General features: G+C 30.6%; 7 protein-coding genes across 9 annotated transcripts in view; 5 read left to right on the top strand and 2 right to left on the bottom strand.

Moving 5' to 3' along the window:
• The window catches only part of LOC126837652 (gastrula zinc finger protein XlCGF7.1-like), a 3,760-nt gene extending 3,079 nt beyond the window's left edge, over positions 1–681 (top strand). Inside the window, exon 3 of one of the 2 annotated variants that reach the window (XM_050571589.1) lies at positions 1–681. This exon is cut by the window's left edge and continues 327 nt beyond it. In XM_050571589.1, the coding sequence (XP_050427546.1) occupies positions 1–424 (424 nt within the window). In that variant the 3' untranslated portion in view covers positions 425–681. The other variant, XM_050571588.1, reaches the window with a different exon arrangement.
• The window catches only part of LOC126837653 (zinc finger protein 813-like), a 56,301-nt gene extending 55,602 nt beyond the window's left edge, over positions 1–699 (top strand). Inside the window, exon 5 of the transcript XR_007685600.1 lies at positions 557–699. The gene's annotated coding sequence lies outside the window, so the exon portion shown is untranslated. The remainder of the gene's footprint in view (positions 1–556) is intronic.
• A 13,972-nt stretch (positions 700–14,671) lies between these two features.
• LOC126837655 (EF-hand domain-containing protein D2 homolog) lies at positions 14,672–19,442 on the top strand. 2 transcript variants are annotated; one of them, XM_050571593.1, is made up of 4 exons: positions 14,672–14,817; positions 17,941–18,088; positions 18,396–18,578; positions 19,300–19,442. In XM_050571593.1, the coding sequence occupies exons 1-3, from the start codon at positions 14,717–14,719 to the stop codon at positions 18,555–18,557; spliced, it is 411 nt and encodes a 136-aa protein (XP_050427550.1). In that variant the 5' UTR covers positions 14,672–14,716; the 3' UTR covers positions 18,558–18,578; positions 19,300–19,442. The 2 variants fall into 2 exon arrangements, with proteins under 2 accessions (XP_050427550.1, XP_050427551.1); XM_050571594.1 differs by lacking the exon at positions 19,300–19,442 and adding an exon at positions 18,993–19,100.
• A 3,185-nt stretch (positions 19,443–22,627) lies between these two features.
• LOC126837659 (cytosol aminopeptidase-like) lies at positions 22,628–23,803 on the bottom strand. The gene is made up of 5 exons (XM_050571599.1): positions 23,693–23,803; positions 23,314–23,648; positions 23,092–23,263; positions 22,918–23,050; positions 22,628–22,638 (listed from the first exon to the last, which is right to left on the bottom strand). The coding sequence occupies exons 1-5, from the start codon at positions 23,801–23,803 to the stop codon at positions 22,628–22,630; spliced, it is 762 nt and encodes a 253-aa protein (XP_050427556.1).
• A 1,588-nt stretch (positions 23,804–25,391) lies between these two features.
• LOC126837658 (arylalkylamine N-acetyltransferase-like 2) lies at positions 25,392–27,823 on the top strand. Its single transcript, XM_050571598.1, has 3 exons — positions 25,392–25,403; positions 26,828–27,116; positions 27,438–27,823. The coding sequence occupies exons 1-3, from the start codon at positions 25,392–25,394 to the stop codon at positions 27,821–27,823; spliced, it is 687 nt and encodes a 228-aa protein (XP_050427555.1).
• A 7,557-nt stretch (positions 27,824–35,380) lies between these two features.
• LOC126837657 (uncharacterized) lies at positions 35,381–39,762 on the top strand. Its single transcript, XM_050571597.1, has 4 exons — positions 35,381–35,398; positions 38,872–39,244; positions 39,348–39,544; positions 39,619–39,762. Exons 1-4 carry the CDS (start codon positions 35,381–35,383, stop codon positions 39,760–39,762), a joined length of 732 nt encoding a protein of 243 aa, XP_050427554.1.
• Positions 39,763–47,231: 7,469 nt separating this feature from the next.
• Positions 47,232–48,563, bottom strand: LOC126837656 (uncharacterized). Its single transcript, XM_050571596.1, has 4 exons — positions 48,497–48,563; positions 47,926–48,075; positions 47,517–47,859; positions 47,232–47,449 (listed from the first exon to the last, which is right to left on the bottom strand). The coding sequence occupies exons 1-4, from the start codon at positions 48,561–48,563 to the stop codon at positions 47,395–47,397; spliced, it is 615 nt and encodes a 204-aa protein (XP_050427553.1). The 3' UTR covers positions 47,232–47,394.
• Between the last annotated feature and the right edge of the window lie 23,526 nt (positions 48,564–72,089).

Here is a 72,089-nt window from a genome sequence, read left to right as displayed (position 1 = left end):
AGAGAAACCCTTAAAATGTGATGTCTGTGTAAGAACATTCAGTCAACATTCTTCTCTCAACAACCATAAAAGGATACACGCCGGAGAAGTACCTTTTAGATGCAATGTCTGTGAAAAAACATTTGGCGCTCGGTCTTCGCTCAAAACTCATGAAAAGATACATACCGGTGAAAAACTTTTTAACTGCGATATCTGTGGAAAAACATTTGGTAGACTACATCACCTCAAAAATCATAAACGCATACATACCGGAGAGAAACCCTTTAAATGCAATGTATGTGAAAAAACATTCAGTCGACATTGTTCCCTCAAAACTCATAAACGCATACATATTGCTGGGGTACGATATAAATGCTCCGTCTGTGAAAAATCGTATGGTCGCCAAGATACTCTAAAAAGTCATCAAGCAAAAGCACACGACTAACGCCTCATATACCTCTCGTGACTATTTGCCAATTTTGAAATAGTTTCAGTAACAATATTTTATTTTTTGTTTTTTTTTCACTCACAAATTAATAAAAATAAATGCTATACGAGTAATGTTAATACTTACCAGTTTTTTTTATAGTTTTTCAATGTTTACTATCGTTTAACTGATCATTACTTTGACATTTTCCATTGAATTTATAATGCTTTTGACGGATTTAATCATTATTTTAGTTTTAATATTTTTATAATTTAATTTTTTAATTCCATACTTTACACATAAATATTAGTAGATAATATTGTTACTATAGTTATTTTGTTAAAATAATATGATAGTATTTTTTAATTACTGTTGTGGTTTTTTTAAAAACACCATAAAATAAATCCAAAATACAGATGTTTGCCTTGGAAAAAAACCAGTTAAAAAAAAAAATAACTAAATTTATTAATTATAAAATAATTCACTTAAATACGATTGGTCGATTAATTTAAAATATTTATTTATTTCTAGCCGACTAATGTTGTTTATGGGATCTATTTTTTATCTTTTAATTTTTATTTTTAAAAAAATTTTATTTTTCATCTGTATTTAAATATGTTTTTTATTAATTTTGCTACTTTTATATTTTAATAATTTGTTCGATGCATTAATTACATGTTGATAATAAGTGGTTATTATATTGTTTCTATTATTTATTGAAATATGTTTATAGTCTACTATACTAGCTGTTGTTTTTTTTATTATATGTTTCTATTTAAAATTAAAATTTGTTTCGATATTTATTTTAAATTAATCGACCAATCGTGTTTAAGTGAATTATTTTATAATAAATAAATTTAATTATTTTTTTTTTAAATTGGTTTTTTTTCCTAGGCAGACATCTGTATTTTCGATTTATTTTATGGTGTTTTTAATTTAATTTAATTAAAAAAAAAAATTGCAACTACTATTTTGTATCGTTGATTTCATTGACAGAAAAATAACGGAACTCATTATGAAATTTATACCTTACCATCTATCACTTAAGATTTCATAAGAGTGAGAAATCGACGATGTCTACTTAGTATAGATACAACATCAAAATGTTTATTATTAAACCATAGACTTCTATGGTCTAGTTAAGAAGTCTGTTACTTATATTTTACTACAGCATAGTACAGTGTAGTATATAATTATTTGTATTATACACAACCAATAGTTGAGGAATTATCACCAAACATGTCTCGGATGGTAATAATTATAATGTTATTCATCTAGTTAACACTAAAATGCGTTTTTAATATAAAATAAAATAAAATAAAATAATACACCTATTGCTGAAAATTTGTAGTTTAAAACACCGATAAACAAGTTGACAAAGTACAATTTCCCATCCCTAATTAAAATATATAAAAGTGTGTAAATGTAAAGTTCATTTTGAAATTAAATTCTACCGCTATCAAATGTATTTAGCAAGTTGTTGGAAAGACTTATGGCGTCCAAGAAAAATGTAACTCTGGGCAAGTAACTTGCAAATGGGCCAAGTGATGCTGTAGACACCGCTGTCTCTACTAATCGTGTCGGAACAGAATCTAAGTCCGGGCAAATAAATTTTGTAAAGGCGCCAAATGCTATTGTAGCCACTATTGTCACTCCTAAACACCTCAAAAACATTAGTGCAGACACAATACATATTGTGTCTATAAAAAAAGACGGATTGTCCGGACAAATAAGTTCGACAGACACGTCGAATGCTGTTGTGCTGCAAAAAGTGAATAAAATTACTTATACTTATTTGTGAATCTTAAAAGCGAGCTTCATCTCACTGATAATTGAATATAAAAATATATTTGATTAAATGTATTTTATTTCTTATAAAAAAATACAATATTATGTATTATGTTTGACTAATAAAACACTTTTGTTTCGATATTGGTTTTTTCTTAAAAAAATCCTGTTATTGGGTTATTTTACATCATTATACATTAAAAATTATATTATATTTTTTTATATGCTGGTCAATAATGTTGATAGGTACAAAGGGTTTAAACAGGCTTGTTAAAATCATTACTGTTATTATATCTGTACGCATCGTATCAGCATAAAACTATATATTTGCACATAGTATATTTACTGTTTTTTTTCTATTGTCTTAAATACAATATTATTTTGTATCATTTTTGACTAATAAAACACTTTTGTTTGGATATTTGTTATTTTCTTAAAAGTACTAAATTCTTTTCAAAATAAAAGTTACCAATTGGTGTATATTTTTGAATTTTTAATCTTGTCATAGAGAATAAATATTGACCGCGTTACAATTGTATCCAGTCACCCTTACTAAATGTATTGAGTGCATATGGTCCACGAGTAGGATGTAAATAAAGAGATAAGAAATAGATTTGGCAAGAGATAGGTGAGGTTAGCGAAAGTAGTAAATATACTACTTAAGGAATACAAGGAAATTCAAGTATGTTTTAATGTTTAGTTAGACACTTTTGCACACATTTTGAGCGGACTCGATAGCGCTTAGTATTGGAAATTGTTTACACTCTTTTCAGTTTTAATATTTTAGTAATTATTATAAACTGGTTTACATAATCGAACAGCTATACATAGAGCAGTGAGATACCGCCGGGTAACTAAAAGAAGAACCAACGCATAATGTCCCAACCATGCCTTATTAGTTATTGAGCCTATACTTAAAGGTGGAACTTACAGCCGTGCGGTCCGTATATGTACATATACGTATATATATATATTGTTTATTAATGAAATTTGTATACTAATATTAGTATTTACGGGATAGTACCACAGAAATTAGTCCTAACATTACAACAATTACAGTTTTAGCTGGAAAAGTTGTTAAAATCTAATTATTCGATGATATAAATTTACATTTAATTGTTCTACTTTTTTGTACGCAGTTTTACGTTTTTAAACATGTTAATTCCAGATGACAGTTGTGAGCCCCGGGACAAAAAAACTACTGTTGTTATGTATTATAATAATAATATTAATTGTGTATACATATTTTCTCATACAGCTACATTTGTTTTGGTTTTAAAGAAAATGCCGAATCATCCATCCATTGAAGATCTTAACCGAAGACTTGAAATCATAAACGTAAAGGTTAATGAACTACTTAAAGATTTGAAAAAGATGGAGTTTCTGTCATCAGTTTTAATTGATCCACGATTAGAGTTTCATAAAGTAGATGTATCAAATGAAAATGATGAAGATTCTAATAATTAAGTCCATTGGATTAACGGAATCTAGATTTGTTAATTTTTTAGACCTAACCAGCAAACGTCTCTTGTATGTATCGATCGTTAAACCGATTTGGTTAAATGGTATTCAACTGTGGGGCTGCGCCAGTAAGTCTAATATCGAACTCATCCAACGTTGCCAGAACATCGCTCTTCGTACCATTGTTGCAGCATATCGGTATGATAAGAACGACATCGTCCACCGCGATCTAAAAATAACATCCGTGCAGGATGAAATTACCCGGTTTGCCCGCAAACACGCAAAAAGACTGGAGCTTCATTCAAATACAGCTGCCATACAACTCCTCGACAACTCGCAAGACATCAGACGACTCAAACGACTGAAGCCATTCGACTTAGTCTAATTATTAGATTAAGAATGGGACTACTTCACTGGAAGTAGAACCCCACACATGTTTTGTATATGTATATATATATATTTTACTCATATGTATGTATTAATACTCTTTTGATTTATATTTATAAAGATGTTTAATCGTTTAAATAAAAATGCCCTTAAAAAAAAATTATAGTATTGAAACGATAGCTGAAAAAGTAACCTTTTTTCCTTTGGACCGAATTACTTACACCCCAACAAAACCTAATAGCGAAAAAGGGCCAAGTTCCAGACCCCCTCCCAAAAAAGTCAGCTTATCAAAGGAGTGATGTCTACATCGTGGCCAAGTCTGCTATTTCTTTAGTTCATAACCTTACTTCATTTTTATTTTAATGACCAACACTTCTCTTTTATTTGTATTGCTTAACATTTGGCAGTTTCTGAATGAGGCATAAAACAGATTTAGCTAACACTTTGATTTGCTGACTTTTTTTGGAGGGGATCTGAACCTCTTTTCTTTTCTTCTGAGTTATCGCACTCGTAACTCAAGGGAGTATATTTGGTAATGATGTTTTATGCTTCATTCAGAAACTGATCAAGTGCTAAGAAATTCAAATGAAACAGCAGTATTGCTCATGAAAGTAGGAGTGAAGTGAGGTTATGAACTAAAGAATTAGCAGACTTGGCCACGATGTAGACATCACTCCTACTTGACTTTTTTGGGAGGGGGTCTGGAACTTGGCCCTTTTTCGCTATTAGGTTTTGTTGGAGATATCATTCCTCTTTTCTGGCTTAAGCGAGGTGACGTTGTATTAAGATTTTACAAGGCATTGGTGGAAGCATTTTGAAAATTGAGAACAGAGAGCCGCAAGTTTGATTCACGCCGCCGTCTCAAAGATTTTGCTTACTTTGTACTTGTATTGCAACTTTCAGATTTTTCCATTTAGTTACACTATTAACCTGCCTTAGTGCCAAATGTCACGTTTCTACCTATACGGGAAGTGTTTTATAATTTTGATGATGAGTGAGTGAGTGAGTCAGTAACAAAAATTAAAACTTTGCAATTCTTCCCTTTTGAAAAGGCTTACTATTAAGGGCTCAAATTTGTACAGTATCCTAACTACTCGAGCTTAATCTATGTTTTAAATTTCCAATATCAGGTTTGAATACTTTACAAATAAGGAAATATTATACTGACGATAAACCAGTACCCCTAACGACTAATTGGCGGCTTATTATATATTTTTAACTGATTTGTTTTTAAAAAAAATCAACCGTGTATTTTTCATTCAATTAAAGTACCAAAAGAGAGGTATTAGATTTCACAAAAACTACCGCGTTCATATGGAACATAATGTGGAACATAATTAATGCGTACATAATTTTTTAAAAATGTAATAAATTACAAAGTATTTTGAAGAGGAGCTTATAATGTAGCAAATAGGCATAGGTACATATTTTTTTTTTTACAAGACTTAAATGTGGTACTTCGATACTACGACCAAAGTAATGGGTTTTCGAACAAATTAAAGATTACACACGATAGTATTTTACAAAATTCTTAAGTAGGTACAACCCAAGTTAAATGCATACCGTGTACAATACTATACTATTGCGCTGTATACAATACAAAATTGGAAATTTCCGGTGTAGACACTTGCTAAATTTGAATAAGTAGGTAATTAATAAATTAAAACTCAAATACTATATAACTAGTACTGTAGTACTGTGCATATTATATTTATATGCTGGTCAATACTGTTGATAGGTACAAAGGGTTTAAACAGGCTTGTCAAAATCATTACTGTTATTATATCTGTACGCATCGTATCAGCATAAAACTATATATTTGTACATGGTATATTTACTGTTTTTTTCTATTGTCTTTAACTAAAGATTTCTTAAAAACAATTACAATGTTGTACTCGACTGCTGTTGTATCGTTGATCGTTTACTCGATCATGATCGGTACTACGTGTCGTCCAATACCAATCTCAAAAGAAGTCAGTTTGGACTTGGACACTCCTAAAGTGATCGACTCGTGCCACACCGATATGAAAACCGGATTCAACAAAATGCAAAGCGACCTGTCCAGTGCGGTACTAAATACTAGTAGGTTGATGGAACGACTAATGGCTTTATGTTCAAATGCTGTGGCTGGCTCCGCTAATTGTATTGAGAAAACATGCAAGTCCAGAGAAATAAGGTAAACAGACAGGCCGAATGCTGCCGTGTTGGAAAAAGTAAACAAAGTTACTTATTTGTGAATCTTGAAGCGAACTCCATCTTGCTGATAATTTAATATAAACATATATTTATCTTAATGTACTTAATTGTTAAAAAAAAATACAATACTATGTATTATTTTTTACTAATAAAAAACTTGTTTTGATATTGTTTTTTTTTAAAATAACTTGTTTCAACCCTTTTTACATCATTATGCATGCATAAGCCATAAATATTTTAAGGGGAACGGAAAGCGCTATTTATTAAGGAGGCAATATTTAACGAAAATTTATTAAGAAGCCATTTTTGATATGCCAACTAATTTTTTTTATTAGTTATTTTTTCCGAGTTATGGCGAAAGTTTGATATATAATGAATTTCGCAGCAGTCATTTTCTGGCGTGTCTTTTGGGCGGATTTCAGTTTTTATTTTTCTCAGTGACGGATTATCGCCTATGGGCCCCGTGATAATGGATCAAAATATTAAAACTTATATGCTAATAAATAATTATCGAAGCACTGTCTCAGATGTTGTATACAGTTATTCTGAAACGTTTACATTTCAGAGATATTTTTGGATTTCCATTTCGAAAAATACTCTTTATAGTGAGAATTCCTATAGAGTTAATTTCCAGGAACTGATAATGACGACAACGTGACGTACGACGGTCGAAGATAGTATACATAGTATAACACAAAGAAAATACCAATAAAAAGTTGTCTTAAATATTGCACTTATTAGTAAAATACGAAACTATGAGTTACTTGTAGACATCATAAAAAAAATGTCCTAAAACAATGATAAATTAAGAGTGTAGTTAGACGTGTCGGAGTACAAACAATTTTTGTTTAAAATTTTGACCCTGAGTCAGCATAAAAATTTAATGAAATTTATACAAACATGAATGTTTTTCAATTTTTAGCTACTTAAAATTAAATAAAAAATCGTTGAAGGATATTATGAAAAAGAACACTTCAATTACAATTATTCAATGGAAATTCCATTTCGATATCATAATTAGTCACTAATTAACGTGGTCGTGAACTTAAGGTGTTTTAACAATTAAGATACAGAATATGGCATCGCCTGAGTGCAAAAAAAAATTGTTTAGTTCTTTTTTTTCTATTTTTTGATTTAATGGAATTATTTGCATATGATATACAAATTTGAGGCATTTAGAAAATCCACTCGCACACACATTAGGTGATTTGGCATTGAATAACGCAGCTATATTGTTGGAAATCAGTCAACCATAAGGTTTTCGAATAAAAGTCTAGACGACGAAATAAAAGGTTTAATTCAATTTAACGTTTTATCAAGCATCAATAGTCACAAGAGAATATTTTTACTATAATCGGAGCAACGTTGAGGATAACTAAAATGGAAACGATTATTTTCAGTTCGCAAATGTCTCTGTTAATTTCTGGTACATTACTCTGGTCCGCGAAAGTTTGTCTCGCGTTGGCCATGTCGTTTTCTAGCCGACCGATTTCCCGGTTATCCTCGTCCCATCCGTCTTGCAGGTTATTCTCCTCGACATAGCGGACCGTCTCCACCAGTTTGCCGTGTAATTCATCGGCGAGATGGAACGTTTCGCCGGTTTTGCTATTTAACAGTTTCGACACGTGTAGGCAATCTGCTAATTTGCCGGTCACATTTGTCATGCGCTTGGCCGCCCAAAGTCTCTCGTCTGCCAAAAGTAACTGGAGGTCGTGTTGCCGCCGTTTTACGACCGTCATTTGCTGTTGTAAATCCAAATTGTCTTTTACTATTTTCAACTTCGAAAACGGCTCCGTATGGCCGTCATCTGTAGCACGCTCGACTCGTCGGATCTCCTGGGGTTCCGAATAAGCTCTCTGACCGTCGTTCTTAGCCCCAATCGCATAGTCCATGTGTAGTACCAGTCCTTCGCACGGGCTGTTTTTTAGACGCTGTAATTTTTCATTCGGGCATTCGTTTTGTCGTTGCAATTGTTCTGGTATCGTTTGGTATTTGAGTTTTGCGTTCCTTTCGTTCGGCTCTGGAAGTTGGACGATGGTAGTCTTGATATTTTCCTCTTTACTACCGTCCGAATCTATTTTCGTGCTCCATGAATCTTCGTGGACTTCGGCCAACCGATCAGTAAACATAGCTTTTTGTTTCTTAATTTCGTTCTCCAACCACGTGGACAGGCCGGCCATCTGTTTTTTCAACTGCTCTTCCTCTTCCGTGACCTCATCGTACAGCGACAACTTCGCTTCCAACTGTCTAATGTGATATTTTAAATCTCCCATACTGGTCGCCGATTCTTTATATCCAATTTTATTCTATAACAAAACATTTTCGATACATACATGATCGTCAATTTCTACTCGGTTTAATGTGATTTTTACTTACATAACCCGATGAGTTCATTTTGTTAAAACAAATTATTTTGGGTAATATATTTTGATTGTTTTAAATATTGATGTTTATCATCAACTAAGCTTGATTATTTTCATTAAAAAAAAAAAAAAACTCATAGTGACAGTATATTAAGCCAATAAATACGGTTAGTAATATAAACAGCTGATTGCGCTAAAAATAATATATTTTCATTTTAATAATCGAAAATCAAAGAAATAGATAGAGAGGAAGGTAAATATAATATTTGTTATGTGAGGTGTATGTGTGTGTGTTATTAATTTATCCTAACTTCTTCTAATTCTACTATTACTTTAAAGTTATTGTAGTAAAATATTTAAACGTACCTTATTCTACGAACACCGCAACTATGACTATGCAAATGAAATCATTAAAATAATAAAACACCTGTTGTCAACAGCCCAAAAATGTGTGGACGCGCATCAAAAGACATTACAACGGTTATGAAAATCAACAACGCCATACCAACAACTCAAGATGAATAATTTAAAACTATTATCTTGAAATTGCAATGGAATTCAGCCAAGAATACCTGAACTCACCACCTTTGTTCAAGAACACAAAGTCGATTTAATACTACTCGGCAAAACCCGTCTGGACCCAAACTCCAAACTATCAATACCGAATTACCCCACTTACCGCACAGACCGTCCAAAATTGTCTAACAAACCAACGCATAGAGGAACAGAAATTCTCGTAAAGAAAAATATACCACATCAACACACAATCCTGCAAACAAAAATGGAACCGACTACAACCTAACTCAAACTTAACGGTAAAATATTACAAGTGACAGCAGCATACAATAGTACTAAGGCAAAACTACACCGAAGCGACCTAGACACACTAACAATCTATAATGGACCCTTCCTGGTAGCAGGCGACTTAAATTCCAAACATCCCAGCTGGAACAGCAGACTAGGAAACAACACGGGCAAATAACTACTACAACACGCTGACACACTCATATGCAGTCACCACTCCCGAAACATCAACCAGACGTCCTAGACATTGCGCTGATGGATCTACAGGCAACCCAATTTACAATAACAAACCACAATTACCTTTCATCCGACCACAATTTCATTCAAATAGATATAAAAAAAATTCCGCTCCCAAACTGTCCACCAAGACCAAAAATCAAAAGTAAAATTAACTTGAAAAATTTTAAGAGCATCTCTCACACAAAATGGTAGTTTAAACATTAAACAAACTAAACCGACGACTACTCAATAAAAAACCTACAGACACACCGCTCCAAACTACGAGACAAGTAATGCCCCACTGGGTAGTCCTCCTCCGGTTCTCTACGGATGCACATAAGGAAAAAAAACCACGAGACAAAAAATATACGAAGCCGACGGAAAAGTGGAACTTTTCACGAATACCATCAACATACTAAATCAAGAACAAACAATACCTGCTCGTCTAACTACATGTGCCACTCAGGCAATCGCAACACTCATTTTGCAATACTTCAACTGCAAAAACAACTTGAGCTCACCACAACATACATGGGAAAATGGAGACTCGAGCTTAACGCTGATAAAACTAAAACCATCCTGTATGGAGCTCAACTCAGCAGAAAAATTAGGAAAATCATAATACAAAACAAGTCCATCGAATAAAAACGAAACATCAAGTATCTTGGCATAACGCTTGACAAGAACCTTAAAATGCACCACCACCTTACAAACCCTATACAAAAGGCAAAGGGTGTCAGTGCCGCACTATATCCAGTATTAAACATACCAATCAAGACAATACTACAAATATACTAAATATACGTTAAACCCATCTTACTCTACGGCTCGGTCGTATGGAGCGCACCCATCAGCAATACCAGTTGGAAAAAACTCGAAGCAGTACAAAACATTTATGCGTAGAGCTAATGTAATAAAAACTCAAACTAAACGTCACAAAGACTATAGCCGTACTCTACGGAAACAAGCAGCTTTCTATCCAGTCCTAAATAGCAAAAATGGAATCCCAATGGACAACCGGCCGTCAATCTATAAAATGTACATTAAGCCGATTATAATGTACGCCACAGCGTTTTGGACACCTTCCTGAGCGATTTAAACTGGTAAAAAATAGAGGCACTCCAGTTATAGTACGTCGCCTAATGTACTATAACTGGAGCCCACAACTAGTCAATAACCAGTCGCTAAAAAGAGCACTAGAGATCAGGACAATTCAGGACGATGCCAGGTGAGCCGCACAAGTCACGATTCGCCATGTCCAAGATAAATACTAATTGAAAATCCTAAGTTGATAATCTTCGAATGTGACCATGTAGTTGCTGATGTTTCAGACTCATCGCAGAGTCCCGACTTCAGAACGATCAAACATCATCAAGTTGATCATATTTTAATCTATATGAAAGCTTGAACGCATCTGTCAGCAATTTTTTTTCGGTCTTCCGTAAAAAAATTCAACGTTAAAAATCGATTTGTAATAACTAACGTTTGAATATTAAAACACACTTGGCTGAAAACTATTTTAACTATTTTGTATTAGTGAGACATTGCCGAATTCAGTCATACGAAAGTCAGACGGGGGACAAAATAGCCGCGCTTAAATAGCGAACGACAAATTCAAAATATGCAACAGATACCAACTTTACTAGTGAGTACACGGCACGTGTCAATGATGCCATTTCGATAGAAAATGTCAAACGGGTACACTTACTCTGTTTTTGTGATTTTAGTCGGCACCGATCTTACGCACCACCGTGAGGACCCTGAGAGCTCCCGCGAGCAGGTTCATGTCGGACAGTTGCTGTAAGCCACCTTGTCCAAGCGTGGCCAATCAAGAATGCGTCAAGAAAGTCTTGCAGTGTCAGCGACCGATACCGCCAAAACCGGTGTGTACGCCGCCCAAAGGGGTGAAGCTGGGCAAACCGTGCGGCGACCGGGTGTGCATGCCCTGCTGTCTCCCCATCGATAAGCCCGTGACCAACATACCCGTAGCCGACCCTAGACGGCCGAGGTGCATTCAGCTGTGCCCACATCCCGCGTACGCCGAGTGCAACTCGTGGAAATACGAGAAAAGCCGAAAGTGTCGCGGTGGTATACAGTGTATGCCGGACGACCATGTCACATGCATGGGAGAGTGCTTCAACATGCCCACGGAACATGCGCTGACCAGGAAACATTACATGGACAAGCAGTGTATGGGCTGTAAGGGCTGTGTGACACTGCCGAAAAAACCAGACCCGTGCTGCAAAGACGGATGACCGATCGACTATAGAATTTGCTCAGCACCGCTGAGACATGTAGGCCCGCACTGGCACTAAATTAATTTAAACAATTATAATGGTGAATATATTTTTTTAACTCGGATGGCCACTTGTTATCAACTATTATTGATCCGCCAACGGGCTCCTCTCAAGGCGGTTGGCCCTATGAGGTACGAGGCGTAAGAAAATGTTAAATGAATAAATAACAATATGTTTGTTGTGTTGCTGAAAAAACTACTTCGCATTATTATTATTCTTATTTTCTGGTTACAATGGTACTGAGTTGGATGGTTTCCCTCGTACACCGGTAGGTCCACGACGGTGCTAGCGAGAAGTCATTATAGGGTAGTGTTTATATTTTATAGTTTAAAAATTTAGTAATCCAATTATTGAATAATACCTACGTCACGAATAAATAAAGGCGGGTAAAAAATAGTAAGGTTTTTTTTTATCTCTGTATCAAACAGGCTGAGAATGGAACGTTTTCGTTTTCCTTTCCTTTTTTTTCTCAAGCTACGCCTAGTTTTGTTCTAAGGGGCAACTTAGGGAGTTTGTGACTTATACTTAAATTGACATATACTGGGTCATAAGACATTTACATGCATATTTATAAAAAAGGAGATCTTTTTTATTTTTTTATTTTTATTTTTTATTCTGAATTAAATTTATAAAAAAAAGGGAAGGGGTTAGTGAATAAAGATGTTAAGTGACATATTTTGTAAGATAGTTTTTAATTTGCATAGCTATAAAAATAGTTAGGATATACTACACAATTTAGCAAAATATTATAACAGTTGAATGTCTGTTAAGCTTAAAAAGTTCGAAGCATTTGAATTTAGAACCGATTTTAAATTAACACCTTTATCCACTCACCCTTTCATATAAGTTATGAAATTCAAGGTTTTTTTAAAGATTTATTTAAAAAATGTATTTTTTTTAGTGTAACTTATTAATGAAAATCATTATAAGCTTTAGTCGTCCAATAAAAAACTCATTTTTATTTTATTTTTCATAATTTGGAAACATTTCATGAAAAACTAATGAAATATTTCGAATAAATAAATTCCATGGAATATTAAACTTTATTCTGATACATCATACTATTTACTTGTTTGATTAATAACTTGTTTACCAAGTAATAACCAAAAATTCTGAAATTTTTACAGCACTTCTATGTATGTAGAAAATTTGGTAAAAGTTTTGTAATAGAGACTTTTTCTTTAGAGTTTCAAGTCCGTGGCCACATTCACGTTGTGTCGTTTGGTAAGCAATCAACATTTACGACTTGTAATTGTTATTTATACTTTTTTTTTGCTATTTTAATTCTTAAAAACTAAAATGTTTTTTTTTCTTTTTTTAGTTTGAATTTAAATAAAATTTTTTTTTATAAACACTCACGTTAAAATCACCAATTTATTTTGTTTTAGGATAACGCCTAGCCTATTACGTTAACTAGATTTTCTGTCATGGAAAAAAGGCCTGTAGGATTATACTTATACATGTAGATAAACTTAGAAGAATGACGTTTGAATTATTAGAAAATATAATGGTAGTGTGATCAAATTATTTTTTTAACCAGCTTATTTAAACTTTATTAATTTATAATTTGACTGAACCATTTGTATAATCTACTTTTTAGTAATTATCAAATAGTTTATTTTGCTTTTGTTTTGGAGATGTTTAACATTAAGAATTATATACATTTTTTTTTAGTTTTTATACAAAAAAGGAATAATAAAAAATGGATTTTTCAAATTGATTGTAGAAACCGGAATTTTTACTAGTTAATAAGTGCTAAATATAAAAAAATATACCTACATACATCAAAAGTTTAATTTTTTGCTTTTTCGATTACAGGACTAATTTTGAGTGGTCAACTACTGGTATTACTTTTATAAACATTTGTATACACACCATAATTGTTAATAAACCTATTTAAAATAATCAGTATTAACTGTGTTTTTATATAAAATTCAACTTGTATAAATCAAGTGAACTCGGAAAAACAACATAAATTATACATATTATACATATAGTCTAAATAAAATGAAACAAAAATTCAGCTGCAAATATTTGTAATGATTAAATTAAGGTGAAGTACTGACACAATTATAGTTTATTTCTAAAAAATACTTTTTATATATAATAAATTATTTACAAATATAAATTATTTTTTTGGGAAATTGAAAAAATAACTCCACCTAGCTTTTTAGTTAAGGGGTAGTTTTTAAAAACTACATAAAACTTGAATTCAGTGATCCCAAAAACTTGATGAACAACATGATTTGTCTTGACCATTGAAAAATTACCCCTTAGCCCGATAAACCCCTCTAGCTCCTCAATTAGGATGGGTTGTTTTTAAAATAGGTACCGAAAATGATTTCGATTGTGGTAAAGTATCATTATATATTATCATGTGTCCTATTAAAATGTAATGTCGTCTGAAATTCCCTTGTCAAAGTCAAAACATTCCAATGATTTCCATCGAACCGTATCTCGGTCGGGTTAGGTTTGATTAACACGGCGACAAGGTCGAGGACACAGTCGAAAACAAGATGATTCGACATTATTATTATTAAACACTAGTATAATATTATAACGTATAGGATAAAATCAAATACAACTAATGTAAATGTGCGAAATCAAAATCAAATCGACATTTGTCACGGCTGTGTCCGTAAAATTCGATTTTGTCGCGTTGGATTGATAATTGTTGTACCTATTTAAAAGCCGACTGACAAATCACATGTGAGCTATTGTCTCAGTGATGTGTGCCCGTTGTAGTCGGTTTAACAATATTTAATACACAGTATTTATCGATATTTTTATTAGAAATGTTTTCGACCTTAACGTACGTTCAACAACAGCGACTTTTCAAAGAATTCCCCGAGCTGTCGCCTAATCTCATCAGACGATACGAGAAGACTTTTATCAGGTAAGCTACAAGAACCGTGTAAGCAAAAACATCTCATTTGCTTGAGGTCATGTTGGCTATAAACGACAATGCTGAGCTATTATTTTTTTTTTAGTAAATTTCAATTTGACGAGCTCCTTATTTACCGAAACATTCAAGTTACACCGAAAAGTTTTATACATTAATATAGTTAATTCGTCGTATATAATTGCTGTTCTATAAATATGTAAAAAAATTGGTACTTTGATGAATTTTAAACAAGAAATAGTTAATAGATCTTCGTTGTCAATTTAGAATGTTTATTGCATAAAATAGTTAGGCAACGCTATTTTAAATACAAAGTACAAAAAACTATTCAAATTATTAATAATTAATATTTAGCCTATGGAATGCTTCAAACATAATATTCACTGTACATCCATAGAAAAAAAGTCTTACAAACGTTTGTACTAAACTTAATGGCATACTACATAAGGAAATATATATTAGCTGATTTTTTAGCTGATTTTATAAAATATATTTAATAATTATAAGTCAAACAAATAAACCAACTAAATTATTAAGTTACCTATTGCTCAATTTATTATTATTTTATTTCTTTAGAATCAGAATATTGTATCACCATTTACAAGTAACTAGCCATAACTCATAACACAGTAAAACATGACTAATACAATTTTAAATTTAAAGTCAATACATTTTTTAATATAAGTCTAGTAATATTTTTTAAACAATTTAAATATTTAATTAAAAATTGACCAAAAAATTATGTGGTAATTCCACCAAAAGAAGTAAGTTTAAAAAGCGTACAGTTTTATAATATTTTGTTTGGCGTTTTAGTATATAGTATAAGTCAGTATTTTGGGACGAAGAAATTTAATTTACCAGGTACCTATATTTTTTTCCATAGCCAACCACAGTCATCAATTAGTCGATCATCTTTGCCTGACTTGAAAAGCGTATTGTGTTTACTACATGGTTTTTTTAATAAATATAATCGAATCAATAATAACGTTTCTGTTGTCGCAAGAAGTCAGTAAATGTTCAAACAACAATAACTATTTAGCTGAAATTAAAAAAAAAATAAAGTTTTAACCGAACGCCTTTTGCTCTGGTTGTTCATTTTAAAGTCAATCGTTTGTTTAAGTGCTTATTTTTAGAGTGGCCTTTTGTTTAAGTGAAGTTTTTCAAATCAAAAGTAATAGTTGAAATTACCATTATTTAGAAGTTTACGGTGTCACGCAACATACATAATAAGTATCAGCTAAATCATTGTCATTTTCAGTTAATATTATGATTTAAACGTACTCCGTTTAAATAGGAAAAAAAGGAAGAATTGAACAAATCAATAAATTATTTAGTAATTTTAATAACAAAAATATAAACTACTACTTTAGAATTTACAAAATCAGACTGAGACGATTCAGAGTGTGATATTAGTAATGACTAATGAAGGTAGATATTTTCATCTATCATTAATAATAATAATTCATATGTTGTTAAAGTAAATGTTTTGTCAATTATCAAATTTTTTTCGATTTTTTGTCTGTTACATGGTTTTATGTGTTCAATTTATTAGTGTATAAGATTTAAAATTTGTACACAAAATACCATATACCAAGTAACAACGAGACTGAGTTAGTCAGAAAAAAAGTATCTGTGATCGAATTTAGTTGTAAAATATGTATGAGGAAATACTACAAGACTTTTTTTAAACAATTTATTTACTTTTAATTTGAAAATTATATAATATGTCATATTATCCTGTATTATGAACTGACTTATTACTTGTGATACAAACTTTATATAGGTACTGTGTTAATATCAGTATTCCTCATAACAGATAACGTAAAAATGTTTTGTGATATTACTATACTAATTATCTTACTGTTATTTCAGTGAGTTCACACTTCACTAGTCAATAAAAATATGTATTAACCCTGAGCCCAAAATTATTTTTACCTAATAACTAAATTGATAGTTAAATTTTCATACAACTCTTGAAAAATAATAAAAATTACAAAATACTAAATATCTTACAATAAATCTTAATAACTTAAACAATTATTTAAATAAATGTTATCGATATTACAAATCTAAACTAATAATAATTAAATGGTAGGAAGTTCAAAATTGTTTTTACTGTAATAAAATTATACGTTACTGTACAATTAATTTGTTTATCCACTTTTCTTATTTAAATTTTTATTTTTTTTACAGTTTTAGCTTCGATTGGTTTTAAAATAATGTTTCTTTTGTGTCTGTAAACACAATAAATTGTTCCTCTAGACTTATTTACTTGATTAACACCTATATAAATTTGAAATCGTAAAACCGGAAAACCCCGAAAAAATTTACCGGTTTTTTAAACTTCGTCTTTGTCTTGCTTAACCTTGGCGAAAAACGGTAGGATCGAGTCAACATTTTAATAGGATATATTAGACATGCTTTTGTCCATCTTCTGTAAATTAAAATCTGAAATTCGATAACTCTGCACCTCTTCACGGGTGTTCACATCTTTTTGTTTTTTATTTTTAGGCGCAAATTTAAGAATTTAGAACCGAAAATTTGACTGAAGATAAGTTTAATATAGTTCCACAACTCGTATAAAAAATAAATCTGTAAGCAGATTTTTTTTCTCAGTTAATTTATGAAAAACTTAAAACTTCAAAAATTTTAATTTTGAACACTATTTTAGATTTATGAAATTTAAATTTAGTGTACATCTTTTATTTATTTTAGTCTTAATTTGTTTTATTGTATAGATAATAATCTGACCTCACCCCCTTTTCACGCCACAAATAAAAGGTAAAATTAAAAACTGAAATCAGCGACCCTAAAACATAGTTTGAAGTCTTTAAAAAAAATACTGCGCAGTGCATAATATTTTACCTAGATAACATGTCAGGCCTCTGAGCAAACGAACAAGCAACATGCAAATTAGGTCAGTTATTGGAATCATTAAGGTACTCTTTACCTCGATTTAAATTATTCCAGAAATTGTCAATTTCTAATTAGTACAAAGCGAAACTGTACGTTTTCAGTTAGAATACATTTTTCTCAATCATTTTCGACTACATCGACATAAGAATTTGGCAATTATGATGAATAATTGAAAGTAAAATTTTTTTTTTTTACTTTGAGGTATGACACTAACAACGACGGATACTTGGACATAGACGAACTTAAGAGCATGATGATGGTCAGAGGTGTACCTTGGACTCATTCGGCAATCGTACGGCTCATAAGAGATGCAGACGAAGACGGTGACGGAAAATTATGTTTTCGAGAGGTAATGATAATAAAATACATTAAAAAAAAACAACCTATATTCCATCGATAATACATTTTGCCATAACAGGTTGAGTTTTAGACTTTTCGGATAATTATGTAGACAACAAACACATTATAATGGACATAATTCTTGAAATATAGGTCCTGGGAACTGTTTAAAAAAACGGTACACTGTATTATAAGAGTATTTATTACAAATTAAAATGGCTACAACGTGGATGTAAAAATAACCGTCCATTTCTACTGGACGAATTCGGTTTAAAGACCATATTGTGACTTTTGTGTGATACTTGGATTGTTTACAGTTTTTGATAACTCATCGAAAAAATGCGGAATGGGCTCGACGCGTGTTGTGTTCTTTACCCGAAATCGACGTCGGCCGAGTAGGAGTGAGAGGAGCTAAAAGATACTTCGAAGCCAAACAACCTCAACCAGAAGTCCACCACGCCAAACATAATATACATTGATGTCAAAACGCGTTAAACTAGGTGTGTATTTAAGTCTGACTAACTTTATGCCGTTGTCAAAATACAGGGTTGGGCAAGCCATTAAGTGAAAAAAATAACGATTAAAATAAAACGAAATGATTTATTTCAATGACTATAAAGTTCGAATAATATTATTAAATTTATCACGAGTACAAAAGGGGAATTATGATTAAAAATTAATTAATTTAACGTTAACTTTTTTTTAACAAAACAGCATTTATTTGTATTTTATAAAAATAATATGAACCGTTAACATAATAATATATAGTTTACTTAACTATAAAGACCAATATTTTGAAAAAAAATGAGCAATATTTACAAGTAATGAATTTACAACAAAAAAATATCTGACTTACTGAGATAGGTAAATTATAGCTGAAATAATACTTAAATAATTGAAATTATAAATTTCAGATGAAAAATGAATAATTGTCACTAAAGAAATGGACTAATCGAATAATTAAATAAACTGATATTTTCTAATTTATCAAAGTCTACTCTCAAATCTGTCAAAATAATGTTACATGTTCAACGACAAATGTTTAAATCGTTAAACAACTGGTCATTTTTCAGTGTTTTATTAAAATATGATTATTTCAATAAAAAAATATGATATTCCACAGACAGCTCGACAGCAACACCATTTTCTGATCATCTAAATAATCTTATCGTCAACATAACAAATGTACTTATTACTGTGTGATTTATTTTATATTTTCAGTTACCATAATATGAGTCAAGACATTTAATCAAGGATAACACAACGCACAATGTAATTAGATATATAATTTAATTTTTAAGATATTCTTGAAATACTTAGATGATGTATTTTTCAGTTTTTTTTAATATACACATTATGCTTGTACACACATAATATAATTAATTTATTATACATAAAAAAAAATTATATATATATATTATATTCTACACTGATTGAACAAACATATATATTTTGTTTGACTACTGTTAATCTACCTACCAGTCATAAATTATTAATGGATTATTAGGTTAATTAACGTCGAATTTGAATTGGACAAATCGTTGAACACCGGTGATAATGGTGTGCTTAAACTTAAATGTTTAAAAAATAAAATTTCCATGCTGGTACCTATTGAGTTTGTTACAAAAAAATAATGTCTTTACAAATATACGAACAACTTTCATTACTTTCATTTTAGTTCATTTGTTTCACTGTGTTATTAGGTATATCCATTCTATGTTTTCAGAATATCTACATATATTTGGCTTTACCATTCAATCGTATCCTCGTCCCTTTCACCAATGGTCTCTGATCCTTTTATTTCCAATAAGTAATGAATATGCTGCAATGAGACACTCGAAGTTATAAACTTGACAGACTGCACAGAGCTAATTTTTTCTGATTATTTTCGCGATTGGCTTATCTACAAAATACATACTTATTTTTTCAAATTAATAATTATAATACACTGAGTACCGATCATAAAATACTTTTTCAATATCATTAATCTTTCTAACTAAACTCCTAAAACAAACATCTTATACGTGGATACCTAGTTATGTGCTCGATTTAGACTGTACTAGTTTGGATTGTGCTTGGATTAGACTGTGCTAGTCTATACTGTGTAAGTTTAGACTGTACTTAGTTTGAACTCAGGCGTAGTTTTTTAACTTGAGGTTTGAAAATTAGACTGAAGGTACATTTAGAATGAGACTCTAATGTATACTATTTTCCAAAAATTTTTTGTCAAACTTTTATTTTATTAAGGAAAATCTAACAAAAAGGGGAAAATTACACTTTAAACGATGTAAATTTCTAAATTCAATTGGTTCATAATAAAATAAAGATTAAATTTGCTGATCAATAAACTGACTGCGCGAATAATTTAGCCAGGGTATTTAAAAGCAAAACTTTTATAGCTCTGAACAAGAAAATAATTCTAAAAATAATAGCGAATCCGTCTAGAAACCATCATCCCATGATGGCAGCGTTGAGACTTAAGCGTTGGCCCGTTAAGCTTAATGATGATGATGATGATGATGATGAAAAACAATAACTTCTCAGAAACTACATACGTTGTCATAATAACAACTAAAAACTGTACTCATTACTTATTGTTTGTATTTCTGGCTACTATATGGTACAATACAACATTGCTTAGCAGCCAACGATGGTGACGACGACCTGAAGTTCGTCCAAACCAAAATCAACTCGCAATCTTCAAAGTTTAATATTTTGTTGTATATAATATTTTTTTTGTGCTTGATTTAACTTGTTATAATTATTATTAAAGACCATGCCACTGAGCGTAATCTCAAGTGCGATGCAGACGTGCAAGCCAACGGACAATGTTTGTCAGGAAAAACTAGGATTTTTGGCTCGCTCCATGAACTTTGTATGGGTTTTGACTTCCTTTGATTATGATGCACTAAACGAACTATTGACCGAAGTACACAAAAGCACCCACGGAGACGTTTCCAGTCAAGCCCACCAACTGGCGATTATTATATGTTTATTTTTGAACCAATTTCAGTTATATATTATTTTTTTGGGGTGTTTTGTTTTTATTATTGGTTTTTTGGTTATTATCATTACTTTCATATTGATTATTTTACTATGGTCTATACAATTTCTACTAGTTGTTTTATTGTTATTATTATTATTTTTTCTGTGTATTCATTTCCTATTGTTCCGTAAAATTTTCTGTTTTTCTAATTTAACAGCAAAACATTTGGGTCTCTTGTTACACTTGTTACAAAATTATATTCATAATAAATAAATCCTATTTCTTTATTAATTAAAAATGTTGCTTTAAAAATATCCAATATTAGCATGTAAATGTTTTATGGCTGGGGTCAGGTACTTTTTTTTAATCTGTCTAAAACTAACGCTGGCTATCACACTCTGACGTCACTCGTACGCAAGCTGTTGTAAAGGGATGGAGTTGGGGATGGGGATGGAGATGGGCTTGATTTCTTTGTCGTATTATATGTCTGCTACGGCGTTCCTGATTCCGACCAGTTAACTTGAATGAATGGTTAAGTTAATTCAAAATAACTAACCAAGTGAATGTTGCTAATAAATCAATTGTGGCCAAATATTAAAAAACTACTAAAAAAACTTTTAGGCAACAAAAAAAAATGTAAAAAATCAGAAAATTAGAAATGTAGGTATACTTAAATGGACATTTACTCGGTCATTAGACCATAGGCAGACTTAGGGGTGGGATAAGGGGGCATCAGCCCCCCCTCCCAATGTGATTTAGCCTCCCCAAACCTAATTGTGTTTTTTCTTTCAAAAAATTCTTAAGTATTTCAATACTTAGGTTTTTTTAGATAAGTAGAACCATGCGTACCATATAACATAAGAGATAGCCGATAATTTTTTTTTTCGTTCCCTCAAACAAACAAAAAAAGTAATATCTTTCCGCGCAAACCAATCGCCCGCCTAAAAATAAAGATTAGATACGACATTTTCTCGCTCGCAAAACGTATAAATAAAATGTAGAACTTAATTATAAAAAAACTCATTGTTTCACAAGTATACAACGCCTTGTCGACTAGTGTGTATATTTTGTGTATTTTACATTTTGTATATTACTAGTACGCAAATAGACATGGAATACCATAGCTTATGGTATACCGGAATTATTGTTGACGGGTTTCCCGTATCATCTCCAAAAGGCCTTCAAGAACTGTTCTAGTGGGGCGGCCCGGTATTGTGTTCTGACGCAAGTACAGAATTCTGTTCAGGTCGTAGTTGTGCTTCGTCGTTCGGCCACTGTGCTCTCCGGAAGTCCTATCTGCACTGATGATTACATCTCCCGGGCAGATACCGTTGGCGATTTCGAAAAACGGTATCAGACCTCTGACGTTGATTGGCGCTCCCATTTCCGCCAGTTTTTGACATTTTCATGTCTTAGCTCTAGCACACAACCGAAAAAAGTGTTACCAAAAAAGCGTACTGAAAAATTACCACACGGAGATGAGGTTGGGGTGGGAATGGGGTGGGGTGAAAGATAGGGGTAGTAGATAAGGGGTGGGTGATAGATATGCTGTACGTTCGACGTTCATATTAGAACTAAATGATAAATTCAAAATAGTTTAAGGGCCCAAATTCTCTATGAATTCTCTTGTTTTAAGCACTACAATATTAGCCAGAAACTTAATATACTAGCTTGCTACTGCTTCTTAATATACTATATATATCTATAATTCCACTACTCAACGAGACATGAAAATGCTCTTTCGTGGTTGCAGACTCGGCTGAAAAACATTATAACACTTGGTACAATTGCTCCTCCGCCAATGTGGGTCTGACCTCGAAGCTGGTAATTGCGTGCCGCATGGCAATCGTCACTCGCATACGTTACGCCTTGACCGGCCAGTACGACGGGTTGTGTCTCGAAGCAGGCGAAACCATTGTAGCTGATGTCTAAGAATTTAGCTGGGGCATAGGACCCAGCACTTAGTGCCAAGATGCCGTTCATGTTCTGTGCGTTTTTTCCGGGAGTGTCACCGAGATGACCTTGACCTTGTTATGGACTTTTATTGCTTCGTGGACGAAATATTCTGGATTCATCACGTTGGTGGGCACGGTCATTAGTCGTCTAACGAAATTTTGCGTTTCTGCGTAGAGCATACCCAGAGTGGCTTTGTCTTTTTGCAGGTTGTCCAAGTCTCCTGTGCATATAGAACTGGAACTACTATGGAACGTTCATATTTTCGCTCGTGAGCGTTTTTTCGCTGATAGCACGTTGCAGAGCCGGCGGTTGAAAAGTGGGGTATCTCTTTATCGCAATCCTTCTTCTGCTCATCATTGTTATAGCTGGCGAGTATCGCGCCTTCAAACGCCGACTGAAAATCGTCCATCTCCTCAATGAATATCTGCGAAATGCCCCGGTCTTGCAATTCTTTGGTTCCGACTCCCGCGGCAATCCTGGTGTTCTCCTTTTTTCGACAGTACTTCCTGACTAAATCGTAGCCTGCGTGCTCGCTGCCGAGGCCCACTAGAGCTACGAGCGCAGCCGAAACGTCCAAGTCGTTGTATATCGCAGCTTCGCCCAAAACCGGGATTTTGTTGCGTTTCAACTGGGTTCAACCGCAAACGACGGTGTTGTATGCCTGGGACGAACGCGTGAAGTTAAAATTGTTTGCGGCTTTATACGGCTCATACACGCCCAGCACGACACCACGGCTATTAGTTTCGGCTCCTGTGCAAATATATCTTTCCTTCGGTTTTTCATATTTTGTGCAGGGCCCTACGACGGGAGGTAACGTTGTCTTTCTGGTAACGATGGAACGAACAAACAAATGTTTGCAAATTTAAAAATGTTGAGACATGTTTTATGTTTATAAAACGAGCAAACATACTGCTCACTGTGTGTTAACTAATAAATAAATAAAATCGCAAAATACACATGTCTGCATCGAACCAGTTGTGATGTTTGAATGGCAATGATATGTGGATGAATAACTAGTCAAATTAACTACCAAGTTTTTTTGGCCAAACAATATTTTAACAGAAGGTCCATCATGAAAAATTCTTTCATACGATAACTTAATAAAAAAATGTCAAACTAATATATCTAATAAAAAAACGAATTGCAAGATGTAAACTTCATAACAGTAATGATAGATTCTTCAAGTGTTACCTATACTCGTTAAATATTTTCTTCCAGATAAATGACTGAAAACTGTTATTTTAGAATTTATGAACCAAAACAACCAAAACAACTTATTAGTTATATATTAAATGTTTTAAAAATTTAGTCTATTGAACATAAGTTAATTGCTCTCTCTGCCGATAATGCCAATACAAATTTTAATGGATCATCAAGCCGTGATAAAAATAATGTATATTCTAGATTGAAAGACTCTATTGGTCATGATTTAGTAGGAATTGGTTGCTTAGCTCACATAATCAATTATACTATACCAACAGCTGCAGATACAATACCATTTGATGTACGAACAATTATTTCAACGTGTATATATTTATAATAGAGTTGAACCATTAAAAAGTTTTTGTCATTTGTACACACTGATAATAAAACAATTCTTGGTCATTCTAAAACACGAAATGTTTGAAGTATATCTCAATTTCTTCACATACAAAGTGAACTATTTTATTCAGTTTTAAAAAAATAGAAGCAGAACAAATATCTGTCGTTGAAGTAAAATATCTAGTAGACTCATTAATTTCTACGATTTAAGGCCGGCTAACTGGCAATTTTCTATCGATCGAAGAAACGACTTTACTAAATAATTTATGAGATGACGGTTTTATAACAATAAAACAATATGAAAACCATAGGCGGACTTAGGGGTGGGATAGGGGGAATATGTGATTTAGCCTCCCCAAACCCAATTGTGTTTTTCCTTTTAGAAAATTTCTTATTATTATTTAATTTTCTATTATCTAAAAAAGTATAAAAACCATTTTTTTTTCAAATGTGCTCTTTTTTTGTATATGTTTCAATACTTCGGTTTGATTTTGATTTACGTGTCATTTTACACAAGGGCAACTTTTGATTTTTTTTATTATTCTGGCGGCTGACCGTCAACCATCTGGCAGCAAGACCTATTGAGAGGGAGGGGTGAAGGGTTGTTATTGTAATTTTAAACTAATTCTCCACAGCTAAGTATAAACAAATAAAAAATATAAACACTGTATTAGTAGTCTTTAAATGAAAAAAAAAATTAACGACAAAAGAGATTGCTGTAGGTAATAGTAAAGCAAACTTATCGCAGAGATTATAGAAATATTTAAAAACCCGCGTAAAAATTAAATATTTTGTTTATTTTGTGTTAAAACATTTTGGTGTATATGACATGCTAAAAAATGTAACCGATTCATTGTAAAACTAATGCAGTTAGTGTTTTAAATACATCAAAAATATTTCGGTTTGTTTTGACAAGTGGAGGAAGTTATATTCGTAAGTTGAATTATAATTACTATAGTAAATTAAAACAAAACAATTTTACAATAGGTATTACTTATAGGATAATTGTTAAAGATAACTTTTAGAAGTCAAATTTTAACCTATTATTTAATTCACCCATTAAGTATAGAACAGTAATGTACCCAGTGAAACCAAAGACTAGTTTGTAATGGAATAAATATTTTTTGTGTTGTTCGCTTTTTAAGTTATAGACGAAGTATGTGGATAGAAATTATAGTTTTTCAGCCCTTCTCTCACGCCGTCGAGAACATTAAACTAAATTTTGTATTTTAATTGACATTTTTAAGCTAAAATAAATAGAAAAACTAATGTAAAGTTCATTGGGTACATTTTTTTCTCCCATATTTTTTTATTAAGATAGATATTATTTCAAACATCTTAGTGTGATATTTAAATCAAATATCATAATATGCGTTATTTAAATCTTTGCTTAGCTGACAGTTACCAATAATAACAATATAAAATTTGTTTTTTTTTATTATAGAAATTCTAAAATAATATTATCAAATAAAACGAGAAAAGAAAAAGTTATGGACGATAATTATTGTGGGTGGAAAAAAATATCGTATAAGTATACGCTTCACTTTTCCATTGACCTTAGGAGAACGGAACGGGTTGTAAGAGACAAGGGCAGGCAATATTTGATAGAAATTGATCTAGTAGTCATTTAAAAAAAAATTGTACCACCACCAAAGAAAATTGTAAAGAAAACTAAAAAATCTAATTATTCAAGCACTGTGTGCCATCGAAAAAATAAGTAAAATTTCTTCCTCGTCTGAACTGCTAGATATACTTACTAGAACCTCAAGTTTTATTTACAATACTTAACACATTTTCTTACATTGGCTTCGATTAGATATTAGAATAAATAATAATTATACTAGATGACTTAGTAAAGACTTATAAATCAGAAGTAAAAGATATTTAATGGGTATTATTTTAGGTAAAATAAGGCATCCGCCTGACCTCTTCGAATTCATTCTAGTTTAGATTAGCTAGATCTATCTACAAAGTCAAATAGACTTCGTAACAAACTTCGTTTATTAAATTTTGTAATATTGTAACATAGTAACAATACATTTCCTAGTTACTTGAGCAGATTTATTTTTAATCTGTTTATAATTTATTTTATTTTTAAATAGAACTTTTAAAATGTTTTTTAAATATTTCAGACACGCAACACGACATTTTTCACAAAATAGACATTTAACATTACTGCCAAGACATCATGATATTAAAGTATGTTTAATGCGGTTTTAAAAATAAAACATACTGTATATAGTTAATTATTTAAACACGTTTTAGGATTCAAAAATATTTTTGAAACCAATCAACATAGAAATTATGCCAGCGAAAAATGAACACATAAAAGGTATTAAAATTTTAATGAAAGAGTTTTATCAAGATGAACCTGTGTTTAATGCTCAAAAAATCGATGTGGAAACGCTCGATGAAAGCTTTTTTGATTACGATAAATTTATAAAAAACGATATGACATTTGTAGCAATAGATACGAGTAACAATACAGTAGCTTCTTTGGCAACAAATGAAATTATAAAATCAGACTATTCAGTAGTCCATCGAGAAGAAGCAGGTTATCATTTTTAATACATGAACCAATTATTGTTACTTAATTCAAATAATGAAAATTATTATAATCAGGACATTTAACAAAATGAGCATTCACTGATATAATTAAACTATAGCTGAACAGCGTTATGCAAAAAGCGATCATCTAGAAACCGTCTAGAAAATTATTTAGTAGTATTGCAGAATACGTTCATCTGAATGGTTTCTGTTTTTTAAATTAACAAAAACTAAGAAAAATAATTGAGAGAAATTTTGCATAACGGCGTTAAATTGTTTATGAAATTTTTTTTGTGTATGTTTAACAATCATTTTTACATACTTTTAGATTTAAAATACAAATCTAATACAAACTTGTATAGAACTCTTCGATTGGGAGTTTCAATTGAAACTGAACCATGCCTGTTTAAAATTTTCAACGTAAATAAAATACTGGAGATCAGAACATTGGCTACATTACAAAAATACCGTGGTTATGGAATATCCAAAGCTTTGGCTAAGTGTGCATTTTTGGCGGCCTTAAATAATGATAGTATATCAATTATCAGGATAGATTGCACAAACTATTTTAGTTCATTAATTGCTCGGGAGTTGGGAATGGAATGTGTAGTGAAGAAACATTTAAGTGAATATAAAGACGAAAAAGGACAACCGTGGATCAATATACCAAAAAAACCAAATGACCTATTACAAATATTTGTTTTTCGAAAGTGAATTGAAAACTACAATACTAAACTAACTGATCTTTCAAATCACAAATAATTTAAAACTATATAATGGATGTATTAATAAAAATAACAATAATTACTTAGTTACAAATTTATTGATAACAATTTTAAGATAAAACGTATTTTTTAGTTTCTAGATAGAAGTTTTAGCATTTTTAGCAAATGCTTTTTTTAATTTAAAAGGATTAGTTAAAATGTATCCACGTTATGAAATGCTCTGTGCTCCCTAGATAAATTAGGATGACTTGATGTAGATGTTAAGACCAATATCTTCAAAGCATAGTGAAAGTCTAACTATTCTTATAGCTAATTTGTCCTATGGACACACTTAACAGACACAACATTGTGAAAGATAGAGAGGAACCTTTTGGCATTTCTATGAAGAATTTTGAAATAAATAAAAAATAATAACTAACATTTTAAAGAGTATAAATATAACGCTGGAGATCAGGTCAGTGTAGCAAATGCACCTAAACCGATTCTTTTCAGAGTAATAAAATCACAATCTTGCATAAATTGTTGAGGTTTCGTGTTTATAGAATCTAACTCAAAGCACGCTATGTGGAGTTCTATAAGAGTTCTTAATGAGTCGTTTTTTTTTTACCAAAAAAATCTGATGTCCATTAATTTTAAAAAGCCATTGGGGTCGGGCATTACAAGAACGGAACATATTGCGTCGAGGAGGTCACAGGTGTTTATAGGAATTATTATACATTTTTCGTGTAAAAATTTAGTATTTATGGAATCTAAAAATGACTTTCCTCGAGTTTGGTTCTTATAGCTTCGATGCGGAGCTGAGAAGGTATTGGTTTTACAATGTTGTGTTTTTATTTATTTTTTTTGTGTCTGGACCCACGATATCTTGTAATTCGCTGAACCGATTTCTTCGTGTAGCAACTCTATAGATCAGAAATCATACCTGGAAGGTACATTAATGGGCCAAAATTTTAGTCACCCCTTCCTCGTCAAAATCGAGAAAAACAACCAAAAAAATTACAAATTTTCCAACTTAAAATAACGATGCTCGATAACGTAAGTGAAAGGATATGCAATTATAATGGCTATTGAGCGTAGAAGGGTATAACTACAAATGTTACAACTGGATGAACTTAAGTTTATTCAAGTAGTAACGTAAATATTTAATTAACTTTTTATATAAAGAATAATTTGCTGATCATTTTGACTAGTTGAAAACTAGTTTTTCATAATTATTTTCTTAATTATTAAAGTTTAAAATGTTGAGCCTGAGGAAGGGTGTGGAGTAGAAATATTTTTAACTGAGCGTATTACTCAACCGAACTTCCCTTCCCGTCCTAACTTTATAGTCATATATTAATATATTTTGATGTAATTTAGTGGCAACACTGTTTCAATTGTCTTCACAAAAGCTGTCAGCGAAATTGAAATTTTTCGAAAGCTTATAAGCGTAGGATTGATTACAATTGTTCACCTCTCAATAGCTAAAATGCGTCAATTTTTAAGAACACTACAGTAGCATTAAATAGAGATATATGTTGAAAAAATTAAAATGAAGTTATACAACACTTCAAAATATTTATATTTATAAATAGTATTATGTTTACTGTAAGTATCTCATTTCTGTATTGACTCAACTAGTCCACTGTAGCAGTACTGATTCAGTAGATACAAAATTATACAAAACGTTACAATGTACAAAACCCAATGCGGTGATGTCATTTAAAAAAATAAATTTATTAAACTGTGGTTTATTCGGTCGGAAAAATATATTGCTACATCTGTGTTTAAAATAATATCGTTTGTTTGCCTAAAAATATTCGTTGTCTGTACGTTTTAGGTTGACACAATAATTGTTATTTCAGCGTAACTTTTATTCGTTTTAACAGAAAGAAAAACGAAATGTTATACTTATAATAATAATAGTAAGTGTTACATTTATTATATTTTGATTAGTCGATTAGGTGATTCTAATAGATATAATTTTATTGGCGGTAGAGCTAGAGTGATATTTAATATTAGAGATTGTAATTCCCTTATTATGTTCGGGGTTATTAACAGTTTTTTCCAAGGAGATTTTTTTGGTGAATATGCTGAACGGCTAAGAAAACTTCTTGTTCTTGACTATATTTAAAGGAATATGAAATTCCCATCGTCGTTGACATTTATTGGCCATAATGCTTACATGATGTTTACTCCCCATCTTAAAGAAAATCATCAACTCAAAGAATTTGAAAAACATTTTTATTCGCATAATTATAATTCAAATTTGTATTAATAACATAAATATATTTACGTATTTGCTCACATCATAGCTGGTAATCATTATATTACAATTTTTAAATTATTTCCATACCATACCAACAAAGAAGAAATATTAAACTCAAATATTTATTACAAACAAACGTTATTTAGAGGAGAAAAAATCAAAATTTTAAACTCATAGAGAAAAACATCACATTCAAACGTTTTAATATTGTGATGCCGCTAGTCAAGAGGTTGTTAGATGGTAAGCCTCTGACAGCTAACCTAAATATATATTTTTGTTAATATCTAGATATATTTGGTGTATCACATAGTACAGTGTATTATATATTATATTAATATGCTAGTCTAAAATCATCATCTGTTTAATAGATTTAAGAGTTAAAATAATAAATTATCCACAATCTACGATCCCTAATGTTATTCCTATTATAAATTTATTATCGCCGATTACGAATTGGGACCATGAATGTGATGCTATATCCCTGTAAAAGTTCTACAGAAAATATTACTTTTTGATTCTGTATTCAGATTAATAAATTAAAAAATGTGTTAATCAAAGCTAAAAGAATAAAACCCGTTATTGTTAATTAAACAAAAAAATATATACACTTCGATTTAAAAAGTTTTAAAAAACTTTGCGTTAACCTAAGTCATTTAGTACAGTAAGTCATAGTACATGTCCGTGGCAGATGACTCGAGAGAAAATATTTGAATAACTTTAAAATTTACATCGATTAATATGTTTTTTAAATAGTCTACAAAACTTTTAGCACAAAGAATACTATCCCGTATCTTGCTTTATAATTTCCTTACTTGTTTTTGGTTTAGTAGCTCTCGGTTCATAACCACTGTCATTTTCAGAGTCCACGAGTTCAGACGATTAATATCAGTATTTTTCAACGATTCGATGTTGTCGTTACCCATTTTCCCGATGAGTTCATATTCGTCATTTTGTTTCAGTAAATCAATAATCGTAGACATTGGTTATTCAAAAACAACGAATGGTTTGTAGACCATTTATTGAATTGTTTTATCAGTTTCCTAAACTTGTCCGCACTGCTTAATTCAAGGAAATCCGCAAATTTCTCTATATAAACTTTAAATTTAGTTACATGCTTGAATGCCGCCAAATGGCTCAACGACGATTTCAAATGATACAGAAACGTCCAACATACCCGTAAATATTGTTTTAACATTTGCATAAAATACATGTAGACATATTGAAGTGAACGAATAGTCATGCCTAACGATGTCTTTGGATTTTTAATCGTTTCCATTTTGGCTGACAGCAGCCCTACAATTTCATTGCTATTAACTAAGCCTCCAAAACTTGTAGCAAGAGTGTTCATAATTTGCTTGTTCTATCACGTTGTTTAAGTAGAACCGGACCAAATCGTAGTCTTCAACATGTATTACTGTCCATGCCTGACGTTTACAGGTTTCTTTGAGCATTTCCACCACCGCATTTTCTTCTAAATTCATTATACTATCTACTACTTGTGTATGTCTCAGTGACCATCTGTAATTTCGCATTCTTCCGGCATTGTTTTTTTTTAAATAGCTATAAACTTTTTTAAAGTGTCTGCATTTGGCTATTTTTTTCTTCATCATTATCCATCTCGTCGATACTGCTTCATTTTGGTTGTATACAAATAAAATACCAACGTGAAGCCCGAAAATTGTAATCTATTAAAGTAATTGGTGTTAATTCTTCCTTTCAACATTTTTTGCTCCCACTTTGAACATGCACTATCAATGCTAGCGTGTACGCTGTTATTGAGTAGTATTTGGGGTTACTAAATGCATAAAAGCTAACATTATTTACGTTATTTTAAATTTGATGTGTGTGCAAGCATCGTTAATCCATTTTACTATATTCTCGTCAAGTTCAGTGCATAATTGTATTTCGTCCAACTTGGGTAAACAATCGAATTTTCCTCTGTCATACTTTTTAGCGTATTTAAACCAATTAATCTAATCCTTTATCGTACCCGTACGTACCTTTAGCCGCGTTTAGCAGTATTATCATTATCCAAGCAGTATGTATTTCATTTTCAAGCAATACGTCCTGAATGTTAAGACGTTCCTCCTGTTTATTTAACTTTGTACCGCTATTTACTGTGTTAAGTTCCTAAAATCTGAATCAAAAACTATTCAACTGTGGCTAGATTTAGTAAATGCTAAAATGTATACGTATATAACGTTTTCATATACCTTTTTAATAAGTTAAAACAATATGCAAGTTGATTTAAGCATTTTTCTACATATACACAAACTGAAATCTATACAACACAAAAGCAAGGCGGCGATTTTAACGTATCAAAGGTACATTAAAATCATATAATGCCACATCTGGGCTTTAAATTAATTTCATTTTTTGCCGAAAGTCAGTGTAATATTTGTTGACACAATTGTTTTAAATGTTACTTTTATACGTATACCTATTGTAATAGGTAGAAATATAAAAAAATCAAAATTAAGCATTATACTTAAGAGTAGTAGTAAGCATTAGCTTTGTGATCGTGATTCAATCACATGGTGTTTAAATTGTTGTAATTTGAATAATAGGAGAGCTTGGGTTTGCCCTATGCGAATGCCCTTTTTTATGTTTCACGTCATGTTGAATTTGCTTTTAATCAGATATTTTCTAAGTCGCTGACTAGACGATAAATGATAATCGTATCTGCTCTAATACAAAATATACAACTTTAAGCATTTGTTTATATAAAATATGTTTTTATCTAGTTTTATAACCATAATATTGTTGTAGAGTCGCATACCTACATGGTACTTTTACATACTACATTCAAGTGCTAAAAATGTAATTGACTGATAGCCCTTGTTACAGTGCAACATACAACCTACCTAACCTAACTACACCATGATGCCAATTATCTATGCTAATATTACAGCAAATACTGAAATCATCAGACAACGAGAAAGATTCATTGTAGTGCAAATTCTAAACAATACAATCAGCCGAATACACACTTCAACAAACTTCAAACAAACTCTTGGCTATCTCAGCCAGGATCTACATAGAGGTTTAATACATATATACATTTACTTATTTAATAAACCTGTTTCCTTTTCGCTGCATACTTGAAAGTAAAGTTATTTATAGGTGCAATCGCCTGTTAAGCTCCTCAGGCGATATAGCAAATATATAAAGGAGACTTAGAGATATTTAATTGTAGATAGATTTTTTTGTTGACAGTTCATAATCATACTAATTTTAGCATAACTACATAATACTGTAATAATAATGGATAAGAGGGGGAATTTAATATGATATAATTATTTTCTAAGAGGGAATGATGCTTATAATACGAGGTGGTGGAATGTATACAAGGGTATGCTATTAGAATATCCTACTTCTTTTAAAGCTTATTATTACTATAGTGTTATTATTATACAAGATTCTCACATACCTTGATCTGGTCCAGTGACGGTGTAAAAAGGGGTTCCTCCTGATGATTGATATGTTGGTTCGACTTGGCAAGACGAAGACGATATTTATTACATCTTTTACACTAGTTGTCATCTATGAGATACCGATATGTTTTTCTAACACGTATATTTACGTACAATATATCTGTGGTTGACTCAGTGTATGATTGTATTTTACACTGATCAAACTAACGTTTGTATATTACACCTTTAGTTTTGGTTATCTCCTCTCAGGCTGCTTGACAACTACACAAAACACATTTGGAAGTTGGATCTATCTGGTTATCCTATTCCAAGGCTACTTATCTTAATAAAGACTAGTATACTACCCTGCTCAAAGACGACTACACAGTTAGGCCTTCCTTTACTAAACTCTTTATAATGACTATTAATTATTTAAACTATCCAATTCTTATCGAAAACACCCAACTCATTAGCAATCAATGAAATTGGATTCTTGGGGGCTGCTAGCATTTGCTTCTCAAGAAATTTAGTGAGCCAGGATAGCTATATAACTGGACTATTAAAGTTAATTCAATTAAAATAAAATAAATAAATGATCTAATGAAATTATGAATGAACGCATTTAATAATTTTTTACTCTAATACACTGAGTTGAGCTGCAGACATTACATGAGAACCATTAACCACACTTCGCCCGCCAGCTGAATGATTGGAGAGTAGCAGATAACCATGGCTAAAGACTGGACAGCGGTAGGCCTGTTGCTTTGGCTTTTATAGGGCAAGATCGTGCGTCACTCCAGTTATTAATAGTGGGGAATCCCCCACTATTAATATTATAATATATAATATTATTATGATAATTATTATTATAATATGCCCCCGTGTAGATGAATCTTCATCTGGAACGCCCACTCAGTGTATTTGTGTATTGTTCTTTATTTAAAATAACATTTATATTTTTTCACATGTGTGTGAATTTATATGCTCTATAACAAGTATTTAATAATTCTGTGCGATATTATAATTGGTACATGACATTAATATATTGTGTTCAAACATATGATTCAGTACGTACAATTTGTTTTTATATGAAATATTACTCTATTACAATACATAGGTAAATAATAATTAAACATTGCGTATGAAATTATAGAACATTTAATTAACTTTGTGATTAGATAGACGTTAATATGGTGAATTTCACACTTTATATACCTAACCAACTTAGAATACATCCAAAACATTTTTTTTAATATACAAAAATTAATATTAAAACATTTGATTACATACTAAATGAAATTAGATCGGACATTGCACGAACTACAACAATTTTTTTTAAACCAATATCGACTGAAGAGCGACTATTATTAACAATACAAATATATATATTACAATTAAGTAAGACATCTTTGCACTCATATTACATTTGTATTAGTTAACAAAGTATTATACAAGTATAAACCAATAGGTAATTTAAAAATTCGTTTTTTACAATAAGTTTTTAAAAAAAAATTATTCATCTCGTATATAAAAGTCAAAATTCAATACTATTAATATTATAAAAGTAAATCATTGTTAAAATACTGAAGCGATTTATTTTATATGGCTGCTAACTCTTCGTCGACGATTGGTGGTTTAGTTTGCGTGCATGGTACGTATTTTGGACTTGGCATGGCGTATAATATATGCTCGGATATTCTATTTTCTTCATTATTCTCTCTCGTCCGTTCACAACACAGCTACATGTTCCCAATTTGTGTCGAACGGTCTATTATTTACATTATTTACCCAACTTGCGGATACTCCCACTTGAGTAGCTTAACTTGTCTGCCAACACTTCAGCCAATACTTGCACATTCCAGTCTATTAATTTTTAATCCGAAGTATGGCATGTGATCGGATCGTGTGTTGTATAATGATACACACAATGATAACATACTATTTTTGTCGTAGAAGTAACTGCAATAGTGTTTGGTGTTTTAGCTGTGGCTGTGTGTTTTGCAATTTCCAGAATCCATGGCCCACAGCCACAATCGTTGCGTTGAATGGTGTAAATTTATTTTTGAAAACCCATGGTAGTTGAGATTTGAAGAAAATCTGTATGAAATGCATGTATGTCGTACACTTGTACTCCATGTTTACTTAAAACATGTCAAGTATGATAAGCGTCGTGGTGAATGATGTGTGTCCAGAAGTGCGTGAGCGGAAAGACATACCAGGCTTGGTCGAATGAAACGAACGAGTGTGTCCAAATCGGTATCATGAACACAACTGCAACAAATTCTCTTGAGTCTTGTGACATGTAGAATCATTTTTCTTGTAAACCCAAAGTCTACGTCTAATTCTTATATTATCACCTATATGGCCTCGTTCTTCCACAACTTTATAGGTACTCAATGACAATGTCTCAGTTTCTTATAAAGACCACGCATCAAAATATGATCACTCCCATAAACACAGATCAGGCCTCTCGTTTGACCGGGATTTGGTGCAGCACGTGTTTCTACTAAAAAAAAAAACAAACTAATAAATAACAAGAATAAAACATACAAACAAATTAAAGTTATTGTTTCTGATGTTTATTACCATCCGATGCTTCGCTATCCGTTTGAGTCTCTTGTTGTTATTCTCCTACTTCATATTTGTCCGAAGATGACGTTAAGGCGCCATACAAGTTTCAATCCAGTCGTTGAAAGTTCCGGATCGCCAAATTTTTCAAGTTATAGATCGCTATTGGATTGCAATACTCTAGTCTTTAACACCGTCGTCCATTGCAAATGAATATTTTCGGGAAGATTCCAAAAGATTAAAGTTATGGTTTTTTAACAATACAAGGTATAATACATAACATAACTAGTAAGATATAAGACAATGATAAACATGTACAGTGTGTAAATATGTGGGAATGAACATATTATTAAAAGAGAGAACATATTATATAATAAAAATATGGTATTAGGGAGAAGTAGTTTAAATTGACAATCGATATAATTTACAATAAGTAATAGAAAAGAGTACATACGTCATACAATTAAAAAGGTTTATAAATGTGTCCGGATAATAATTTTTTGAAATAATATCCATAATTAAATACAAACTTATATATGTATTTTTTAACTTCGGCTGCTGGAGCCATTGGTTACAATTTTTTTTTAGGTTATATATACATTCAAAAACAGATTTCCCCGTTTAATAATTTAGAATTTTAGACAAGCTTATAAATGATGAATATAAATATAAACAATGAGTAATAATGAGTACATAGATGGTTAATATTCCTGTGTTATGAGTGCAAATACGAAATATTATCAGTTGTTATTATCATTAGGTATAATGTTTAAAAGGTATACCTAATAAATGTATGCGTAATTTATATATTTTTGTTAGTAGCTAAGATTAACAATTTCTAATATGGTCATAGAGACATGAATAAATGTTTGTAAGTATACACATAGTATAGGTAAAAAGCTAATGCTTAATCTGTTTTTTATTAGTGATTATTGTTTAATGAACATAACATTTTCAGCAATAATATAAAATAGTGTTAAATGTACCTATATTATTTTATTTATATTTTTTTTACATGTTTTAAAGATATAAATAAAATGCAATGATGTAAATAGTGCCAGTATTATTGTGTGCATACTATAATAATATAATTTTAAAGGAAAGGTCAAGGGGGTTATGAAAGTTGATGGATGTGTCTTATACTACCGTAACTTTTTTTAAATTATACAATTACTATAATATGTATTGTTATAAAGTATATCTCCACGTACCTAGATTCTGGTCCAGCGACGATCTCAAAGCAGCAGCTTTGAAGATTAAATTGATCTATTACTTAGATCTTTTAAAGAAAAAACACTTGCGTCTATTTTAAGTCAGTCGTCTTAATTTAAAAGGAGAGATAGAACAGAGAAGAAAAACAAATGCATATTGAATTTATAATATTAAAGGTATAATGAAAAAGAAAAAAATGTATGATTTATTTATTTAATCTTCTTCTGGGAAAAAATTTTAATTTAATAAATGTGAGTCAATAATGTTATGAATATTTTCTCATTTATAGTGGTAAAAAATGTTTACGTGTTTCGTCAAGTATGTCCAGTACTGCGTTAAATGGTGGTTTTGAAGATGAACGGAAATATATATTTCCTATTTCATTGGGGACTGCCACTAGTGTCCAATAGAAGGGGAATGTATGTACTGGAACAATGGGAGGATTGAGGATTGGTGATTAGCCGGAGGATTACGCAGGTGGCGATCGGATAATTCACAGCTGTCCTGTACCCCGTCTTGTAGGTGTCTCGGCCGCCGCCCGGAGAATGGCCGCCGCGGGGATGAATGGATGACGGTGTAACAATGAACTCCGCCTCGTTGACCCTAACCTAACCTAACCTAACCCAATCGGAAAAATTTTAATGTATTATATTTAAAGAAAAAAAATCTTCATTATTTTTATCAATTTTTATATTATTATTTTTAACAGCTAATTTTTTGATTTTCAACCTAACCTAACCTAACCTTACATATAAAATATTATATTACTTTTAAATTTTGTTTTAAAACACCGTTTAACTGATGTCATAGAATACAATATTTTATTTAATACAAACCTTAAAAGTAAAAATGGCAAGTTTCCATTAAGTACAATATTTTATCCTTATAACACATAGAAATCATGCATACACACCTTAAGCTCACAGACAGGTGAAATTATGTAAATATTATGGTCAGATTTTTTTTACAATTCTTACTAACCATAGTGTTATAGAAACGATTATTCCAGACCACACACCCAAGGTTACCGACAAAGTATCTTATATACAACGACAAAAAAAACATGAACACGTAAATCACATATACATCTACAGTTTACCGTCATGTGGGTCTACATGCCTCGACATGATACGATATGTTTAAGGTCAAAGCAGGTGGTTTTTAAACTATCCAATTCTAATATAATATTATATCGATAATGCACCCTTACAAGAGGGTAAAAACCGTGAACACGCAAAAACATATAGCATCTACAGTTAACCGTCAGATGTGTCTACATGTCTCAACAGGAAACGACAGGTTTAAGATCAGAGTAGGCATTTTTAACAGTATTTTAAAGAAATCTCCCTTCCAATAACTAAATGCTACAATTTTAATGTTTCTAACCCCCCACATGGTATATTTAACGATTCGTTTGCACTAGTGATGGTCTATGGTGCTAAAACATTCATCGTTTAGTGTTCGAGCTCTGCGGTACAACGTTTAAAAGTGAATCAAAGTTTCCAGTGTCTAGTTTTTTTTTTTTACACTTAAACAAATTACTTTAATTCATACATCATGGATGGATCGATCGCACCAATCTACAAGAAGCAGAAGTACACCTACATTCCACCGGCTCCGCCAAATGACCTGATTGGATGCAACAGTTATACATTGGATTTCAACGATCGGAAATTTATTCAAATTGGGATCGATCCGAAAAAATCATTTAGTGTAATGATTCATATCATTACACCGTCGCGGTATGTGAGCATAACAAGTCACTATATGAAAACTATATACACACTAATGGGTGATATACTATCAAGCGTCATGGAGAAGCCTGAAAATACACAGACTACATTTCTCTCAGACACCAATCTTTCATTAACTAAAATGGTTTATAAGGATGAAAATGTGCTGGTTATTGAATCTCAAGCTGTAAATGGATGTCGCATTCTACTTAACCGTAGAGATTTGAAGAAAACTGGCTGAACTAGAATATATTGTTCATGAATGTGTTGAAAAACACTTGGCAATTACAACGGAAAACGTGTATCAACAAATCGAAATGATTATAAAATATTACATAGGCTGTTTCTTCCCAACCAAGGAAACAAACAGAACAGAGTTGTTAAGATGTATCATGGAGGTATCATGTATTACTATAACTTCAGCAATAGAGCCGATGAGTGATCCTAATTATATTAGTGAAATTAAAAGATTTGCTGCTGAAGAATTGGCTGACGTCTGGATGAAGAAAATAACTGACCGAAATGACATACCTAAGGTATTGTACACATTTTTTTTATTTTAAAAATTTTCATATTATTTAATTAATTAATTTTAAATTTTTTTTTAAAGGCAATCGATGTAAATGATGGTCCAACTCGATACGATTGGCGTGGTGAAGAAGAATCACAATGCTTCTCCTTTTCAACACAAGCATACGACAACTATAAACACACGGAGAAGTCAACATGGGCACCTCGAAAACTTGAATTTTAAGTGTATACTATACTGTTTAAATATGGTTTTATTGTAATTTACGTTTCAAATAAAAAGTCAACAAAAATTAATTTTAAAATATAAATGTTTTTTATTTTTTTTATTTAAAATAATCTCTTAACATATAAGGTACATTACACTACATATAGTTACATGAAATAAGTTCATACAATATAAGGTTAAAAACAATTAAATTAATACAAATTATTAAATATAGTTAAAAAAAACGTTACAATTTTCGAACATCACCCGAAAAAGGGTTATAAGTAATAATTTGATCGTGTAGAATCATACAGTACGCTGAGGTATTTGCAGGAAAAGCTTCTAAAGCTTCAAATTCAATTCTTAAATCTGTTGTGCTAACTTTAATGTCATCATCCTGGTGTGTAAGATCAATGACTGCCACAGGCATAAACTTTAAAAAATTATCTTTATTAAGAAGTGGAGCAACGCTATCTCGGTCATAGTAAGATTTTTGAAAATCGGTATATGCTTTATAGAAAAGTGAAAATAATCCTTTAGAATAGTCAGCACGAAAATCTTCATATGGATACACTTGTGTATTTAAATACACTTTTAAATTAAACAGTTTGCAGTGATCAAAAACAGACATGGATGAAGTATAGGTATTTTTACGGTTAGTTTGAAATCCTACAACAATATATCTTGGTTTTTCTAATTTGTTACATGTACGTACAGACCACGAGTGACGTGCATTTGTTGGTAGTGTAGGATATTCAGATAGCTCCCAAGTCCTAAATGGAACCTCAATCGATTTTCGACTATCTAATATTTTCATTAGACCGAGTTTTTCTTTATTGTTAACTTTAATTAACGGCATTTTCCATACAATTTTAGAAAGAATTATTTTTGTTCCAGCAAGAGCTGTTTTTTTAGCAGCTTCCTCTTCGAAAATCTGTAAAGCGTTCGAATCTGTCGATGCTCTATTCAATATTAATTGATGTGAACAATTCATAATAATTTTTTTATAATCTTCACAAAAACCAAATAAATGACTCAGTGGGATAATTCCGGAAAAATGGTCTTCTTGTGCAAATTTTTCATTATCAAATTTCATGCCATCGAATGCGCTATCTGTTAAAGTATACACGTTTGATTGAGTATACGAACACATCCCTTTAAGAGTAGATGTTATACCTGGATTGCGTACTTTTTGAATTTCAACACCGTTAATTTCATAACGTGCTTCGGAGAACAGATATGCCAACCCATTGTTTATAAAACGAACCGATCCTGTAGCGTTAGAAGGCTTTTGTAATTTACCTTCAATATAAATATAACTCTCACTTGGAAGAGTATAACTATCTGAATTTTGAACTGCTATACGAATTTCATCGTTGTTTGGTAGAGCAGAAGTAGAGAATGGTAAAAACGAGTGAAATTCTTTATCAATAATTTTACACTCATCTACACATCCAGATGACACGTCAAGATAAATATCATCCATAATTAGAGTGCGTTTAACGACCGTAAAAATTTCAAATTAGATTTGCTAAGTTTTTTTCTGTTAATATTTCTAGATTTCTTTAGGTGTTTACGTTTTGTAGTTGTCTTGGTGCGATTCTGTTGTTTAATAGATCGTTTAGAGATTGTCGTCCTATTTATATTAGAAAACTTCAAACCCATTTTTTTATATAATCTGTTTAATGTGTAGTCGAACTGTGATTGGTTCACCTCTAAAATCGATCAAGTCACCGTCCTGATCAGTTAACAATATACGCAAATTTGATATAGATGTGGTGATAAGAGGATAGTAAATGAGATGTCGAGGTACTTCTATTATCTTATAACCTGCAGCAACTGTAGGATAGAATTGATGAATAATATGGCTTGAAGTCCCATTATCGAATGAAGATGTTATTAGGTTACACTTATACAGTTTACTTTTGTAATGTTAACAATACACTGAGACTCATGTTTCTCATCGGGTTTATATATTATCCCAGTATCAAAACCTAATAAGCTACCTATGCTGTCGACCATAGAAAAATCAATTTTATGGCTGCACTTCATTTCACATTTCAAAGTAACAGTGTTAGCTTTTAATTCAAAATATGTAACTATATCGGATAATAGTGATTTAATGGTTGCTTCTAGACTCACTATTTCATAAGAACCTGTAGGTATGGTTATTAACTGTATGTTAGTAACTGTATCAAGGGCGTTATCACGTACTACTCCAATACGGTTACATCCAGGTTTGATGTTTGGTATAGAGTTGTTTGTTTGAAGGCTTAAAAGACCTAATTCTGAACTATTAGCAACTTCTATAGGAGGAAAAAATTCACATGTTATTTCAGAAGAATTACTGTTAAGTGTTAAAGTTGTCATGGTTCCGATAAAAATTTTAAACACAAGTGTCCACAGTTATATGTATTACATCGTTGCTGTTTTTCACAATTGTAAATGATTTTACAACTTTTTAAATATTTCTGAACTTCAAGCGGGGGTTCTAACCCAAAGCTATCATAGTAATAAGCGCGGTTAAACTTCTTCCTAAGAGCAACCCAGTGGGAACCTGCGTTAACCGAGAGAGCTAAATTAATAACAAAAGCTTCTTGGCTTCTTGTATGAACAGGCAACGTATCTCTACAACAGGTTCCCCTGTAATGGGGTATTTTTAAAAGACGTGCAAATTTATTATTTCAAAATCAAATAATGCACGTTTGGGTAGCTCTGATATTAGTTTTTTGAATTACTTCCTCGTTTAGTACTTTTAGGTTTTTTTATTCCTGCCCCTGATGATTTAGGTGCTAGAAATAATCCTTTTCCTATCTTATATTTTCCTTGCCCGTAGGGAGTTAAAAACAATCCTTTTCCCAACTTTACAGTTGTATTTTTAGAAGCCCTTAAATCATTAATAGTTTTAACAATATTACTCGCCCCGGAAGCTAAAGATCCAACTGCAGTTAAACCAGCTATCAGAGGTAAAATGGGTAAAAACCCTCCAGATTTAGGAATAGATATTATTCTAGGTACTGATTTATTTTTTTTATTTTTAACCACAACCTTTTTAGCTGCTACTATAGCGATTTTAGCCAATTTAACCATGTTTTTCTCTGTACTCTTTTTAACAGCTTTTTTTGCTGCTGATACAGCTTTTTTATAATGAATCCCCATGCCTAACTTCCGTTTAGCTTTTATAGCAGTAGTTACTAGCCAAGAAGCGGCTTTTTCTTTAAGTCCAACGTCTTTAGATTTAACTAACTCCCAAGCATTATCTTCTAATAATCTATCAGCCTTGTGCCTATCATTCAGAGAGTTACTATTATTGTATGCAATATCATGTTCTCTACAGAGTTCATCTAATTTATTCACACCTCTATCACCCCGTGCAAGCCTTTCTTTTAATTTAGTCCCAGGACCTGCGAATCTAATAAAAACAAAAATATATATTTATTAGTTTTAATCATTATTTTTATTATTTTTATTTTTTTTCAATTACTTATATCCGGGCAAATGTAATTCAAATGGAAGATTATTTATAGCAGTGTTTAGTATACCACCACCTTTGTTGGTGTTGTTCTTTCGACGTGTAGACATCATATGAGCCATTACGTTTTTAACCAGATATATTTATACCGTTATGATTTTTTCACCACAAACTATTAAACTTTCAGTTTTAAACGCGGATCCTCCGGAGATGTATCATACTAAGTCTAAAAATGGGTATTTATTACCAAATTCCGTACGCGCTTTAATTTTAGCCCCTTCTGGAGGGGGTAAAACCAACTGTGTATAGTCTTTACTTACTAACATTAATGGGATTAAGTTTCAAAACATTTATTTATACTCGAAAACTGTAGATCAGCCAAAATATAAAATGTTAAAGGATATTATATCGGGTATTGATGGTATGAAGATGTTTACTTTTAACGAAAGCGATACTGTAATTCCTCCTGAGAAAGCTTTACCTGAAAGCACATTTATTTTTGATGACGTTTTAACAGAAAGTGAAGGTGTTAGACGCGCTTATTTTGCTCGCGGTAGACATAACAAGCTGGTTTTATTATATTGTGCACAAAGTTATTCATATTTAGATAAAAGAATTCTTCGTGATAATGCAAATTTTCTTGTGGTGTTCAAAATGGATCAGACCAACTTAAAACATATTTACAATGATCATGTAGCTACCGATATGTCATATAATCAATTTAACGAGTTTTGTACAACCTGTTGGAATCGTGAAAAATATAATTTTATAGTTATTAGCAAAGACGATGAGAGAGATAACGGACGGTATAGACTCAATTTCGATACGTTTGTTACTATATAGAGTACAACTCGTATAACTATTTATTCATTTATCGATCAAACATGGCAGAGGAAAGTTACACTTTATTAAAAGAGTTAATACAGGCTAGAGAAAATATTAAACAAAAATTTAAAGATCTTAAACAAAATAATGCTAGAACCGATCATGTTATAAGGCAAAACCTAAATCCTATAATTGAACCTCTGCAAAAACTAGCAGATATAAAATTAACTAAAATTAAATCAAAAGAAAACCTAGTAAATGAATCTATGCAAACAGATACAGAAGCCACCTCATCGACACAAGATCAAAACCCTGATGCGATAGACGTGGAAGACTTTATTAACAAACGCATAAGAACATGGTTAGAGTCTAGTAACTCGGATAAACTTTATGGCTCTATACAACATAAAAATGGTAAAATTACTCTCGGAGACTGCGCGTTAGTGTTTGAGGCTAAAGAAGAATCAGTTTATTTAGATAAAATATCATACCCCTTAACCACAGGTGTTTTGGAGTTAATGTTTTCAAAAAAACCTATGAACTATACTGAGACAGATTTAGGGAACTATAAAAGTATGTTAATAAAATCAAGTGTTCATCTGAATAAAAACAAAACACATATTCGCAAAGGAGGAAAAAAATATAATCTCATTGTTGGTTTATTCGCCAAAGGTGAAGGTCTTACTTTAACGCTAAGAAAAAACGTTAAGAAAGAACTAATTTTTTGGAAAAATCCAAACGATTTGTGTGAACGTTTAAAATTACTATTAGCTTCACAATCAGCAGGTAATACAGGTGTTTCGAATGAAATCACAATAATTTGGCAAGAGCTACTCAAGTCTAAGCTAATTAAACGAATTCCCGATGTCTAAACGGGAAATTGCTAACGAACTACACAGGCCTGCAAGAAGAAATTATATAAGAAGGAAGGTTGTATTATATGGAAAAAATGATTTGTTTCAAGCAGATTTATGTGAAATGGTACACTATGCGAACGTTAATAAGGGGTATAAATATTTACTCACAGTATTAGATTGTTATACTAAATACGCATACACAGCACCTTTAAAATCTAAAACCAGTAAAGAAGTAACATTAGCAATGGCTAAAATATTTAATATTCAATGTCCTAAACTCCTTCAGGTGGATAGAGGTTCAGAATTTTACTCAAAAACATTTGATGAATTAATTGAAGAATATAAAGTAAAACGATATTCTACCTTTTCGATTTTGAAAGCCAGCATAGTCGAAAGATTTAATAGAACGCTCAAAAATCTTATGTATAGAGAGTTCACAGCTAGGGGTTCATATAACTGGTTAGATATTCTACCATTAATAACCGAAAAATATAATCATACTATACACAGATCTATAGGATTAACACCTGCACAAGCTAATGCAAACCCTTCACTAGTTAAATTACGTGAACGTGTGATTCCATACAAAAAATCAGATTTAAAATTGGTGATAACGTCAGAATATCAATTTATAAAAGTTTCTTCCATAAAAAATACCTTCCGAATTGGTCTACTGAGGTGTTTTGTATTACTAAAGTCAACAAAACAGATCCCCCCACTTATTTACTTAAAGATTATAAAAATAATCCTATATCGGGTTGTTTCTACACCGAAGAATTGTCTAAAACCAACTATCCACATGACTACTTAGTGGAAAAAGTTGTTCGAACTAAAGGATCTTAATTGTATGTTAAATGGTTAGGATTTCCATCGACCGAAAATAGTTGGATAAATAGGACTGATATAAAGCAACCATAGCCAGTCATACGTTGACTATGAACGTGTTTGGAGAGACTGCTGATACATTTATAAACAATATAATTTCAACGCTTGACGGTAATAGCAAACTTATAAAAAATAACGATAATAAAATTTCAAGTATTACAAAACAGTTGTATGACATACAGAAAACAACATCAGATAACCTTGAAAAAATTAAATCTATAGAAACTACTATAGAAAAAATCAATGATGATAATGAAATTTTTAAGTATACAACTGATAAAACAATCGTAGAAATTCTTAATAGTGTCCAAGACCAAAACGATGTTCGAAAATTAGATGAACATATATTAGGCCGTATAAGTTCTTTAGGAGTGTTTCTCGCAGATAAATCAGGATTTAAGAAGCCGGCAAATTAGTTGATTTATTTTTTCATAATGACTTCTGCTATTTTGGATATGGAGTGTATTATGTCACCAGACTCTAATTATTTAATAAAAGAATTATCTGTAATTGCAACTGACACATGGAATACACAACATTGGATATTTAAGTACAACTTTACACAAACTTCAAACAAAAACACTCGAAACGTTAACAGGTGGCTAGCTAGAAACCATCACTCAATGACACCTCAATATGGAGACGTTGAAGCAGAAGATATATCTAGAATTTTAAATTCTTTAACATTTACAATCATCTATGTCAAAGGGCTACAGAAAAAAGATATTTTACATCAGTTTATACCACATATCCAAATAATTAACCTTGAAGACATCGGATGCCCTCGCTTATCGGAACTAACCACTGAAGAATCATATCCATCATGTTTATTTCATATGAATTTAAACCCTAAACACTGTACTTTTTATAAAATGTTTGCATTACGAAATTGGTTTGTAAACATCTCATAACCTTGTATATTATAATGTATTTTAATTTAACTTTATTTTTAATAAAACAATTTATTTATTATAATTTAGTAGTCTATTTTTTTTATTTACATTACGAATATAACATACATGTAAAGATATTATTTATATATATATATTTATTATTATAAATTTGAACATTGTTATTGTTATAAAGTGGAAAAAAAAGGGGAGGGAACATTAATAAATTTTATTTACATATTCTCACTACAACAATCAGAAGTGGGAGAGGTCATCTGCACAAATCCGAAGTGTATAGAGAACATATATATAACAAAACAAAAAATAAAATGGTAAAAAAAAAAAAGTGTAATGTACATATATAATAACACTTTATTTACAATAAAAAGGTTGAGGTTAGCTACAATATAATTCATTTTAATATTAAATCTATATTACTGACATTACAAGTATAACATACATGTACAGATATTAGTTTATTATACATATATTATATACATGTATTCACAAATTTAATCAATGTTATTGTTATAAAGTGGAAAAAAAGGGGGGAGGGAATATTAATAAATTTTATTTACATATTCTCACTACAACAATCAGAAGTGGGAGAGGTTGTCTGCACAAAACTGAAGTGTATAGAGAATATATATAACAAAACAAAAATAAATAAAAGGGTGAAAAAAAAATAACAATACCTATAAACTTAATAATAAATTGGAAATTATAGTTCTTCTTCTTCTTCTTCTTCATCTTCTTCTTCTTCTTCAGCCATCTCCCTATGTTTAAATAATTTGTTTATATTAGTAAATTTCGTTTTAACAAACTAATGATTTTATAACTTACATTAGTTTATAATGTCCATAAGGTAAAGTATGTATACGGTCAGGTAATACAACTCTCTTGTCGTCATGTCGATTTAACGCTAGCTTGAGGGTTGAAATGGTTTTAATATTATGTTTATAAGAACGGAATGAGTTCATCGTACGGTATGGATTGAATGCAGCAGGATCTTTTCCATTGATACCTTGGAATAAACAATCCATATGATCCTCAAATGTCATATGGTTCTTTATTACATGGTAAGCAACGCCCTTAGCTTTAATATGTTCATGTCCAACCTGTATGTAACCATACGATTTTGGTTTTAGAGCCACTTGTTCCGAGATTATTTCACCTCCAGTCTCATCTAAAACATATTAGAATTATTATCTATATACAATAAAAAAAGAAACTATTATATTGTATAACTAACCTGTGAAAGTTCCGGGAACTTTTTTTCTCTCGGTTCTATAACACGGATGAGATGGCGGGAAATTAGATGTATCCAATTTTTCCAGAAAACCCGGTTTGGTTAGCATGTTATGGTAAAAGTCATCTGTCTTAATTAAATACATTAGAGAATCTGAAAATATTAATAATAAATATATATAATAGTTCTTCAATAAAAAAAAATAATAGTATTACCTGTATCCATGTATAACAGTTCTATGTCACATCCATAGTATTTTTTCATTACATTGTAATGAAAATTATACATTAAAGTCTTGGAGATTTCCAAGACAGTAAATCCTACATAAATAGGCTTATCAAAAGTTAAAACGGCCTTGTGGAGGTGTACCGCATACAAGTTTTCATTGTATTGCGTTACACCCTTAAATGTAGGCTTGTTTATCAGTTTTTGAAAAGCTGCAGGACTGCAGACAAGAGACATCTTAATGCGATTGCGCACATTCTCCATGGTTTTACCTATTAAAATAATTAAGATGATATTATTTTTTAAAAAAATTATTTTTTTTAATATAATTATATATATACACATTTACCAAAAACTGCGTTGTTCATGAGCTTAAAGAAGTCCTTTTGGAAATCGTCGGTTGCTTTTTTCCTCATTTCCGTATTGAGTGAAATATAGCTAGCTAACCAAGGGCTTTGGTCAAATTGAAGTACCCTATGCACCTTTTTTAAAACAAGACCCTCCTTCAGAGCCTGCTTTAAAATTGAGTGGTGCACAATATACTTTTTTTTATCGTTTAACGTTAAGATTAATTTTTTTATCTTTGAACCAGGAGGGGTAATCTTCTCACACATAAACGGTAGATCTGAATGTTGATCATGAAGGGATTTCGGGTATTCGACATCAACCTCTTAAATCAACCCGTTTTCCGAATTGTCATCTATTCTGTCTAAACGGTTTTGAACAGATTGTACAGAAAGATTTCCTTCGTACCATTTGAAGTTACCAGTTGGTATCGTTTGCGACATTGCCCAACCATATCTGAAATAATTATATGAAAATTAAAAAAATAAACTATAAATACAGTTTTTACATTATTATTACTCACAGATTTGTTGCATCAAGATATGTTATCCATCTGTTTGGTTCTTCGGGATTGTATACGGGTGCCTTGCTGTGGTTAGCTTTAGAGTATCTCTTTGAAGCTTGACAGATTCCCCCTCTTACACCTAAATTAGATAACGAATGTTAGAGATGTAATATCAATGAAACTTATAATTGTTATTACCTTGCTCGAACATAAGTAACATGTCATAGTCTGATATCAATTCCAACTTGGCTTCAGTGTATTTCAAACAAACATCGAAACTCATACCAGGGATAGTATAATAATGACAGCAATCGATTTCATATGTTTTTAAACAGAGCTCCCTAAAAGCTTCAAAAACATCACATAAAATATGTACATCCAATTCGTTATACCTGAAAAATATAAATAATTATCAGACTAAGATAGAATACTATTAAATATATCACATACCATAAGCTGTATTCGCCTAAAGTTTTGAATTTAAAACGATTCCATACATTTTGAGCGTGTTTATAATCATCTTGGGAAATATTTTTCTCAGTTAGTGAACTAAAAAAAATTGTTTTTAATTTATTTTATTATTTTTTTTTTATGTAATATAATTATTATAATTCACCTGTAAAACTGTTCTATAGGCGGTAGACACTGTTCTTCCAATTTTTCCCATGAGTCCGTATAATCGTAACAGTAAACACCTTTACGAGTAACCATATCCAAATCATCTTCACCATATGCATTTATCACAGAACAGAACTTTGTCTTATCGGATCGAGCAAGGTTATTGGCTAATTTTTCCAAACTACTAGCCATAAAACGATAACTATCCAGAAAACGTATAGAAAACCTATTCGAAATATATTTTGAAAAAGATATAAATTTTTCTTCACTATTTGGAATTACGTTTATTGTATGCGGATCGTGCCCTAATTCGTTTATTATTATATGGCTATCATAACTAGAGAGATTGTGCATGATGCAACTTACGAATTTCGAGGTTTGCATCTTTAAGTTACACCTATTACAGACAGTCTGTCTATATCTACCGCTTAAATGATGGTGATCACGTACCGGATTATTTGTTAATGAAAATTTACATTTACAAAGAGGACATTTACCCCCGTTCACGATAGACTTATGGTTACTTTCGTTCTGTGATGTCATACATATAGGAGTGTTGATTTTTAAAAGCTGTTCAATTTTACGTGCCACATCAGTAATGCTCTGTATAAAATGCTTTGGTACATCGTTAGCCTCAGAATTTGCATTACCTCTGTATACAACCGGGGATTGCGGTATGTCGAATTGATCCATTAGCTCTGTTGGTACATCCTCGCTAGCTTTAACTAAATAACAATAACTCATGGGAACATGTTCTTGAGTGACAGTTGTTTTCCCAAAATGGTTGTCCCCTACAGGTTTCTTCAATAAACACTCGAAATCAGCGTAAATGACAAAATCGAGTTTTTGGGTGTTACCCCAGTTCTCAAACTGCATGTACGTATTTGGCGGTGGTAGAATTGGAGTTACTGACTCGTTCTTGACACATATTCGTTTATGATCTTCAAGTCTAGCTTCTTTATCAATTTTACCCGGTTCATCGATGTACACCTTAAAACAGCGTCTGCAGATGGCTTTTTCCTTGGTGTTTTTAGACAGTTGACATCCAACCAATCTTGCAAGATTCTTGATATAACAGTAGTGGTATACTCCCTCTCCGTTGTTGAAATATAATAAATCGTAATGATCGGTTTGTTCACGGTCACACACCTTGTATGGGATAATAATGAATTCATCCTTTTCTGCATTTTGAGACGTCTGGCCGTTGTTATTCTTAAATTTATTTTTATATGTTAAACTCCCCTTCTTGAAGCCGTACACGTTTATCGATACCCCTGGATTATTTTATTCAAAATGTTTCACCTCAGATAATGACACGGGGAATGTAATTCCCAAGAAATTGTGTCTGCTTGGTACATTCTGATAATGTGTGATACGGCTGGGGTTTGGCGCAGTAACGTCCTTGGCCATAATGCTGTATTTGAAGCACATATTGTCATTATTTTGTACGTTTATTGTTGCTTTACGATTTTCAATTGACTCCGGAAGCGGTATAAAAGCTGAACCTCCAAAGGGTGTATATTTAAATACATCAAGTAGTATACCATCAATTTTCTCTAAAGAAAACCCGGATCCTTTCCCATCCATCTCAGCCTCTTCAGAAATTATCTTAGCAAAGTCCTCGTCTATTGCCGATTCAATGTTCGTGTCTTGGAATAGAGTTCTTGCTGATGACTTGAATGCTATATTTTCCAAAACATCTGTAGAAGGGATTTTATACGTCGATTCCAGTTTTAATGTATACTTCACCGCATTTTCGGCTACAAGTGTTCTTAATAATTCGAATAGTTGCGGTTTGGTTTCAGACAGGTAAGAGTCATAATCAGCTAACTGATTAAAATTTCTTTTGTAGAAAGTTTTACAAAGCCCGTTGAACTCACTGCTAGTTAATACAAATCCATCTACTTGAGTAACTGCTAGTCGATGACGTTTCAATCGGGTGTTAGATTGGTTGACGTTGTCTCTTTGTCGTTTACCTACACCTAATAATAAAATGATATTCCCTACTTAATATAATACGTTTACTATAATTTTCTAATCAAATTAAATAAAAACTAAAAAAAATATCGGGCGTTGACGATAGGCAATTTTTATGTAAATATTTTATCGTTTAAAAATAATTTCAGTTAAATTAAATTGGCCGTAGAGTGTAAAAGATTTTTAGATAATTATTATAACGTTTAAAAATTGTAATTTACTTCGCAGGATTATATTTTATTAACACGAAAAATATTTATACATTTAGTTAAATAGTATCGAAGTTAAATTAAAAAAACGATTGTAGACGGTGAACGATTTTTATATAAATTAGTTTATCTTAAAAAATAAAAAATATTTATACATTTAATCGTTAATCGCGTTAAAAATAATGTTTTTGATAATAAATTTAAAAAAATATTTATACATTTAATGGTTAATCACGTTAAAAATAATGTTTTTAATAATAAATTTATCCAAGTTGTAATACTAACTATTCAATCGATTAGATATTATTATCTAAATTTTTAATCTAACCCTAGACTATCGTTTCACTTGTAAAACTATAATAAAACTAATAAAAACAGGCGTTGAAGATAGGCAATTTTTTTAGTTAATCGTTTAAAAATTAATTCCAGAGTTAAATTAAAAAATTGGTTTTACTAATAATTTAACCAAGTTGTAATAATATCTATTTATACGATTAGATTTATTTCTAATATACTATTAACTAAATTTTAATCTAACCATATCCTATCGTTTCACTTGTAAAAAACTATATTATTGACTAACCTGATCCACTTGCCGAGTTTGATTGCATATGTTCGGGGGTTTGTATGTAGTCCGGTAAATTTGCCGATGTTGATGGAATATTATCATACGCTTGATTACATAATTCATCACCTTCACTATCGAAGAAGCTTTCATGTGATGTGCCCCTTTGTCCTAAAAAAAAAAAAGGTATTTAATAATATTTACTATTTTACAAAAAAAATGTTTATACTAACCCAATGTCTGGTTGTTGGATGTGTGTTGTATAACGCTAGTACGTTGCTGTATACGCTCGTGTCTTCCATCCTGACCAGCTCCGGCTGTGTGAAAATATATATTTATTTAATTAAATCACTAAATTTTTTTTAATTAAAAAAAAATGTATCTTATTTTAAGTAATTCACATACCGTGCTTCCTTTTGCAGTGTCGAGTAAGATTGAATTTACTTTCACAATCATATTCACATTCACCGCAGTAAAATCGAACACCATCATGAGTTTTAAGATGACGGTTTAAATTTTGCTTTAAAGAGTACACCTTTTTACAAATATTACACTGATACATGATTAAAAATTTAATATGATCAATATAATATTAATAATATAATAATAATTGATTAATAATAATAATTTATTATGTTAAATGCGTAAAAAAAATGAATTGCGTTATAAAGTTAGTAAGCAATATCTTATATAAGCGTTAATATATTGTATGCGTTAGTATGTTAAATTTATGCGAAAGCGAAAATATATTTAAAATTTAGCAATAATAATAATATTAATATGATAATTTGTTTTAAAAAAAACACAAAACCGATAATATTAAAATTAAACACTGAAAAATAAATGTAATATTTTAACGGAGTGAAAACTTAGATGCACTTGTTAACGTTTTCGCTGTAGAACCAAATCTGACGTTGTTAGAAATATTGGTTCACTAGCATGGTCTAAGATTTAATCATAACCTCCCTCCAACAAGCAAAATATTCATCCCTCCCAACTCGTTGGAAGGGATGATATTTCGTTTCATATTCCATCTACCAAACATTAGCAACTGGTCTGAACTTGATTTTTTTTTTGAGTGCGTTATAGGATTCTATGGAAAGACCTTTCGTTGACCGAAACGAAATTTATGTATATATTTTTACACGTAAATACTATTTTAAAATGACCATACGCATCACCACGTGGGAAGGTTTTTTTTTAGGCAAACAACCCAAATTCTTTGATAACATGGTTACACGGTAAATTTACGATTTTTATTTATAAAGAAAATAACAGGGTTGGTCTTTTCTAACGATATATTACACACCCCGACTTGACCGAAACGAATTTTATGTATATATTTTTTTACATAGTATACATTATTTTAAAATGGCCTTACACATCGCCACATGGGGGGCGGGGTGTTCTTTACGTAAACAAGCCAGCATCCACCAAACATTAGCAACTGGTCTGAACCTGATTTTTTTTAGTGCGTTATAAGATTCTATGGAAAGACCTTTCGTTGACCGAAACGAAATTTATGTATATATTTTTACACGTAAATACTATTTTAAAATGAGCATATGCATCGCCACATGGGGAGGATTTTTTTAAGCAAACAACCTAAATTCTTCGATAACATGGTTACACGGTAAATTTACGATTTTTATTTATAAAGAAAATAACAGGGTTGACCTTTTCTGACGATATATTACACACCCCGACTTGACCGAAACGAATTTTATGTATATATTTTTTACATAGTATACATTATTTTAAAAAATAACCTTACACGTCACTATATGTGGGAGGATGATCTTTGCGTGACCAATCCAAATTCTTCAGTTTTACATCATGTATATCCTAACCTAACGGTAAATTTATTATCTACATTTATAAAGAAAACTTCTCGGGTACATACACAATATTTTTTTGAATCTATATATCCTGGAAAATATTTAGTTACGTAAATCAACATTTAGTGTTAACCATTTCAGTGAGCAACCCGTGTATTTTGTTTAACTTAAAATATTAGCAAATTAACAATGTCAAATCTCTCAGAAATTTATATAAGAAACGATATGTTTACCTCACGTTTTGTTTTTGAACGTATATCGCAATATCCTTTAAAATACGGGGTAGATCATATACGACGATATTCAAGTGCGTTTACCGAGTGGAATGTCGCGTATTGTTGTAAACGTTTCAACAGTCGCGATTATATATGCAATGAACACCCGTGTTGGAGCACTTTTTAGGGCATAGAACGACAACCTGAATTTGGGGTTAGATCATTTGCCATCAACGACATTAATGGATTTTTCGCATTTATGCGATTAATGCATTGTAAGCAATGCAGACGTCCACTGTACCGATGGCTCACAGTCGATAAATCAATCGCCAGGAATTGGAGCCTGCTTACATTAGACAAGTTTGTAAATTACGTTGATCTACCTATTGAATATATTAACTTGTAATTTTTTTTACTAACCTTAGATTTAAGAAACCGGAGTTAATTATTGTAATTTTTTTTATTAATATTAGATTTTAAGAGGTATGATTGTGACTTAAATATTTTATCTAAAAGAAACTTTTTTAAAAAAAAAACAATAAATCCTCATTTTTTTTAGTTAACTATGTATTTAATTTAATTGGATTTATTAAATTTATTTAAACTAAATTATCATGACTCATCTATGAACTAAATATCTATCCTTATTATTTTAAAAAAAAATGTGGTCTGGATTAATCGATTCTATAACACTATGGTTAGTAAGAATTGTGAAAAAAAAATCTGACCATAATATTTACATGATTTCACCTGTCTGTGAGCTTAAGGTGTGTATGCATGATTTCTATGCGTTATAAGGATAAAATATTGTACTAAATGGAAACTTACCATTTTTACTTTTAAGGTTTGTATTAAATAAAATATCATATTCTATGACATCAGTTAAACAGTGTTTTAAAACAAAATTTAAAAGTAATATAATATTTTATATGTATTATCCATAAATAATATTATTAAGAAATGACCGTTAAAAATTATAACAGCTTAAAACATCGGTGAAAGGTTAGGTTAGGTTGAAAATCAAAAAATTAGCTGTTAAAAATAATAATATAAAAATTGATAAAAATAATGAAGATTTTTTTTCTTTAAATATAATACATTAAAATTTTTCCGATTGGGTTAGGTTAGGTTAGGTTAGGGTCAACGAGGCGGAGTTCATTGTTACACCGTCATCCATTCATCCCCGCGGCGGCCGAGACACCTACAAGACGGGGTACAGGACAGCTGTGAATTATCCGATCGCCACCTGCGTAATCCTCCGGCTAATCACCAATCCTCAATCCTCAATCACCCCATTGTTCCAGTACATACATTCCCCTTCTACTATGGCCTCGTTCTTCCACAACTTTATAGGTACTCAATGACAATGTCTCAGTTTCTTATAAAGACCACGCATCAAAATATGATCACTCCCATAAACACAGATCAGGCCTCTCGTTTGACCGGGATTTGGTGCAGCACGTGTTTCTACTAAAAAAAAAAACAAATTAATAAATAACAAGAATAAAACATACAAACAAATTAAAGTTATTGTTTCTGATGTTTATTACCATCCGATGCTTCGCTATCCGTTTGACTCTCTTGTTGTTATTCTTCTACTTCATATTTGTCCGAAGATGACGTTAAGGCGCCATACAAGTTTCAATCCAGTCGTTGAAAGTTCCGGATCGCCAAATTTTTCAAGTTATAGATCGCTATTGGATTGCAATACTCTAGTCTTTAACACCGTCGTCCATTGCAAATGAATATTTTCGGGAAGATTCCAAAAGATTAAAGTTATGGTTTTTTAACAATACAAGGTATAATACATAACATAACTAGTAAGATATAAGACAATGATAAACATGTACAGTGTGTAAATATGTGGGAATGAACATATTATTAAAAGAGAGAACATATTATATAATAAAAATATGGTATTAGGGAGAAGTAGTTTAAATTGACAATCGATATAATTTACAATAAGTAATAGAAAAGAGTAAATACGTCATACAATTAAAAAGGTTTATAAATGTGTCCGGATAATAATTTTTTGGAATAATATCCATAATTAAATACAAACTTATATATGTATTTTTTAACTTCGGCTGCTGGAGCCATTAGTTACATTTTTTTTTTAGGTTATATATACATTCAAAAACAGATTTCCCCGTTTAATAATTTAGAATTTTAGACAAGCTTATAAATGATGAATATAAATATAAACAATGAGTATTAATAAGTACATAGATGGTTAATATTCCTGTGTTATGAGTGGAAATACGAAATATTATCAGTTGTTATTGTCATTAAGTATAATGTTTAAAAGGTATAAAAAAATGTATGCGTAATTTATATATTTTTGTTAGTAGCTAAGATTAACAATTTCTAATATGGTCATAGAGACATGAATAAATGTTTGTAAGTATACACATAATATAGGTAAAAAGCTAATGCTTAATCTGTTTTTTATTAGTGATTATTGTTTAATGAACATAACATTTTCAGCAATAATATAAAATAGTGTTAAATGTACCTATATTATTTTATTTATATTTTTTTTACATGTTTTAAAGATATAAATAAAATGCAATGATGTAAATAGTGCCAGCATTATTGTGTGCATACTATAATAATATAATTTTAAAGGAAAGGTTAAGGGGGTTATGAAAGTTGAAGGATGTGTCTTATACTACCGTAACTTCTTTTAAATTATACAATTACTATAATATGTATTGTTATAAAGTATATCTCCACGTACCTAGATTCTGGTCCAGCGACGATCTCAAAGCAGCAGCTTTGAAGATTAAATTGATCTATTACTTAGATCTTTTAAAGAAAAAAACACTTGCGTCTATTTTAAGTCAGTCGTCTTAATTTAAAAGGAGAGATAGAACAGAGAAGAAAAACAAATGCATATTGAATTTATAATATTAAAGATATAATGAAAAAGAAAAAATGTATGATTTATTTATTTAATCTTCTTCTGGGAAAAAATTTAAATTTAATAAATGTGAGTCAATAATGTTATGAATATTTTCTCATTTATAGTGGTAAAAAATGTTTACGTGTTTCGTCAAGTATGTCCAGTACTGCGTTAAATGGTGGTTTTGAAGATGAACGGAAATATATATTTCCTATTTCATTGGGGACTGCCACTAGTGTCCTTGTTCATCAGTTTTGTAGGATATTAAAATAATGGAATTTATTGTGATTTTATTTTGTACTTTTGCGTTTTGTGGATTATTTAATTTATTAGAACAGTGCAGAACATAATAGAATTTTAACGGCGTAAAAGGGTAAGTTATTTATGTTGTAAAAAGAGTTAGTTCTGAAATAACTAACTATGTTAAGATAGCTAAATTAATAGATGAATTATTCAATAAAACAATAATAAACAAACACAAATGTTTTGTTGTGCATAGGACTTGGAACATACACTGAGTCAAAACCATAAACAATTACGAAAAGAATCGGTTAACTACGCACACCATGCCTTAACAATTAAATAATTGATAAGTAGCAGACGATTGTAGCTAAACGACTGAGCGGCGACAAGCCCGTCGTGTTGTCTTATATAGGGAGTAAATGCGTCATTAGCAGGGGGTGAAGTATGAAATGTTTCCTAGGATAATCATCCAAACGTACAATTGTATGGTATGAGTCAGCATATGTTACGTGTCCAGTTTATTTTAGTATATCCTTTTATATTTTTATAAAATATTGTATTTGAAATAATATATAAATAATTGTATGCGATATTATTATTTATGCATACAATTGATCTTATATAACTGACATTTTTGATAAGTGCAAATATTGAATTTAGTGCATATAATCTTATCATATATAAAGGTATTTGTAGTGCACATAATTTAACTATAAAATGTATTATGTGTTATGTATTATGCATTATGATATTACGTGTAAATGATTCAGTGCATACAATATAATCATTACAAAGTGCCACTTTCGAATTTTGGACACGTCCCCGTGGCCTAATATAAAATATGTTTAAGCAAATTTAAAGTAAAATAAAAAAGTGCTATTGAGGATTTAAATATTGCAATCTTTTTTTTATATTTCTTTTGCAATTAGGCTTAGCCTTCTTTTTTTTTATGTCTTCTTAATCTATTTAGTTTTATTTTAGAAGGACTTTTTTTATTTTTATTAATATATTTAAATATATTTGAAAGCGTATGTATTTTTATAATTTAATAATTATAAATTTTATTGTTAAATCTCGTGAGTTTTGTGCATATGATATTTTTTTCTGAGAGTCATTTATAAGATAATGAGCTCATATTTGTCATAAGCTGTATTTTTTTTATGTGCAATTGTGCTTCGCATACATCTTTGTGTGTATGGTGTAGTTTTGTTAAGTAAACATTAATTGTTTGAATATTTCTTACTCTAACTTTCTCCAAATTATACTGTTTTGATTTGCCGTGTTAAAATATATTTTTTTTGTGTTTTTTTTTTGTATTTTTTTGTTTAAGTTATATGTAATTAAATAAAGTTTGATAACAAAATTAATTAGTTGAAATGTATGCTAATATTAATTTGTAATTTATGTTTTAAATATAATATTTTAGTAACGTGGGCGAAGTTAATAGTGTAGAATATGTTTTATTTGCGATTCTTAATATTGTGTGCTTTGAGTCTTTTCTTAGATAAAATTAAAGTTTAAAAGGAGTCGGTATAATATTATTAGCTCATCATTTTGCCAACCCATTTGGTTTATAATATTTTATGCTTCATTAATTATATTAAATATTACAGTAAGCGGAGAATTTGCGGATGAAAGTAAATAAATGTTCCCGAGTTCGTTAGGGACCGATTGAGTTTTCTCAAAGTCATTGGTTTTATAAGAAGTTAGTATGAGAGAGCTGGTAAATATTTCATTTTGTATTATGACTTCTTGTGGAATTGATGGGTGACCGAGACAGTGTATATTATGGAAGTGCATGAGTGCGCGTACGATTATGGGGTGTAAATTATTTTTTTGAAAAGAATTAGATATTCTGCGATAGTTTCTGTTCCAATCAACAAATAAATATTCATTACATTGGTTTCTTTCTAATGAGTATTGCGGTATATTATCAGTGTTAAATTTTCCTATTTTTACAGCTAATAATCTGACAGCTAATAAGTTGGCATAATTTATATACGTTAGTGACATGGCGAAAATCTCAATTAATTTGTATATTTTTGTAAAGTTTGATAAATATTTTCTGTCCCATAGATGACAGGTAAAAAATAGGAAAAATTCTGTTTGACAACATATGTTAAGGATTTCTTCTATAGAAAATCTTTTTGATATGCCTATTTGAAGGTTTTCATCAATTATACGAGCTAGAGTATTAATAGAGTGAATTTTATTATCTAAGTTGAAGAAGAAAAAGTTGTTTATCGTCACAGGACTATATGTTAGTAGTGTGTATTATAAAGGGTGAGTTTTTATTAAATAGATTTTGTTTTGTTTCTGATTTGAGTATATTAATATACTCCAATTTCCTTATAATTATGTCTTGTCTTGAGTAAGAGAAGTTGTTAATTGGTGGGGTTTCGCGTTTTTGTGCGGAATTAGTTAATTGAAAAACATTTAGGCCGTTATGTTGAGATATTAAGAAAGGATTGCCTGTTGCACACCAATAATATGTATCATAAAACCCACTAATTTGTGATCTATTTTTAATGTATAAAAGCATATTAAATATATTCGCGTTGACCATTTTGAATGATAATAAGAGTATCATACAAATAAATAAAAAAAAATGTTTTGATTTCTTATGTTATTAGCTGAAGCAATAAGGATATAAGATTACCTTGATTTTGATGGAGTTTATTGAAAAACAATTTTGAATTGAAGATGTTATATGACTGTGATATTTTAGTATTCTATGATATTTTCGTGAACTAGCATGATATCGAGTTGATTGTTGTGAAAAGACTGAGCTAAAATATTTGAGTATTTGTTGATCATAATGTCAAATGTAATAAAAAGTGTTTAAGGTAGGGGTAATATTTTAACGTATTTCTGTGTTTTTTTTTTTTTAAAAAGTATTGAAATTATAAAGGTGAATTTTCTTAAATGAGTGAGTAAGATGCCATAGATAAAAAAAAAATGTTTTTATCTTTAGCATTATACGTGTTATGGCTTAAAGGATATTATTAAATATATCCTTATGTGTGTTTAAATTATATTGAAATGTGTGGTGTAAGGTTAGGATAGAACATTTGTCAGATATTTCTTCTATGTTGCTTTTACCAAGTTGTTTTCTAGCAACAATTGTGCTAATTGAACCTTTTTGTTTTTTTTTTTTATAAATCTGACCATCGTTTAAAAGAATTGTAAAGGGGTTACCTGATGCTGATTCGATTTAAAAAAATTCTAGTTTGCTTAAAATTACATGAGTAAGAATTTTTCTTTTAATAGTTAAAAGAAAAAAAAAATATTTAGTCATCAAAGTATTGAGTTAAGAACATGTTTGAATGAGTGTTAGAATAGTTGATAAATATGTTTAATTATAATTTATAAGTAAATATTTGTGCATATTGCTTAAAGTTTTATGCTACCTCCACACTCTCGCGAGGTCGCCTCGTGTTGACGAAGTTGAACGAGTCGAGGTGAAGCAAAGCGCTAGCTCCACACTCGCCAAAGGGACGCGAGACAACCATCTACACTCTAGTTTTATTCAGTTGTTCATACTTGCCGTTCACAATGGACGTTGTAAGATTGGGATTGTTATTTGGGTGGCTGAACGTTACAGAATATATATATATATAAGATTAGAGATAATATATTAGAGAAAAGATATAGAGAAAAAATGGCTTTGAATTTGGGCCCCATAAAATGGGTTGAGATTGACAATGCTCGATAAATTGTATTGATATTTCGTTTGTCCAGTTATTTTTAGTTGTAAGTAATAAATTATTCAGTAGGTAACAATTAATAACTTTTTTTTAAGAATTAAAATTGTGCGGTAGAGTAAGCGCGTAGAGCTATTTTGATCTACGCGCATTACTCTACCGCAATCTACCTCCCATTCTACCCAGTACCCTTCGACCTTTAGTAACTTAAAAAGTAATTATCGAAATCTTGTTATCGACCAATCAAAATTTTCAGCAAATTATTCTTTATAAAATGGCTATCTGGAATTTTTAAAAATAAAAAAATTAACAAAAATAATTAAAAAAAGTAAAATAGTTAAGTGCAATAATAAACGCGGTGCTCAAAGCGCAAATGAGTTTAAATAAATTTGAAAAAAAATCTTGAAAATATTCACTAGAACAAAAGTTATTTCAATTGTCGAATCATTGTGTAACACATTGTACATATATAACCATTCAGTTTAAAAACATATTTATTATTTTTAATTTTAAAATTAAATATTTCTTTTTTTTAAGAAATGAAACCTTTTTATTACAAAAATATTTCAATTTTACTCTTATTGATCACCAAACCCATCCAAATAAAAACGCATACCTAATTTAAGGCTACAAAAAGTACAAGACAGAGCTTAATATTACTTAATCTGGGTTTTGATAAAATTACTTAAAGTCGATTGCATCATTTAAAATTATAAAACGTATTATAAAATTTATTATTAAACAAATATAATTTAACTGCATTTTATTCGATCACATGATCACCTTCTCCTTTTATCATTTTGTCATTATATTCGAATAAGCCACTTAATAATATTGGAAATTACATAATTAAACAAATTTTTGATAATTTATTTAAATCATTTTATGATTTATTTCAATCAAACACATTATAGTAATATTTTCTCTGTTATTTATATTGTCTACAAGAATACGGATCTAACCTATCTACACAGAAAAATAATTTGAGTATTTTTAGAATATTGTCTAACATGTTTTAAGAGGGCGTCGTACCTCACATTTTTAAGGAGTAAAGTATAAGACATTTTTTACAAAATCTTAATTTAAAGGTTAAACTGTGATGTGTAATTATTAGTTCAATAACTAGGACTCTATTTTAGTAGTTAATTTATTTTTTACTATCACAGCATCTTTGAAAGCGATTTAAAAAAAAAATGTCATCTCTACATGTTGAAGCAGACTGAAAATAACTTGCTTAATTTTGGTTTTAGAGTAAAAGCACCCATTATAAAATTAAAATAGAACAATATTTCGGAGGGTAAGGCGGTGCATTTTTTTCATTATTTCAAGTATAACGCTGAATACATAGTTTAGAAATAACGACTATTTTAACATTTTTAACTTTTGAATAAATTCGTTTTTTTTTAAGAAACGCACCGTCTTGCCCTCCGGAATATTGTTCTCTTTTAATTTTATAATGGGTGCTTTTACTCTAAAACCAAAATTAAGCGAGTTATTTTCAGTTGGCGTAAACGTGTTTTTACCACTGAAAATCACCGTTGCGACGCTCTCTTAAAGTATACTATAAAGATGTTTTAGCGTGAAATTTGATTCTTTAAAAGTGGTATTTAAAATATTATCTAGGTAAATGTTAGAAGTATTTTTTAATTTTTTTATTAATACAATTAATACGAGGCACGGAGTGACGGACAGTCGACTGACGGCGCGGTACTATTTTTAATAAAACCCATTTCAATACCGTTTATACCGCCCTCTAATGACTAAAAACTTCATAATAAACCCTTTAAATTAACTATTTATAAATTGTGTGGCCTACAATAATGATAAAATATATATATATATATATATAAATATCGGATATAATTTGTGATTCAGATAAAAACGTCCATATTATTTAACACTTATTTTTGTTATAGCTATTTATCAGTAGCTAAGTATTTTTAAGGGAAAATAATAATGGTGTTTGCAAATAAACTAACATTGGTCAACTAATAAACTAAAAACAATATTATGTTATTTATGATTTATTCCAATAATGTGGTAAAAAAAAAAAAACTGTGTACTTTAATAAAATATTATTTAAAGTTGAAATGAATTAAATTAAAAATAACAGAAATTATTAAAAATGGCTAATAGGGTACGAATTTATTTTCAACGGTAATTTTTTCGAGGCGCTCGATAAAAATGTATTTCCAGTTATTAAACAAAAAGTGCAATTTAATAATAATAATCACCCAAGACTGATTCCTTCTGATTTTGGACGTTGAATTTTCTTGTTGCATAGACTTTACCGTCACGGTCACTTGACGTCGATGTGGTATTTACAGCATGTAAGTCACGCGATTCGAACTAATTCCCACGATACTTCTCGACGCGTTCGACCGACATACGACGTGTGTGCTGTCAGTCCGCACGATACCGCACTAGTGACCTGCGGTTGAAATTTATTTTGAATCTTATATGAATCTCCGGAAAAAGGTCAGCGTCGTTTCCATTTGACAACCGATTAGGTAGTTAAAATGCAGTTTACACATGCCGCAAACACATTCGTTGCGTAGGCCACTTGTTACTTGTTATCCTGTCCGACGACATATTCTGTGTTTAGGGTATGCGGGTGTGCATTGTGTCAGGTAGCCTCAGGTATTATAATGAATGTTGTATGAAATATGTGAAATTCAATATTATACACCGCCAGTCTGTTGTCAGGTAATCGGTCAGTCGTGCCGAAATGCCTTTTTTTTTATGTTTACAGGTGTTTTATTAGGTACACGATTAAATCGGTTCGGTATATTGGTATACCTATTTTGTACACGGGTTAAACAGCGCTAGACCCTTTTACAAAAATTATATTGGTCTTCGGATTTTTTATTGTATAGTAATTTCGCAAACATAACAACTGTTGCAGCTGAACATTTATGCAAAAATATGCAAAAATAGCAATAGATACTATCCAATTTACAAATTTGATATCTATTCAGTGACAACTCCAGTATCTATTTATTTACAATCTAAAACGATAATTATTTACAAGCATGGAAATTTGAAAATTATTGCTACTCTACAAAAAAAACATTTCGATCTGTACGAAAAAAGTCAACATTATTGTAAAAAAGTAAAAGATATTACATGTTCACGTTTATTGTAAGCCGTACAAAAACGCCCTATATCTAACTATATCTCCGCCATTACCAAAAATAAATATAAAAATAACCTTTTTTATTACAATAAAAAGTACCTAAGTTATAGGTCTTTTGAAAGGCAAGTCAATTTCGAACAGTTTCCGGATAACTTTGTGGACATAGGCAGACTTAGGGGTGGGCTAAATGTGATTTAGCCCCCCCGAACCCAATTGGTTCTTTTATTTTAGTAAAATTCTTATTTAATTTTCTAATACCTAAATAAGTATAAAAACCATTTTTTTTCAAATGTGCCTTTTTTTATATATACTTTAATACTTTTTTTTAGACTAGTTGGATAACGTTTGATTGTGGTTTATGTGTCATTTTACACAAGACAACTTCTGTTTTATTAACCTGGCGGCTGACCGCCAACCGTCTTGTGGCAAGACCTATTGGGAGGGTGGGGTGAAGGATTGTTATTGTCATTGTAGACTACTTTTCCACAGCTAAGTATAAGCAAATACAAAATATAAACATTGTATATATATATATATATATATATTAATATTAATAATAAAGCAAACTTATCGCTGATATTATAAAAATAGTTGAAAACCCGTGGTAAAATAAAATGTTTTTTTTTTTTTTATGTTAAAACATTTTGGGGTATATGCCATGCTAAAAAATATAATCAATTCATTGTCTATTTTACTTACAAATAGTACAGATAGTGTTTTTAATACATAAAAAATATTTCAGTTTGTTTTGGCAAATGGAGCTTGTTATAGACGTAAGTTGAATTATAATTACTATAGTAAATTAAAACACAACAATTTTACAGTAGGTATTATTTTGAAGGATAAATGTTTAAGATAACTTTTAGAAATCAAGTTTTAACCTAAATATTTAATTCATCCATTAAGTATAGTGACGCCAAAAACTGGTTTGTAATGTATTAAATAATTTTTGTGTTATTTGCTTTTTAAATTATAGACGAAGTATGTGGATGGAAATAATAGTATTCTAGCCCTTTTCTCACCTCGTCGAGAACATAAAACTATATATTAGTTTTTTTTGGACTTTTTTTAGCTAAAATAAATAGACAAAATAATGTAAAGTACATTTAAGTTCATTGGGTACATTTTTTCCCCTGTTAGATATATACTTTTTTTTTTATTAAGAAAATAAGGGACGATAATTGTGGGCGGGAAAAAATATCATATAAGTACATTCCAACTAATTTTAAGGCGTACAAATATTATTTTTTTCTAGTTATATAACTTTTTAAGTTACCTATTTTTCTCAGTTTTGGCGGAAGTTTGATAAAAAACCACTCAATGTAATTTTCGATCGTATTAATAAGACAGATTCAAATTTTCCTTTTAATTTGAAGTTTACCGTTTTCTTTATGGGCGTTAAAAGGTCAATTTTTGATTGTGCTATTAGAATTATAATTACAAAAAAAAAATTATTAACACTACTACAGTAGCGGCTTTGGTTGTTATATTTATATTTATAATTTATAAATTAAATGTACTATATAGTAATAATTTCGTTATGAGTTGATAATCAATTTCGATTGTAATATTATACATATTGCATCAATGAAAAAAATTGACAAAATATAGTGGAAAATTTACGAAAAATTAAAGATATTGTAGGCTACATTAGTGTCTAAATATTGTCTGGGACTAAAGCCCTCCCCCCCAAAAAAATCAACCCCTAAGTCTGCCTATGTTTGTGGACTGAAAAGTTCTATGCCGTGCACAAAGTGTCAAGTATTTTTATGTTTGAATAAAAAAAATAATTGTTTTTATTATATTTTCATAATTAAATTTTAATATTTTAACTTTACCCTTCAATTACAAAAGTTAAGAAAAAATAAAAAATTATAACCTTTGTACATACATGTACAGTGTTCTACATTCTAGATTTCTAGGTGAATCACATGTAACTATATTCTTAAAATTAAAATGTTATGCGGTGTAGGGTTAATTTAGTTTGACAATTAGCCGGATTTTCAGGTTTTGTCTAAATAAAATAATCGAATTATCGTATTAAATAATTGTTTTTTTTATTTTTTAACTAGGATTCAAAAATATTATTCGGTTTTTTTTTTTAAATAATTATTAAATTTTTTTTTTACTCACGAATTGCTGTTTCGAAAAACTCTTAAAAAGAAAGACATGACCTCCTTTTTAAAAACTGTTTTTAGTAATTCAATGAAGGGCTCTGTGCATAAACCAGACAGCTCTATTTTTTATCAAAATTTGTTTTTTATTGACAACCGACAGTGAGTGCCGGTCATCGTTATATCACGATTATTGTTGTTATTTTTATTAGTGTTGAATTGTTTATTCAAACCTCATTATTTAAGTAAAGTTATTAATTAAATTATTTAAGTATTATTGTCACGGTCAAGACAATATACCAACAAAATATATCATTGTTATATGTTGAATAAATCATGCAATTTGAAAATCATGTTGTTATATGTTAAAATAATAAAAAGGGAGTGTGCAAAGCCTGCAACGAGCCTGCTTACAATAAATAATATATTTACAGTTAGAAAATATCCTTTTAATAAAACCGCCTACAAGTGGGTAATATTTAAAGTATTGTGACATATGGGATGGAAAAAATTATCAACACTGCATAGTTAGGTAACATTTTAGGTACCTACACATAAGTGTTGGTCAGTAGACAATTGTTAACCTAAACAGGTAGTTATCCGTACACACACAATCCTGTCGGTTAGTACTAAAAAGGATACCCACAATTTTAATCTCCAGAAAATTGTTTTCTTATATATTGTAGTGTCATAATATAATATTAATACAGTTTCCTATAGTATATTACATTATTACCTATACAGTTTAATATGCAGGTATGGGAAACATGAAATATTTTTCATTTTTTTAGGTGAGTACAACGCGTTGATTTAATAAAATCATTGTTGGTATTGACTATTAATCCTTTATAATTTTGTAGGTATTATTACTAGAAATAAAAAGTATTGTATTGTTAATCCATTTGTAATGTTATTAAACCAATTTATATCTTAGTTAGTTAATGTTTTATACATTTTATAAAACAACGTCTGAATGCGGTCGGTTTTTTTGACGTTTTAGCCAAAAGCCAGACAAAATTTCGACCAAGCCTTAGGATGATCCGATTTCAGTTAATGTAAAGATATAACAGTTCTTTGGCAACTTAACTAGGTTATGTAGGAAAAAATTGTCTTGATTTTTTGCTTTTTATTTAAAAAAAAAAATTGGGTTTTCATACTGAAAAAGTTGGAAATTAAATTTATTTAATTACGAGAAACTGGCATTTTTAAATGAAAATCGGTTTCCTACATAACATAGAAAAGTACCCAAAGAGCTTGAATATCTTTCTTGAATAATCATTCACCTATTATCCACGTGTTAAACCTGCCCAACCTTACGGATCGTAGGCATATGGCTAACAAAAGATTCTTATCTGGCCTTCTTTCCGGCTTAGTAGACTATCCCTCATTGTTAGCCAATATTAATTTTAGAGTACCTGCCCGTCAAACTAGAGATTCTGTCCCTTTTATATTCCATATTTGTCTTCCAATTATCTCCAATTATCTCCAAAACTCTCCTCTTATTCGCCTTATGCGCCACGCCAATGAAGACCCATTGTTCGCCGTTTAACAACATTATATTTTTATTACTGTTATTATTTTATACTTGCTGTATTTTTCTCTTCTTCGTATATTTTTAATTCTTGTGTATTATATTTTATTATTATGTATTATGCATTTAAATGTAAATCTGGGCTATGCCCGTAAATTATAATAAATAAATAAATATCTACAGTATTAAAATTGGACCATCCTATGTAGTCGACATTTTGTCTGACTTTTTGGTCTAGTATAAACCAAAATGGCTTTTACTCATTGGAAAAAAATATTTAAATTAAAAATAATACCTAGAATCTTATACAAATTAACTGATAAATAATTGACATTTGTTAAAATCTCTTTTTTTGTAAATACTGCCTCTACAAAACTCTTTAAAAACAGACCGCATGCGATCTTTTTAATATCGTGAAACACATTGACCAATATTCAAAATTATAATAAATCATTTAATTTATAAATTGATTAAACGTGCTGCGCCCCGTTATTTGGAAAACAGTATCTTAAATTTGGCCCCAAGTACAAAATAAATCTTTATTAATAGACGATACGACGATTCAAAAGAGTTATTTACTATTGTCAAATAGCTTGTAATATAGAAGGTTTTTAAAGCTATGCTTCTTATGGGACGACTGGGTGCTGGGAGTCAACGAAGAAAACCCGTAACGCTCGGCTGGGTATATATTTGGTGATCGCACTATCTATATAAATTAATTAGTATATAATTGATTTTAAGTCGTACATTTTTTACAGTATAATAGTTGGACAACAAAACTTGGAGTTCAATACACTCAATTTTATGGAATATGATTGACATATTATAATATATTTTAGTATTAGCATAGATTGAAAAATATTCACTAGATAAGTAACGCTTATAGAACCATTTACTGATCACGCGTTGGACAATAAAATAGTACGTTCTGGACTATACCACTGTACTATAAAAGTATAACACTTAAACTAGTACCTATTGCCGAGTGATTGGTCAACTATGACCCAAGTCCCAGCCAAAAATAACTAGGAAGGTATTACTTTTTTTAATTATTTTTTTTTTTTATACTTTTGTAGTTATTAGTTGGGACAAATTTCATATATTTCAAAAAAATGTTATTGATTTTTGACTCATGTCGTCCAAAATGTATACGTTAAAAAAAGAGTTTTCTACTTAGCAAACAGATTAGTAATAATATATTTATAAAAATAAAGGCTCCAAATATCACCCTGATCACCTCGTCCCTTGTTAATATGCCACTGTTCCAAACTTACACGGGGGAGTGAAAACTTAAACACGTTGTTACAGTTGCCCAGAAAACGAGTGTTGATATTTTATAGGCATTTTCCGCTATGAGAGACTTAAACACGTTGTTACAGTTGCCCAGAAAACGAGTGTTGATATTTTATAGGCATTTTCCGCTATGAGAGACCGCACGGCCGGCAACGTCCGGTTAGCCGTCCAGACGAACACAACGCTTCCGAAATACATTCGGGATAAGGCCGAAACTCTTCTCGTGTGCACGTTCAAATCGGTATTCCGACAACACCTAAAGGAATACATTCTAAGAGCCACGTTGTTCTTGTGTGGACGCCAACCGGCTAATAGAAATCCCTAAGATTTTACAAAAATGTATGGCTTAATATTTTTTTGATTGACTAACAAAAAAAAACCTATTGATTTCCGTAACATATTTTTTTAAAAACAGTTATTTACATTTTTGTTTCCTAGTAACCTAGTACAAATTTAATATATTTCAAAAAAATATTATTGTTTTTTTATTCATGTCGTCCAAAATGTAAATAATTTCTTAGATAACTTGGTTAGCAAAAAGGAACGAAAAGTGGAACGAGTTCTTATTTTAGGAAATGAACGGGGAACGGAACGAGTTCCGTTTAAAAAGGAACTTTCCCAACACTGTCTGGACGTCACACTACTAACAAGCCGACTGGCTCTAAGCTCTTTCCTTTAATGAAAGCTTCAAATTAAAATTAATTATTTTTTCAACAAGATGGGGCACCTCTCCACTGGAGCCTATCAGTTAGAGCATTTTTAAATGAAAAACTGCCTCAGCCCTGTAACAGAATTTGCCTCGAAGAAAAATAGACCATAAACCTTGTTGCATGATACAGCAGAGAAAACGTTTACCTTAGGAGACCGATACACCGGACGCGGTCAAGCGGCAACTGTCTGAAACTTAGAAACCTAATCTATCAAACAACCACTCCCTCATTCTGATTCATACATTTACAAAATATTTGATCATGGAATCGGTTCAACCTTTTTGAATCATCCTGTATATTTTTATTTTAACAATTGCCTTTTTATCCCCAATATTGGTGAGATAAATCATATAAAAATACTATTTTTAAATCATATTTTGATGAGAATTCAATTATTTTAGAAAAAAAAGATACTATAATGTCAAATCAATATTTTTAAATCAAATTACGGCAGAGCAAAATTTTCAACAGTAATTCCTAAGTATTAAATCTATTTATAATATAAAAGAAATACTCTTAAAACATTGGTATTATATAATGTTTTGTTTCCTTACCGAAATATGACTTAAAAAAAATGTATTATAGTTGTTTTAAAATATTATAGTAGTAAATTGTATTTTTAATGTGTAAACGATTATTCTCATTTCAGTAATATAAAATAAGGTTTTTTTTTATTATATTTTTTAAATTCCTAGTATTTCAAAGTGCCTTTTTGCCACTTTAAACGCTTAAAAAATAATGATAAAAGTAAAGAAACATTTCCATATATTTTTTTTTACACCTGTAAATACAAAAATATAATAGTAATAATTTTGTAAACATTGTGCAAAACTTGACTACAACCATGTATATTAGGTACTTTGAAAATACAAATTTTTAAGTACAGACTTTTAAAATACAAATTTTTAAGTACAGACTTTTAAAAAAAAACATGTTGTTAAAGGTTTTTTTCAGATAAACGCCGAAAAATGCGTCATTGTAGTTTTAGGTTTTTCGATTTTGAACGTAACCACAATTTCGGCGATCGGTTTGTAAAATTCCATACTTGTCGAGTCTCCATAAATTGAATTATGGAAAATCCGAGTATTGCCTTTTTATTGTTCTTGTGTGGACGCCAACCGACTAATAGAAATACCTAAGATTTTACAAAAATGTATGGCTTAATCTTGTATTGATTGACTAACAAAAAAACAAACCTATTGATTTCCGTAACACATTTTTTTAAAAACAATTATTTACATTTTTGTTTCCTAGTAACCTAGTAAGACGTTTTTGTTTATTTTTATTTTAACTCAACGCGCATTTTCGTTAACTATTATTATTTATTACTATGATTATTTTTTAAAACTATTTGTTTATAATATTGTAACTATGATTATTTTTAACATTGTGCACATGAATAATCCGTTCCTTTGTTAAATTTGCCATTCATGTCATAATGTCACGTTGTTATATTGACTTAATCTTGAAATATATCAAACGAAATTACCTCAAACTAAAATATGTAATTAGATGTACAAAGTAAAACGTTTGCCGTCTTATGTCCTCTGAAAATCACATTTTCTTATGTTATCCTATTATTTCCATGCGTTTTTATTATACAGTGTGATTTTTTATCGTGAGCCGCTATTGAATCTCAAAGGATTTAATTAGTAATTTAATTTTTCTTTTGTATAATGCTTTTAAACAATGTGATCTCAATATCTCACAAATTTTTATGTTTTTAACCCCACCCAAACTAATTTTTATATAAACTGGATATTGTAACGTGGATATTTTATTAACTTTTTTCAATTAAGAATATTTTACTAAAAATGAAGTGCACAAAAAAAAAAAAGAAATTCAAACATTGACAATTTTGTTTATTATTTTGTCTTTAGATCGGCGTGTTTTTCTGCTTAAAACTTAATACTAGATTTATGAATATTTATTGATGGTAGTTAAAAAATAATGTACTAAAACATTCATGTGTGCAGAACTATCCACATTTTATGTGTTAGAAAATATTTTAATAATCTCCCTCCCCCCGGGAGA

Source organism: Adelges cooleyi, unplaced genomic scaffold, assembly GCF_023614345.1.
Source record: "Adelges cooleyi isolate 19-005CV unplaced genomic scaffold, UGA_ACOO_1.1 ACOO_flye_CR_arks_rails_tigmint_CR_PRNA_27, whole genome shotgun sequence".
Taxonomy (NCBI): Eukaryota; Metazoa; Arthropoda; class Insecta; order Hemiptera; family Adelgidae; genus Adelges; species Adelges cooleyi.
This window is presented reverse-complemented; position numbering and strand designations above follow the sequence as displayed.

Coding starts and splice junctions, on each gene's coding strand:
- LOC126837655 (XM_050571593.1), top strand. CDS start 14,717: ATGTTTTCGACCTTAACGTACGTTCAACAACAGCGACTTTTCAAAGAA. Junction 14,818..17,940: donor TACGAGAAGACTTTTATCAG/GTAAGCTACAAG, acceptor TTTTACTTTGAG/GTATGACACTAACAACGACG. Junction 18,089..18,395: donor GAAAATTATGTTTTCGAGAG/GTAATGATAATA, acceptor GATTGTTTACAG/TTTTTGATAACTCATCGAAA.
- LOC126837659 (XM_050571599.1), bottom strand. CDS start 23,803: ATGAAAAACCGAAGGAAAGATATATTTGCACAGGAGCCGAAACTAATA. Junction 23,649..23,692: donor AAACAATTTTAACTTCACGC/GTTCGTCCCAGG, acceptor GGTTGAACCCAG/TTGAAACGCAACAAAATCCC. Junction 23,264..23,313: donor TCAACCGCCGGCTCTGCAAC/GTGCTATCAGCG, acceptor AACGTTCCATAG/TAGTTCCAGTTCTATATGCA.
- LOC126837658 (XM_050571598.1), top strand. Junction 27,117..27,437: donor AGTCCATCGAGAAGAAGCAG/GTTATCATTTTT, acceptor ACATACTTTTAG/ATTTAAAATACAAATCTAAT.
- LOC126837657 (XM_050571597.1), top strand. Junction 39,245..39,347: donor TAGAGATTTGAAGAAAACTG/GCTGAACTAGAA, acceptor AATATTACATAG/GCTGTTTCTTCCCAACCAAG. Junction 39,545..39,618: donor ACCGAAATGACATACCTAAG/GTATTGTACACA, acceptor TTTTTTTTAAAG/GCAATCGATGTAAATGATGG.
- LOC126837656 (XM_050571596.1), bottom strand. CDS start 48,563: ATGAGGAAAAAAGCAACCGACGATTTCCAAAAGGACTTCTTTAAGCTC. Junction 47,860..47,925: donor AGTTCCCGGAACTTTCACAG/GTTAGTTATACA, acceptor AATATGTTTTAG/ATGAGACTGGAGGTGAAATA. Junction 47,450..47,516: donor TATGGACATTATAAACTAAT/GTAAGTTATAAA, acceptor ATTTAAACATAG/GGAGATGGCTGAAGAAGAAG.